The sequence below is a fragment of the Helianthus annuus genome, chromosome 1, assembly GCF_002127325.2.
Source record: "Helianthus annuus cultivar XRQ/B chromosome 1, HanXRQr2.0-SUNRISE, whole genome shotgun sequence".
NCBI lineage: Eukaryota > Viridiplantae > Streptophyta > Magnoliopsida > Asterales > Asteraceae > Helianthus > Helianthus annuus.
Window position 1 is genome coordinate 137545353 of NC_035433.2, and position 70177 is coordinate 137615529.

The 70177-nt window shown below is 37.5% G+C and overlaps 11 protein-coding genes and 1 pseudogene across 12 annotated transcripts in view; 8 read left to right on the plus strand and 4 right to left on the minus strand.

The window, feature by feature from the left end:
* Nucleotides 1–753, plus strand: part of LOC110880087 (calcium-dependent protein kinase 26) — a 5090-nt gene extending 4337 nt beyond the window's left edge. Inside the window, exon 7 of the mRNA XM_022128653.2 lies at nt 426–753. Within this exon, the coding sequence (XP_021984345.1) occupies nt 426–548 (123 nt within the window). The 3' untranslated portion in view covers nt 549–753. The remainder of the gene's footprint in view (nt 1–425) is intronic.
* Nucleotides 754–1394: 641 nt separating this feature from the next.
* Nucleotides 1395–3455, minus strand: LOC110880162 (polyubiquitin). Its single transcript, XM_022128745.2, has 2 exons — nt 3227–3455; nt 1395–2562 (listed from the first exon to the last, which is right to left on the minus strand). The coding sequence occupies exons 1-2, from the start codon at nt 3360–3362 to the stop codon at nt 1982–1984; spliced, it is 717 nt and encodes a 238-aa protein (XP_021984437.1). The 5' UTR covers nt 3363–3455; the 3' UTR covers nt 1395–1981.
* A 9900-nt stretch (nt 3456–13355) lies between these two features.
* LOC110880156 (polyubiquitin-B) lies at nt 13356–14739 on the minus strand. The gene is made up of 2 exons (XM_022128734.1): nt 14575–14739; nt 13356–14429 (listed from the first exon to the last, which is right to left on the minus strand). The coding sequence occupies exons 1-2, from the start codon at nt 14708–14710 to the stop codon at nt 13522–13524; spliced, it is 1044 nt and encodes a 347-aa protein (XP_021984426.1). The 5' UTR covers nt 14711–14739; the 3' UTR covers nt 13356–13521.
* A 2095-nt stretch (nt 14740–16834) lies between these two features.
* LOC110880147 (polyubiquitin-B) lies at nt 16835–18743 on the plus strand. Its single transcript, XM_022128725.2, has 3 exons — nt 16835–16925; nt 17179–17205; nt 17554–18743. The coding sequence occupies exons 1-3, from the start codon at nt 16886–16888 to the stop codon at nt 18660–18662; spliced, it is 1176 nt and encodes a 391-aa protein (XP_021984417.1). The 5' UTR covers nt 16835–16885; the 3' UTR covers nt 18663–18743.
* A 5371-nt stretch (nt 18744–24114) lies between these two features.
* Nucleotides 24115–25807, plus strand: LOC110880132 (polyubiquitin). 2 transcript variants are annotated; one of them, XM_035975216.1, is made up of 2 exons: nt 24115–24305; nt 24586–25807. In XM_035975216.1, exons 1-2 carry the CDS (start codon nt 24179–24181, stop codon nt 25665–25667), a joined length of 1209 nt encoding a protein of 402 aa, XP_035831109.1. In that variant the 5' UTR covers nt 24115–24178; the 3' UTR covers nt 25668–25807. The 2 variants fall into 2 exon arrangements, with proteins under 2 accessions (XP_035831109.1, XP_021984402.1); XM_022128710.2 differs by having other exon boundaries at nt 24121–24305; nt 24544–25807.
* A 3197-nt stretch (nt 25808–29004) lies between these two features.
* On the plus strand, nt 29005–30329 carry LOC110932404 (polyubiquitin-B). Its single transcript, XM_022175742.2, has one exon. The coding sequence runs from the start codon at nt 29052–29054 to the stop codon at nt 30219–30221; it is 1170 nt and encodes a 389-aa protein (XP_022031434.2). The 5' UTR covers nt 29005–29051; the 3' UTR covers nt 30222–30329.
* A 5043-nt stretch (nt 30330–35372) lies between these two features.
* LOC110880138 (polyubiquitin) lies at nt 35373–37069 on the plus strand. Its single transcript, XM_035975218.1, has 2 exons — nt 35373–35556; nt 35731–37069. Exon 2 carries the CDS (start codon nt 35733–35735, stop codon nt 36906–36908), a length of 1176 nt encoding a protein of 391 aa, XP_035831111.1. The 5' UTR covers nt 35373–35556; nt 35731–35732; the 3' UTR covers nt 36909–37069.
* Nucleotides 37070–37745: 676 nt separating this feature from the next.
* LOC110932411 (polyubiquitin) lies at nt 37746–38528 on the plus strand. The gene has a single exon (XM_022175751.1). It carries the CDS (start codon nt 37746–37748, stop codon nt 38526–38528), a length of 783 nt encoding a protein of 260 aa, XP_022031443.1.
* Nucleotides 38529–41168: 2640 nt separating this feature from the next.
* LOC110880102 (polyubiquitin-B) lies at nt 41169–43025 on the minus strand. Its single transcript, XM_022128667.2, has 2 exons — nt 42782–43025; nt 41169–42523 (listed from the first exon to the last, which is right to left on the minus strand). Exons 1-2 carry the CDS (start codon nt 42915–42917, stop codon nt 41310–41312), a joined length of 1350 nt encoding a protein of 449 aa, XP_021984359.1. The 5' UTR covers nt 42918–43025; the 3' UTR covers nt 41169–41309.
* A 9165-nt stretch (nt 43026–52190) lies between these two features.
* LOC110880119 (polyubiquitin) lies at nt 52191–53919 on the plus strand. Its single transcript, XM_022128692.1, has 2 exons — nt 52191–52397; nt 52578–53919. The coding sequence occupies exons 1-2, from the start codon at nt 52286–52288 to the stop codon at nt 53753–53755; spliced, it is 1290 nt and encodes a 429-aa protein (XP_021984384.1). The 5' UTR covers nt 52191–52285; the 3' UTR covers nt 53756–53919.
* A 959-nt stretch (nt 53920–54878) lies between these two features.
* On the plus strand, nt 54879–55615 carry LOC110932419 (annotated as a pseudogene).
* Nucleotides 55616–59287: 3672 nt separating this feature from the next.
* Nucleotides 59288–61178, minus strand: LOC110880111 (polyubiquitin-B). The gene is made up of 2 exons (XM_022128680.2): nt 60945–61178; nt 59288–60669 (listed from the first exon to the last, which is right to left on the minus strand). Exons 1-2 carry the CDS (start codon nt 61063–61065, stop codon nt 59477–59479), a joined length of 1314 nt encoding a protein of 437 aa, XP_021984372.1. The 5' UTR covers nt 61066–61178; the 3' UTR covers nt 59288–59476.
* Between the last annotated feature and the right edge of the window lie 8999 nt (nt 61179–70177).

Below are 70177 nucleotides of genomic sequence, written 5' to 3' on the forward strand. Positions count from 1 at the left end.
GAGGTTTGCTCACTTTGCCACTTTAGTCCAAAATCCAAAATTTTTAAATCTGGGTCCCTGAGGTTTGCATTTTGTTGCCATTTTAGTCCAAATTTCAAAAACTCCCTTTTTTTACTGTTGCAACCAGCCTATTTTGTCCTTTTGTGCAGTGGTATTTTGGTCATTTTTATGAGTTATTATAACAAACTCAGATCAAGAACCCAGAATACCCCTGCGCAAAAGGACAAAATAGGCTGGTTGCAACAGTAAAAAAAGAGGGTTTTTGAAATTTGGACTAAAATGGCAACAAAATGCAAACCTCAGGGACCCAGATTTAAAAATTTTGGATTTTGGACTAAAGTGCCAAAAGTGAGCAAACCTCAGGGACCATTTTGGCTATTAACTCTAAAAACAACTAATGACATTCACTTATCCCATGGTTGCAGGATGGGCGTATCGATTACAATGAGTTTGTTGCAATGATGCAAAAAGAAAGCGCCGTTGTCGGAAGGAGACAGCAAAAGAACAATCTTAAAATTGGACTCAGGGAGGGATTGCCAGTTTGTTGATAAAAGTTTGACTTTTCCCGCCATTTTTTTTAAAAAAAAAATATTATGTTTTTATTCATATTTTCACAAAAATACAAGCAAATTGACTTAATTTTTAAGGAAAAACATCTAACATACTAGATCCTAGCAAGATTTTTAGAAGAGTCCAATGAATTCAAGAATGTAAAATGTTCAATGTAAAGAAATGATGATGGTGTTTCTAGCCTCCTCCTCTTGTGACTTCAATCAATCTTTTTATATCTAATTTAATCCAAATGATGACCATTTTGCCTTGCGCTTTTTGCATAAGACCCTTTTCATCGACGACCAGAAACAAGCCTAAACCACCGCCACCACTACCACTTCATCCTATACAGCAGAAACGCCACCTGCGAGGTTTTTCATCAAGTTGCCTTGCGACGCACCCTAGTGGAAGCCCACGTGATCTATATTTTTTTCAAAAATTATGATATGTACACCCTTTTTTAGTTTTTGCTGAGTTGTTATTTTGCTTTTTTTTTTGGCTTGGATTTGTACATTACTTACATGCAGGGCTTTTTGTACGGATTTATTGTGTATGTATCCTATATTTTGTTCTTTGTGTTCCTTTTTTCTCTGACTATGTGCATCCGTGTGTTTTTGTATCTGTTACATGCGTATTTTTACTAGTTAAAGACCCTTTTGCTATGTATATGAGTTGTTTTTATTTAATCTTGACCTTCCATGCACGTATGATAAATACAACTATGCCCAATAAATCCCACAAATAGCAAAAATGTTAGGAAAGCGGGATGTAAGCTGACCTTATCTCCATCTCTCAAGATAGAAAGGCCGCCTACAAAGATACCCCCGGCTCCAGACAAATAGTAGACAAACAAACAAACAAACGAAACTAAATATACAGTAACAGAAAGCTACCAATAAAAATACATGCGGACAACATTGTAGAGGGATAGGCTTCCAGTTAACTAGAACACTTGCATACAACAAGTTTACAAAAGACAAGTACTTGGCACAAGGCACTATAATAATTTATGGATCCTAAGATATGCTGCTCTAATCCCACACCATCTTCCCTCATCTTTTAATTTTTGGATAAATAGGATAATTTATTCCAATCAACTGTCAACTCCCCTCCATTTAATATTGGAACAAGATGGAAAGTTGATTCCTTGGGGATGTGGTAGTTAGCAAGGGTTGGGCTATCCTCGAGTGGCTTTCCGTTGAAGACGAGTCTCTGCTCGCAAGGCGGAATACCTACCATATTTTGGATCATGGATTTCACATTGTATATGGTGTCAGAAGGTTTGACTTTCAAAGTAAGGGTCTTTCCTGATGTAAATATGCTTATATCCCGTTGATATACGCATAAGTGTGAGTATGGATTCATTGTTGATGTTACAGTCAGCAAGGATATCCTTGTCATGGAGAACCATTTCGTTGAAGATCAACTCCTACTCGTCATGTGGAATATGCAACTTATACTTGATCTTGGTTTTTATGTCCTTAATGGTGTCTGAGGGTTTGGCTTTCAGAGTAATGGTCTGATCTCCAATGAGGGTCTTGACGGAAATAGTAATTAGTGTCACCGTGTCTCCCTTTGATTTACGCATGAGTGTGAGGGTCGATTTCTTGTTGATGTGGAAATCGAAAAGGGTACCGCCGTCCCCAAGAACCATTTTGTCGAAGATCAACACCTGCTCGTCAACAAGAACACCTTCCTTATGCTCGATCTCCGTTTTCACTTTGGTGATGGTATAGGTGGGTTTGACCAACAAAGAGATGGTCTTACTGGTGAAGGTATTCACAAACACTTCCATTAATTCGTCTACTTTACGCATAAGTGTTAGGGTGGATTGATTCTTGATGGGAAAGTTCGCAAGAGTATTATTGTTCTCAAGAACCTTTTGGTTGAATACCAGTTCCTGCTGGTCAAAGGGGATATTTTGCTTATCGTGGATCTTGAGTTTGATGCGGCCAATGGTGTCTGAGCCTTTGACTTGAACATAGATGATCTCACCGGTGTCTGTCTTCACTAATACAATAAAACACACACACACACACAAAGATTGAAGTATATTGAAAAACTTAACACCAAAAAAACCTAGAAAAAAGGAACAAAACAAAGCTATATTGAAAAACTGAACACCAAAAAAAACCTAGAAAAAAAGGAACAAAACAAAGCCATAAATTTATTAAATAAAAGGGGTGGCAATTCCTACCATGACCCCGAACCAATATAAAAAAAATAGGTTTCATGTCAGTTAACACGACCTGATTCTTAAATGGGCCGAGTTCGGGTTAACCTGTTCACATGAGCCGCAATAAAACAGGAACCGTTTAAGTATTTAAAAATAATACTTTTATGATTCTTTTTTCCGTTTATCATTTTCTGAAGATACACTTGTAATTTCCGATCCGTTTTGAAGATTTTCAATATTTTTCAAAAGAACTATTCGAATTACTTATTTTACAACCAAACAAACCGCTTATAACTCGTCTAATATGTATGACTCATTCTTAAAAAAAAATGTGGGTGAAATCATAAATGGTTTGTGTTCGAGTTGACCCGGATTTATGTGTGATACGAATAATAATACGGGTTGGGTTACCAACCCACCATCCGGACATGATTTATACCATGTAGAATGTATTAGCCCAAAAACAAGAAAATGATGTATGATAGGAAGAATGCTTACCCTTTATCTCGCCTTGGTTGCTCTCCTCGAAATCAAAGTAATCCTTGACGTTGTCGTCAGTGGGGGTTTTTCTCTTCCGGTTACCAGGCCTGTCGTCTCCGTCTCCGTTGCCGTTCGGTTTCCTCAATGAAGCCATCCTTTGCCCTTTTTACTCTGCTTTTCTAAATATATATCTTTTTAGAGAGAGGGAGAGAAAGAGAGATGAAGGGAGGAGTGACCAAAGATTTTATGAGGGATTTATTTGCATTAATTCTTGAGCAGAAGTTCAAACATCAAAGTATACGCTTAACATGGTTGTACATTTCATTATAAAAGTTGCACACAGTCAAGTAAAATTTTTGAATAAGTATAATTCACATATACAACCATCATTTTGAGAAGAAAGTTGGGATTTTGGTTAAAAGAACAAAATGTCATTTCTCTCTCCCCATTTAAAGGCTCTGCTACCTATCACTTCACCATTTTCAATAAATTTACACTCAATCCAATCAAGATATCATCTGGGTCTTCAAAACTAGGGTGGAGGTGGAGGGATTGGTCAATCGCCGCTGGTGAGTGTGTAAGTTATTTTTTAACCAATAATGTCATGTCAAGTCCCTAGTCCACTTCTATTTTTCCCTCAATTATTGCCAATGGTTAAACACATGAAGAATGGTAAAGAATTAAAAAAAATGGGATTGGTTGAAAAAGGGTAGGGCTCACCGTTAAACCCTCTCTCTCCTCCTTCCCTTCCATTCTCTTCCCGCATCGGTGTATACTCACCGCCGAAGCCTCTCCCCGCTCCCTGATTCCACGCCGGCATGCATTCACTGATCGGTGAATGTGACTCCCCGATACACTCCCCGATTCCACTCCATCACCCCTTATCACTTCATACCATCATAAAATAATAACGCGATCTTCATTTTGGTTTTCTTTTTGCACTTGTAGAGATGGGTTTCTACTTTTTTTTCATCAAGTTGTGCCTTTAGTTTATAATCATAAGTGGGTAGTTAGTTAATTGCTTAAAAATATTTTTTTACATTCTTGCGAAAATAATCCATCATTAAAAACCGTTTTTAACGAAATTACCTTCTCTTGCGTATTTATAAGCTCAAACGATAACTTAAATTTTTTTTTTTAAAATTAATAACATGAGTGGTCAGCCGAGCCACTTGGAGTGGTCAGCCAACCCACTTGGAGTGGCCAGCAAAACCATTCCGAAGAGTCAGCCAAGGCCGAGCCACTTGGAATGGTCAGCCAAAGCACTCTAAAGAGTCAGCCAAGGCCGCTGACCACTCCTTTCATTTGGACACGTGGCAACATCCCATATGTGGACGCATCAGACTCGGGAGCGCCCTCTCCACCGACGCCTGAGGGTGACAAATTTGAAGAGCAACCCGACATTTTCGTAATTTCCCCGTGTTATATTGGGTTTTAGACGATGAAATGACCATTTTACCCTTGACTTTCTAAGTAAAGGACAACCTACCTCGGTTAACTGAAAGTTGACTAACAAAAAATGTAAGAACACCCATAGTGGAGGCTTTTTGGCGTTTTTTTGGTTTTTTCCCAAAAAGCGCCCAAACATGCCCCGAAACCGCCCCCTGAGCGTTTTTTTAATGTATATGGCGTCCTTTTTTCCACGCCCCTCCTTGTTTTCTTTGTCCAATGACCTGTTGCCAACATCAACAACCTTAAATATGTTTGGATGGATAATTTCTTTTTATTTCACTTTTATATATATGCTTACCTTACACCCTATTTACCACTACACCCATTTTAAGATAATGTCCAATGAAGCCCTCTTGTTGAGTGGACTGCCACATGTCGCAAAACGCGCAAGTGTGGGGGCTTTGTTTTACCCACCCACTACACATGGTCTAAAGGAGGACTTGATTGATTCCAATTAACAACCACACAGACTTGATTGGCAGTTTTTTTTTAATTAGAGTTGTAAGTATGATTAAGTGTAAACAACAGGTATTGACTTAACTCAACAAAAATTTACTCTTTGTGTCGCTATTCCAAATTCAAATTGGAATTTAATCCTAAAACCTCACTTGAAGAAGCTTGAATGAAAAAAATTAGAGTAAACTTCTGTTTTGCTCCGTGTGGTTTGGTCGTTTTAACAGTTTTGCCCCAAACCTTTAAAAATAGCCATTTTACTCCCTGATCTATGAAGCTAATCTATATTTCACTCCTTGCCACTAACGCCATCCAATTCAACAGTTAAATCCTGGTCACATGCCCCTCACATGAGCGCATTTTAGTCTTTTCCCATCTTAAATATTTTTAACATCTTTTTTATTGATAAAAGAAAAGGAGATGGCCAACCCCCATCATCTTCTTCATCATAAACATAGTATTCGACTCATTCGGCCTCATCGCTTCAATCTCCGATTCATAGAACAGTTCTCGTGAGTTCTGATCCAACCTAAAGCTGCAAGAACCAAAACAAAAACATAAAAACCTATTAACCGTTACTAACAGCTTCAACTGACTCCAGATCTACAAACCCTAGTTTTTCGTACCTCTTGAGGAACTCGAGGAAGATGTTCTCCACCTTTGCTGCTTTCTCGTCGGTGAAGTATGCGCCGTCGAACGAATCCATGTGTGGTGAGGTATCAGATGCGAAAGGTTTTCTGTGGAAGGTTTTAAGAAAAGAAAGGAAGAAGATGGGGGGGGGGGGTTACCGGAAAAATACGTCACCGGAGAACTCACCACAGTCATCTTCAACTCCATGTTGTCATCAGCATCACCACCTGACTCACCATCGAAACCCACAGCCACCGCCGCCGTGAGCAGCGACGCCATCGCGCGGTCCATCATTCCTTCTCCTATGCGTCTCTCTCTCTGGTCTTCCGTCTCGATCTCCGATTTCTCTCTCTTCGTGTCGTTGTCGGAAGAAACTAGGGTGCGGGTGTGGTGTGTGTGTGCCGGAGACATGAGATAAAGGGGAGGTTAAGGGGTTTAGGTGGGTGTGCGACTGCATAAGATCCGTCGCCGGGATTACAGCCAGCACCGGCTCCGTCGGTCCCCGGAATTGCAGGAAAGTCGTAACAGAGGCAGGTGTGAGGTGCAACTGGGTTGTGAAGAAGAAAGAGAAGAAAGCATATGCAGGGAGAGGGAGAGAGAGGAAAGAGGAAAGAGATTGTGTGTGGGTGTTTTTTTATATAAACTAGGGTTAAGACTCGCCCGCGTTGCAGCGCAGGTACATCGTAAATATTGAATAGATTAGTCCAAACGTTATATGATGCATCAACCATATGAAAACACACACTTCGACATATCTAGTTGAACTCAATGTAACCTATATCAGCAGTGTGGTTGGATCAAACGTAAAGTAAATCAAATTCATATCGAACAATCATAACGTATTATATGTGACCCAACTCATACATAGAAAACGTAACGGGTATGAAGGAAAATATGCACATGTAATCGAAAGGGATTAATTAGAGCTTTCGTAAAAAAAGGAGAAAAAGAAACCATAATTTGACTCCAGTCGGTTCGAAACAAACTTTACGAAACATACATAAAATAAGCACGGAAACATATTATATTTGACCTGAATCATTTCACAAAAAAGTTTACGTCGAAACGTAGAACAATTTGAATTTATACCAAAACGTACATAAAAATATGCACGTAAAATAGGTTTCTTTAAAAGAAAACGTATTGACCTGACTCGTCTATAAAAAAAAGTTTACGTCGGAATGTAGAACAAATCATATTTATATATAACCGTACATAAAATATGCACGTAAAAAATAAATTTTAAGTAAAAGGAGTATAGGGGTAAACCGAAACAAAATATTAGTAAAAAAAATTTAATAGGTTAAAAACGTTCGTAAAACCGTGCCCAGTAGCACCAATTCCATTCGACATCGACTCTCAACATCGTAAAAATAAAATAGATAAAATGGTAAAAATTACACTGAACGAAAAGCAGACTAAAATCGTTGAACAACGCACACCCGTTACAATGTGTTAATGCGAAGACATTAACCAGAAACGTAAAACGTAGAAAATAATAACTTAGTCGATCTAGGACCCGACCGTTGCGGCGAACTTTTCAAAAGGGAAAAAATGGACGCGTTGCGACGGGTCTGTCAAATATGAAAAATAGAGCAAAAAACGTTAAACCTCACATGCACGCTACGACATGTTAACTCGCAAAATTTAGAACGAAATCTAAAACGAAAAACTTGCGAAAGAATAAAACTATGGGGGGCCAAAGTTGAAAATAATAAAGTGTTGTGTTAAATTACAAAATATGAAAAACTTTGAGTTAAAAGTAAAAATTTTGAGGGTTAAAATGTAAAAGATAAAACCTAAAGGTTAAAAGTGAAATATAAAGTTTTTTTTTTGGAAAACTTCCAAAGCTTAGTGTACAACTCTTAATGCACAAAAAAACTTGATAATTTATATATGGAATAATATAATATGTTTATATGTAGAATTACTAAATTATCCTTACTCTTATATATAAATGACCAAAATATCCTCCAATGTAACAGACATTTCTAATGGAGTTAGACCCGTGTAGCAAATTAGAGAAAAAGACGTAACATCAGGGAGTAAAATGGCTATTTTTAAAGGTTTGAGACAAAACCGTTAAAGTGACTAAACCACAGAGAGCAAAACGGAAGTTTACTCAAAAAATTACATGAAAAGGAAAAAAAATCTTTAACTAAAATAATAGAAATATTAGTAGTAGGGGTAATAGTAAATACACTAAACCATAAGAATTATATTATGTTTTAAATTTTTATTGATACTTAAATTGAAGAAAATTAAAATTTATTCATACTCTAGGGAAAGAAAATGAAATTTATCAATGTGTAAGTAAAGAAAATAAAAACTTTAAAACGTGGTGTATACCAATTATCAATGAGTGCAACCATTTAAAGCATAAACAACCATCACTAGTGCTTTAGTGGTGGCCACGTGTATTTAAGTTTTACCTATAGTGGGTATGGGTGAGTTTTCTCTTTCAAGTCTTAAGTTTGAGTCTATGTGATAGCGGTTTCTCATTGAGAGGTTTAAATTGAGGATCTATTAGGCTAGAGGGTCATGGTGATGGTCCTCCAAGGGAGGATGATCCGCCACGTCATAGTCCTCCCAATGATGGTCCATCCCACAAAAGTACAGGGTATGGAGGATGGTCCTAAATGATCTTACCCCACCACTTTTATGTTTTTTATTTTTTTAATATTCTACTTTTTTTTAACATTTAACAAATAAACTAACAAAATATTTTCATTAATATTAAAACCACATTACATAAACTTAAAAAAAAACATAAACTTAATAAAAAAAACATAGACTTAATAAAAAAACATAGACTTAAATAATTTGATGCTTCTTCATGATGTCAGTTTGTAGTTTTTTCAACATCGAACGTTTCGCCTCGGGATACTTATCGACATCCATTGTTATTATTTCCCATTCCTTGAGCCGAATCTTTTCATCGGAAATTCGGATTTTTTCATCGGACAATCGGACCTTTTCGCGTAACTTTTCTTCTGCCACCCGAGTCTTTTCTTCGACGGCCCGCTCCTTCGCCTTCGCCTTTTGGGCCGAGACGTCCGTGTACGTTTTAAAGTGTTCCATAAACTCTTCCATCTTCGGGTCCACCTTTTCCTTTTCTTTCCCCTTCGCCCGTTCCTTCTTTGATTTGTCCCGGCCCGTTGGACGCTCCGCTTCATGTACGGCGTATTCCTCTTCGTCAAACTCGGCGTCATCGTTTAAGTTTATGTGACACCTTGCGTCCGATCCACTGGCACTAAAACTACCCGATTCCGATGTCCTTTGCCGCTTCGCCATCTCCCCCCGTTGGGAATCAGCGCCAATTTTTGGTGCGTTTTCAAAAATTCCCATGCGCGAACGTGTGCAAAGTTGGTATTACCATTGTTCGCCTTATACTTCTCCAACGCTTGTTTAAACACATCCTCGTGGCTCATGCCGCTACGACGCCCACTTGTATATATTTTATTATATTCATCGCAAAACTTATGACGAACCCGTTCATTTTCCGCCACTTTGATGACACCGAGTCGATATCTCGATACGGGCCTTGGTCTATTAGCTCGAGGAACTTCGCCAAAACCGGTCACCCGTTTGATTATTACCTATAAAAAAAAAACAAACAAAATAATTCTAAACTAATGAACTGTTACAAAATATATAAACTTGAAAAAAAAAGATAAACCTTAAAAAAATTATATACTGTTACAAAAAACATATAAACTTTAAAATAAAGATAAACTTTAAAAAAAAGGATAAACTTTAAAAAAATAATAACCTTTTGTCGGGTTTGTAGACATGCCTATGTAAGCCTTAGCTAAGGCTTCTTCTTCGATTGGCGTCCACGGTTTCGCCTTCGGTTTGTCACCCACCAGTTGCTTGCCTTTTTTTCGTTTGTCTTTTTCTTTTTGCGGTTGGGTTTCGGGAACAACTTCCACATCGTCGTCGGGTTCAGATTGTTGAACGGGTTGCGTCGGGATCGGTTGGGGTTGAACGGGTGGCGTCGGGTTCGGTTGGAAATTAAAAGCACCCCGCCTCATCATTTGTTGAAGGGCTTGATTTTGAGAGAATTGAGCGAATTGGTTCGGTGAGTGTTGGAATGAGGCGAAGGCATTTGACGAATATTGCGAGAATTGGTTCGGTTCGAGCGTCGGATAATATCCCGGAACCGAAAAAACATTCGGTTGGGTCGGGTTGTTGGGATTGTTCGGGTTGTTGAAGGGATCCATGGTAGAGTATAAGGTTATAAAAGTGGAAGAAGATTTATAAAAATAAAGTGAGAGAGATAAGAAAATGGGATTAAAATGGTGAATGGAGGTGAAAATGGATTTGAAATTTATATATTTAATTTTTTGACGGTTGTTTTTTGGGTTAAAATGGAAATTTAATTTTTTTTATTTGTAATGGTTACTTTTGGAGAGGGGCCCACATTAATCGCTTCGCCAACGTCATATACCGGGGGGGGGGGCGGTGTGCCGGCGTCGCCGGGCCTCGACGGGGTGGGCCGGTGGGGACGTTCCCCATACACTATAGCCTTATGATATGGGCTCTCTAGTCTCTAGCGCGGACCCGATTAAGACAACGTATGCTAAACCTCTCAATATTCGCGAATAATTGACACCTTTAAAAAAAATTAAAGCATAAAGATTTTGGATGGTAAATGTGGTATATACGAATTATCAATGAGTGCAACATTTTGGATGGTAAAAATGTGAGAAAAACCTTTTATAAACATAGGAAAAATATATCGTAATGGCCCTAACCTATTGTGTCCAAACGATAACTACCATGTTTTTTTTTTTCTTTTAAAGTTACACATGTACGCAATTTTTAAGTTTTTGAAGAGTTGTTATTTTAAATTTTTGGTTAAATAACATTCAAAATCATCATCATATACTCAATAAATCTCACTAATAGCAAGGTTAAGGTATGATCTAAGAAGGGTAAGATGTAGACAACTTTACCCCTACCCCGTAGAAATAGAGAGACTGTTTCCAGTGAGACCCTCGGCTCGATAGTAATTTTGCATCAAGCATTGGACATAAGGCACGTAACACTCAGCAACAATCGGGCAAAGGCTGATTAGTGCATGCACCCTTTGTGTTTCGGCTATCAACGTCACCACATGATGCATGATTAACCGTCCGCCGCTTTTAACGTTATTTTTACAAAATTAGTAAAATAACGTTAAAATTAGTGCAATTTCATTTTTGCCCCCAGAAAATCCATATATATATACATTATCAGCGTCAGTGCATGATGCATGTTAAAGCATTCCTAATATAACCATAAAAGTTGCATGAAATGTGTGAACCTTAGTTCTTATTGGTTAAATAGTTTTAACCTTGTCTTTGGTGTGTTTAAGACTTTGCAAATTTTCAAGACTGTTGTAGTGTAGTCTTCAAGTTGATCCGAAATTCCAAATACTTGTAGAATAACAAAAGAGAGCTGCATCAAAAAAAAACACAAGACATGATATGATATGATATAACAATAGCATAATAGTTCAGGGGAGTCAATTGTAATATACCTATAGTTTGAGGTTTACATTGTAGTATGTTAATAAGGGCTGCAAATGAACCGAACGGACACGAACAATCGTTTGTTAAAAAATATATGTGTTCACGAACACGTATCGAACAAGATTTATGTTTGTGTTCGTTTGTTAAGGAAATGAACTTGTTCGTGTTTGTGTGTGTTTGTTTGTTAATTTTATGCAACGAACGTTGACGAACACAAATGAACACAAACTAATGTTCATGAACACAAATGGAAACAAACGAACACAAACAATCGTTCATGAACAAAATACATAATACACTTGAACAAAATACATAATACACTGACACTTATTAGATATTTAATTTATCAGAATTTTGATATATTTAAATAAATATAAAAACTAAAAACACTAACGAACTATCGAACACAAGCGAACACGTTACCAAACGTTCATGAACATAAACGAACGAAAGCGACATCTGTTCATGTTTGTTCATTTAAGTATACGGACGAAATATCTTGTTCGTGTTCTTTTGTTTAATAAACGAACGAACACAAACGAACTTCCCGCCGAACGGTTCACGAACTGTTCGCCGAACGTTTGGTTCGTTTGCAGCCGTAATGTTAACTAACTCGGGGTTAGTTGATCCAACTGTATTAATTAAAATTAAAAATAATAATGAAAATGCAACAACTCACGAGATTGTGAAATACGCTTCTCTCTTAAAAACCTTTCTTACGATTAGTATCAGAGCGGTTTGTGGTCATCGAACGCACGTGATCATCAGTGGTTTCTATCAAATTGAAGACAATGTGATAGCAACACCTATACAGGAATTAGAGAAAACAATCAAGGGAATTCTATCTTCGATAACTTAGTCGGATCGCTTGAAGATTACTATCTACTATTCCAATATGCTGTGAGTATTTCAAATATGATGACATAGCATCTAACATATCAGTAACTTTGACCGTGCTGACTTTTTTCAAGATGGTGGCAAGTTAAGTGCTGACATGTTTGTGGATTCAATTATGTCACGGTTCAGTAATAGTAAGGTTATTAAAGTGGAAATGTTATTAAATTAGAAGGGCAATTTTGGAATTGTGAATGCACAGGCATGCTCCTGTCATGTTAGCATGCTCATTTTTGACTTGCCAAAATAAGATTATTAGCTAAAAACTAAACACTAATTTTGTTTATATGGCTGCAGGTCATTGTATCAAAACTTCCAGAAGAAGAAATTGCTGGCTTAAAACAAATGTCTAAGATGACGGATACGGACAACAATGGTAACAACACTTTAGAAGAATATGTAATTATGATCTGATGCATGCTGTGACTATCATTTTTATCTCAATAGTAATAAGATATATCTCATGTTCTGCATATAAAGTCTTATTTTTCCCTTTATTGACATCTTTTCTTATACCTATAGGTGGGTATCAACAATAATGGTATACTTGACTATGAAGAATTTGTAGCTGCAACCTCGCATTTGAGCAAAGTTTACAAGGAAGATAGTATTTATGCTGCTTTTTCATATTTTGACAATGATGGCAGTGATTATATAACCGTGAATGAGATCCAACAATCTTGCTAAGAATTGGGTATAGATGATGCACAACACAAGTAGAAGATATCATCAAGAAGTTGATCAGAATAATGTAAGTTCTTACATAGTTTTCAACTTAAGTTTTGTTTGGTTGTTGAAATTCTATACTGTCCAAACTAGTGTTTTAACAGCGCTATACGTGATGCATGAAAATATATGAAGATAGGGCCTACAAAACAGAATATAAAAAAAGAAACATATGCTATAAACAACTAAAGACCTTCAATTATCACATGGTTGCAGGATGGGCATATCAATTACAAAGTGTTTGTTGCAGTGATGCAAAAATAAAGCGCCATTGACAGAAGGAGACAGCTACAAAACAACTTTTTCGTTCCCATTTTTTTTAAAATTCAAAGGTTTTTATTCATATTCTTCACATAATAAAGCAGATTGACTTAATTCTCAGAAAATTTCATCTAACATGCTAGATCCTTGCAAGATTTTAGAACCTTAACGAGTCCAGTGAATTCAACAATGTACAATGTAAAGATATGCTGCTCTAACAACACTATTGTAAGATAGGCTTCCAGTTAATTAAAATACTTGTTGACAACAAGTAACAAAATTAGAGGACTACTACAAAAGGCACAAGGCATAGTCTTGTGTTATCATAACTAATGTATACTGTAGTCTACATCTACTAATACCTTGGTGGCCCCCCGAGTCTTAAACAAAATCCAGGGTTGATTCCTTGGGGATGTGGTAGTCGGCAAGGGTAGGGCTATCCTCCAGCTGCTTTCCACCATAGAAAAGTCTTTGCTGGTGTGGGGGATAACGTTCCTTATCATGGATCATGGATTTCACATTGCGTATGGTGTCTGAGGGTTTGACTTTGAGAGTAATGGTGTCTCCATAGCAGGCCTTGATGAATATATGCATGGATCCTGCTGATATACGCATAAGTGTGAGTGTGGATTCCGCGTTAATGTTACAGTCAGCAAGGGTATCAATGTTACGGAGAACCATTTCGTTGAAGATCAACTCCTGCTCGTCCGACGGAACATCTACCTTGTCCTGGATCTTGAGTTTTATGCCGTGGATGGTGTCAGAGGGTTTGACTTCCTGAGTAACGGTCTGGTCTCCGATGAGGGACTTAATGAAGATCTGCCTGGGTCCCGTGAATCCGCTTGATCTACGCATAAGTGTAAGGGTCGATTTCCTATTGATGTGGAAGTCGAAAATGGTACCCATGTCCCCAAGAACCATTTTGTTGAAGATCAACACTTGCTCGCCCCATTGGATACCTTCCTGACGCTTGATATCCGATTTCACTTGGTGGATGGTGTAGGTGGGTTTGACCCACAAAGAGATGGTCTTTCCGGTGAAGGTATTCACAAATATTTCCATCAATTCCTCTGATTTACGCATAAGTGTGAAGGTAGGTGATCGCTTCTTGATGGGCAAGTTGGCAAGGGTATTGCTGTTGTGAAGAAGCTTTCCGTTGAAGATGAGTTCCTGATGGTCAAAGGGAATATGGTCAAAGGGTATTGCAGCCTGGATCTTGAGTTTGACGCTGCCAATGGTGTCTAAGCCTTTGACTTTAAGAGAGATGATATCACCGGTATCGGTCTTGACTAACATACAATCAAACACACAACAGGAGCAAAATATTTCAACCAGAAAACAACAAAACAAACCCAGAAATATAATACAACACAAATTCGCTTTAAACAACAAAATAATGTAGCAAGTAGTAACGATGATAGGAAGAATGCTTACCCTTGATCTCGCCTTCGTTGCTCTCCTTTAAATAAAAATAATCGTGGACGTCGTCAATGGGGTTTTTGCTCTTCCGGTTACCAGGCCTATCATCTCCGTGTCTGGTTTGTTTCCTCAACGAATAACCGTCAGTCATTTATCTTTGGTTTTCTGGCAAACTTTGAGAGTGGGGTGGGTGGGGGGGGGGGGGGTCTGAAGGAGGAGGGTGAGGGTTTTGAATTTTGGTGTGTGGGATTTTTTTTTTTTAAAGTCCTTTTAACTTCTCTCCCACCATATTTTCAATTAAAATAGAGTTAATTGTCAAAATCGTCCCTCAGGTTTAGGCAAGTTTGCCATTTTTATCCAAAATGACACTTTTATACCAAATTGCCCCCAACGTTTGCAACGTTTTGCCATTTTCATCTAAACCACTAACTTAGTTAATTTTTTCCTTTAAGTTGAGGATATTTGGATGAATTTGGCAAATATAAAACCATAAGGACGATTATGGCAATTTACTCAAAACTCTTTTAAATTTCTTTTATTTAATTAATTTTGTTACATATATAATAAAAAAAAATATACATGCAATTTTTATATAAAAAAATAGCTTTGTCACATAATTTTTATAAATTTTCATCCAACAACTAACTAAGTTAATTTTTCTATTAATGCGAAGGATGTTTATAAACTAAGACAGAATTTAATTTCTAATTTTTTATATAGATCAGTTTTATAAAAATTAAATCTACTTAAACCTCTAAATTTTATAAAATTAAAATGCTGGTGACCTTATTGAAAAATGTTAAATAAAAAAATCTTATCATATGTACCAAGTTTGTAATTCATCTTCTACTCTTTTAAATTCGCTCCTAAGGAAAAACAGAAGCCACCCCCCTCTATCAAACAACGTATCATTACCAAACCTTGAAAATACCCATCAAATTGTAATTATAATGCTACGAACCAAAAATTTCTTTACTCAAGCTACTCAGAATAAGTATTAGTTAGTTACCCTCATAATCTTAATTAAACAAATATTTTATTTCTACCAACATATTTCCTAGGTGCTCAACACATTTAAAAAATATGTAATGTTTTACAATTTTTTTCAATCTCTACAACTGATAAATACTAAAAGTTGTAATCGATTGTTATGTGTTGCACACCAATGATGTTTTCTCTTTATAAAACTTATTTAAATAAAGAAGCTCTAAATTAATTTCTGTCTTAATTTATAAAATTTAAAACATCCTTCACCTTAACAGAAAAATAAACTGAGTTAGTGATTTGGATGAAATTTATAAAAATTATGTCACAAAGCTATTAATTTTTTTTCTAAAAACTCCATGTATATTCTTTTTTATTATATATGTAACAAAAATAATTAAATAAAAGAAATTAAAAAGGGTTTGAGTAAATTGCCAAAATCGTCCCTGTGGTTTTATATTTGCCAGTTTCATCCAAATATCCTCAACTTAACAGAAAAAATAAACTAAGTTAGTGGTTTGGATGAAAATGGCAAAAAGTTACAAACGTTGGGGGCAATTTGGTACAAAAGTGTGATTTTGGATGAAAATGGCAAACGTGCCCAAACCACATGGACGATTTTGGCAATTAACTCATTAAAATATTTAGATACATTTAAAATTTACGTTTTAAAGATTATAATTAAATTATGAATGTATAAAATATTTAGATATATTTAAAATTTACGTTTTAAAGTTTATAATTTGATTATGGAAATTCAAACAATATGGGTATGTTTTGCGTAAAGCTTTTAGGAGCTTCTAGGTTTAAGCTTTTAAGAAAAGTTCATACTCAATAAAAAGTCTTGTTTGGTTAAAGGAGATTTAAACTTTTAGGTTAGAAGCTTGAAGCTTTTGGTTGAACGCTACTACTAGTAGCGTTTAGAAGGAGCTACAAACTTTTAGGGAAAAAATTACTATTTTAACCTCTAAAAATAAGGAACTTTTTAATGCACCAACTTTCTAAATTTTTAGTTATGTCTATTTTGGTCATTTTATACATTTTATTAAAAGCTCCAACTACTCTAGCAAACACCAAATATATCTAAAAAACTACAGCTACTAGCCAACAGCTAACGATTTTAGTTTCCAACTACCAGCTAATTTTGACAAACATACCCTATGTTAAGAAATAAAGCCCTAGGCCGAGACTTTCATATCAAGACTGAGTTGCAACTTTAACAAAGAAACGTACAACCATGTTAAGCATAAACTTTGAAGTACAATAGTACTATGAACTTAGCGCACGAATCTTTGTGTATATCCCTCTTTCTAATTTCTTAATCGAGAAAAAGTGCAGAAGAATGGCTTCGTCGAAAAAACGAAAAGATTACTTTGAGAGTGGTTGTGTTTGGGATTCCTTTTGAACTTCTCCTTCTCAAAAGTCCTTCTCAAGATCCAGAAGTAAGAAATCCAGACTTCTCAAAAACTCCTTTTTGAAGACAAAATTAACTCTGAAAGTCCTTATTTTCATTATGTTTGGGATTCCTTTTGCTTCAGAAGAACTTCTCAGATGATGTTTGGGGTTCCTTCTCTTCTCAAAGTCCTTTTTGCTCTAAAAAGTCACTTTTAATAGGAATCCCAAACACCCCCAGTGATTCCACAGACGATGACGAGATAAACGGTTAGGATTCTTCGTCTTTGTGTTGCTTTGTTGTTTTAAAACTAATTTATTAGATTTTTTTTTTTTTAACATTTAGAAGACTAATCGTTAGGGTTTTATAGAATGTGGATGGATATTGCTCTTGGTTTGATTTAGTGGCAGCGTTGTCAATTTACTTGGATCTCTTTGTTTCTTTGCAATTTGCATCATTCATTATTTGAATATTTGCTAAATTTTGGTGTAAATTTATTTGGTTCTTTGGGCATATTTTGTATACATTTCAAATATATTTGGGATTTTGCTCTTGGTTTGATGTAGTGGTAGTTAGTTTGTCAATTAACTTGATGTTTTTCTTTCATTCAATTTTAGTTGTAACATCCACTGGTGAAGTCATCCCTCTTCCAGTCAAAGGATCAGACACCATCCGTGAAATAAAACTCAAGATCCAGGCTAACGAACATATCCGTATTCACCAGCAGGAACTCTTCTTCAAAGAAAATGTTTCTAAATACACCAATAATAGCCTTGCCAACTTGCCCATTAAGAAGGAGTCTACCCGTGAATCAGTTGGTTTCATGAACATATTCATCAAGAACCTGGAAGGAAGGATCATCTATTCTCTTGAAGTCAAACCTTCCGACACCGTCGGCAACGTAAAAGCCAAAATAATGGGTGGTTATCGGCGCGTGCTGATGTTCAATGATGTTGTTCTTGAAGATAACGATACCCTTGCTCACTTCCACGTCGTCAACGGATCCATACTCACGTGCATTGATAAAGCAGACAGAAAGATGGAAATATTTGTGAATATTCTCACCAGAAAGACCATCTCTTTGTTAGTCACCCCAACAGACACCATCGCTAACGTGAAATTGACGATCTTTTATCAGGAACGTATTCCTGTTGACGAGCAGGTGATGATCTTCAATGGAATGGCTCTTGAGAACAGCGGGACCCTTTTTGACTTTCACATCAAGGGGGAATCGACTCTTGCACTTATGCGTAGATCGAGAGGATTAATGCAGATATCTATCAAGACCTTAAAAGGATATGCCATTACCGTGGAAGTCAACCCCTCTTATACCATTGGCAATGTAAAATCCAAGATCCAGGATAAGATGGATATTCCCCATGAGGAGCAGGAGTTGATCTTCAATGAAGTGGTTCTAGACAATATCGACACCATTGCTGACTCTAACATCGGTGAGGAATCCACACTCACACTTGTCTGTAAATCAACGGGACATATGCATATATTCATCAAGACTATGTCTGGAAAGACCATTAATATGAAAGTCAAACCCTCGGACACTGTTTACAATGTGGTTTCCAAGATTGCGGATATGGAAGGTCTCCCGCGCTGTCAGCTAACCCTGCTCTTTGACGGAAGGGGTTTGATTGACAGCCTTACGCTTGCTGACTACCACATCCACGAGAAATCAACCATTGATAGTGTGGTACGCTTAATAGGAGATTAGAGAAGCACATCTTATGATCCATTATATATTGTACTAAAACACATTGTCTTAGTGTCTTTTAATGCAGTTCTGTTTTGTAAATTTGTTGTCAACGTGTGTTAAATTAGTTGAAAGCATACACTATAATAGTGTTACTATCTACTAATTTTTAAAAACACACACCCTCAATAGAAAAGCTAAAGACTATCTTCAACTAAAACATTAAATTTGATGTGTAAATTTTTAAGCAACATTATTGATTGTAACCATATTATTTCTAGCCTTTTAACCTTGTTTGTAATACTGGCCAGGCTCTAGGAGTCTGCTTTAACTCATATAAGGCCTTTTCAGATGATATGCTTTGTCATCCCAACTGAGCTATTGTGGCTAGGACAATTCCAGTGGTTTCAAAGCATTAACCTTGGCACAATTTTCTTGAAAATCTTGTCAGCCCAGTGGCCATCGGCACCCATCTAAAACCGGTTCGGGAGTCCAATGTGGCGCGGGTTCGAATCCTGCTTGCAGGCTCTTCGCTCCCCTTGAACTCGGCTGGGTATTCACCGCCAGGCAGCGTTGCCGGGTCGCTAGCTTGGGAAGGGGATCCCTTCCGCATTCAGGGGTACCGTGCAAATTACCCTTTTTTATGTTGTAAATAGCCCTTTGCCACCAAACGAGCTTTATGTCCCAGAATTTCATCATAAGGTCCAAGCTTGTTCCTAAACAACCATTTTAGACCTGCTACATTTATATTGTTCGGTAAGCTTACCAAACGCTAGGTGTTATTCTTTTCAATGGCCTTCAGTTATTCTACCATTGCTTGCTTCCATTCTTCTTTCTCGACTGTCTCAACATAAGTAATATGATCATATATATCACGAGCAATTTGACTGGGATGAGTATCCAATATATGAAGATACATTTCTCAAACTTGTTATTAAGATTTTTTTTCTAGCTTGAGAGGGAACTAGACCATATGCTAAACACCCAAAGATTCTTAGGTAACTTGGAGGGGAACGTAATAAAGAACAACTTTCGTAGGAGATATAATTAAAAGATAGACAGTAGTAGCAAGCCCATAAGTAGTTTGGCAGACCTCTACTCTTGATCATACTCTTGGCCATCTCCATAATTAACCAGCTCTTCCAGTCTTCAATTCCTTTATGCCCCCCCCCCCCCCCCCCTCCCCTTCTGTTATGGGGTGCAGGCAGTAGTTATTTCCATTTATATACCACACTGAGCACAAACCTCCATTTATATGATTGTGGGAAGCCCTACACCATTTCTTTGTCTTGAATAGTTTTGAGACCTTTTAAATGAAGATGACTGTCCTTGAGATGCCATAGTCTTGTGGCAATATCATTTCGTGCTCTTGAAATACCTAGTTGAGCTTTTGATGCATCTAATAAGAACATGTCCTTACTTGACGTCACTATTCTTATAAGACCATAGCCTGAGTCAGTACTCTTTGTAATGACACATTAACCATTATTAAACTACAATGAGTATCCCTTTTAAATTAATTAACCGACGCTCAGGATGTTATACACCAATCGTGGAGCATAGTATACATCTTCCAAAAGTTTAACTTTACCATTTTCTGTATTAAACTTGCCTACACTTTTACCGTCAGTGGCTAGCTAATTCTTTCTTATCTCCAGAACCAAATACAACTGGTAACGTTATCAGAAGAGACATTTGCCATGAACAAGTATTGTTGTGACTGGCTTAATTCTTTTGTAACGCATGCTAGAAATAGTTGTTGGTCTTCAATGAAGGCTTCCTCTTTGTTTCATGACACACCAGAGATAATCGCCGACTATTTCTCTTTATTTCATGCACAGGTTCTCAAATTGCCTCCTCAAACCTTGAAGCTTGACTTCCTTTAGAGTTAGTATGAAACTCATTTCTCTCCTTGGCGGTATAAGAAGCAACAATTCTGGAAAAACAACTGATCGTCCACAACCTGTTGAACGATGGGCATGGTCTTAACATCCTTCTTCCTTGCCTCCTTGAGTGTAGTTTGATCTGCACCACAAGCATTGAAACTTGACTCACTCAACCGTATCAAACAACTCTTGGGATTTGAGCATTGTTTTCATGCGAATACTTGAGTACTCATAGCTATCTCCCTTGAATACATGAACGTTTTGGTTTTGCGGTCATACACTTGATTTCTCGGCCATTGTCTTCTGATTTTACTCGACAAAAGTTCCTACACTAGCTCGGATACCACAATGTTGATAAAAGAATACTTGATCATAATTTAAATTTGATAATAATAAACACAAATATGAACTCAAAGAATTTTCTGATTAATGTGAAAATGCATACATCAAATGATAAACTGACTTAAACTTAAACAAGAACACAAATATTAAATAACAACTAAACCAACGGACTCGAATCTCTACTAACAAACTAGCGGTGCTAACTGCTAACTGAAACCAAATAGCTAAAACTCGTTAAACCCCATGTGCATGAGAATGCTTCCTATCCGTTTAAACCCACGTCCATGTGATTGCTTCCTCAATTTGAATTACACAACAACATACTCTAATGTGTTAGGTATTGAGTAAGCAAGATCTCACGCCAAAGAAACTTTTGGACCGGGTATTACCCATTCACATGAATGTTACAAACCGGTGCTGAAATTCTAATTGACTCAAACTAGGCCCATTGATGCTATACCGTCATGATTCCTAGGGGCGTACCCACCCTAAGCCAAGGGTGGGCGGACGCACCTCCTGAAAAAATATTTTTTAGTGTTATTTTTCGCCGGAAATCCCGACCGCACCCCTTGTAATTTTTCACCCGCACCCCTTGAAAATTTTCAAACGCCCCACTTAGAAAAAAAATAATTATTAACCACTTATTCACTTATTTATTTCATCCAATTAAAGCCCAATCTGCAATCAATTTTTATTAACACAAGCCGAAGCCCAACCCAACCTAAAGAAATTTGAACTAAATAAAATAATCCAAACCCATTCACTCATTCCATTTCCAAATCCCGCCTCAAAAAAAACTCCAAGCGACTTGACGCCACTGCTCACGACCTGGTGGCTTTTTTTACCGGAAATACCAAAATTCCAGTTGGACCGACCCATATTACATCAGAATTCCAATATAGAACTAGTATGGTTTATTTATTTATTTTGTTTGATGTGATGATTAGGAGAAAATATAGATGTGTAAGGGTTTAATCTTTTTATATTTCTTTGATTTTTTTTGTATTTTTAGACTTGTAGTTAAATGATTTTGTTGTTTTATTTATAGCTTTGTTTGTTTAAATGATTAGTTACAAGTAATCAACATTTAATATTAGGGCTTGAATGTTTAAAAATATAATTGAAAGTTATGGGCTATGGTTGAACATGATTGTTTTTTTGTTTAAGTGTTTAGTGTTGTTTTATGAACTTGTGGAGCAAATTATATATGTTAGGAACAATGAGTCAGAATGTAATGAACTTATGGCGTGTTTAGTATCTTTAGATGATATTTTGGATATATTTAAAAAAAAAACCTGTAGGACACAATTTTAAATACGTTTGTAATTTGTAATGACGTTTGACGAGTAATTTTTGATGATTTATAAATTTTAGTTTGATGTTCTTTTGTCTTACATGATCCGACCCGACCCGCTATGAACCGATATTTTTATACAGATAGGGGCCTAAAATCTTTGAAAATATTCCGCAATCCCATGAAAAAATTCCTAGGTCCGCCACTGATAGTTCCCCATCTCAGCATTTTGAATATTTAGTTTTGTTCGGTTTCCAACCCATGTCAAGTGTTAAAGTAAACCACTTAAATATGTCAACGCGAATATGACTCAGTCTAAATAAACGGGTTAAAGTGTTAAAAGATCATTCTAAACAATAAACATTATATTTTGAGGAACATACTATATATAACACTATAAAACATTATTATTATTATTATTATTATTATTATTATTATTATTATTATTATTATTATTATTATTATTATTATTATTATTATTATTATTCTTTTGAATTTTCATAAGAAAAACATTTGTTTAAAATAAATAGTCAAATCTAGTGACAAAACTAGAAATAAGTTGTAGGGGCTGTTTGGCAATTTCTAAATGGTTAAGTGCTGAACCGGTAAGATGTCTGAACCATTAAGTGCTGAACCAGTAAGAGTTTTGAAACATTAAGAGGTATTATAATGCTTAACCTTTCATAGACAAATGTCTGACCAATTCAGATTAGAGATCTTAACCATTCTGAATCTGTATAATACTTAAACATTTGGAAGCAAATGTCTGAACCATTCAGATATCTGCTTATGAAACAAACAGTCTGAACCATTAAGTGCTGAACCAGTAGGAAGTGTGAACCATTAAGAAACTCATTAAGAGGTAAACAAACAACCCCGTAGTTTGGTTACCCGATTTGAAAAACAAAAACGAAAGTAAATAGTTTATGGAAAAATTACAAGTTTTGTCCTTTATCTTTATAACACTTTTCAGGCGGTGTCCTTTTTAATGAATGTTGACAAGCGGTGTCCTTTACTAGGGATTTTGTTGCAAGTTTAGTCCTTTATACCCAACCCAGTTAAAAAACCCTGTTAATTGTTGGGTGTAAAGGACTAAACTTGCAACAAAATACCTAGGTAAAGGACTAAACTTGCAACAAAATACATAGTAAAGGACACCGCCTGTCAACAATTAACAGGGTTTTTTAACTGGGTTGGGTGTAAAGGACTAAACTTGCAACAAAATACATAGTAAAGGACACCGCCTGTCAACATTCGTTAAAAATGATACCGCCTGAAAAGTGGTATAAAGATAAAGGACAAAATTTGTAATTTTTCCATATTTTATTTACTCCACAAAAGGGTGCATATAGTACAACCATGAACTTTTGAAGTTGATCGCAGTAAGGGGACCCGGGGTGGTCCGTTATACCACCCCCATCACTCGTTCTCATTATCCATACACCACCGTCAGTCCGTCACTCCTTCTCATCATGCGTGGCCACCATCACGTGTGATTGTTTGAGTGAAATTGTTATTGTTGGGTGTGGTGAGTGATGGACATTTCCATTAAAATTCATCACTAGTGATAGAATAAAACTCGATGATGTGGCAGAACTTGATTGGAAGTTTTAAGTGAGTAATGGGTGATGACCACCCTAAGACCATGGGGTATGGTGGGGCTTGGGTTGGGGCATTAGTTGACACGTGGAATGGGAGCCCCTCCACCACTCAAACCCACGCCTATGGTGTATGGTGAGGCTTGGGTTGGGGGGCATGAGTTTGGTTTGGCCATTGAGAGCCTGCCATGTCACTTACTAGCCCGCCCCACGCCCGGCTTCAAACCCACGCCAATGGGAGCCACGCCCAAAACCCACGCCTAACCCAAGCCCCCAAGGTAGTGACTTGGCGTTTTACCCCAACCCACGCCCAAACCCCCGCCCCATACCCCACGTCCTAATCAAAACAAAACCCTCATAACTTCTCTGTATCTCCCTCCTATCTAAAACATTTTCGAGAAACCAAGTGGAAGAGGAATGGCTTCGTTGACGGAACCGAGTGGAGACGAAGACGATCGGTCTGGTAACCGGAAGAGAAAAAACCCCAGTGACGACGCCGACAGTTATTTTGAAGCCGAGGAGAACGACGATGGCCAGATAAAGGGTAAGCATTCTTCTAATCACCCTCATTGTTTCAGTATTTTGTTGTTTCAGGGCTAATCTGCGTATGATTTACTAGATTATTGGGTTTGTTTTGTAAACACTTAAGGCACGAATTTTTGTATCACTTTTAGCTCTCTGTCTAGTTCTAACCGTGCTTATTTTTCGAGCTTTTTGCTGGTTAATTTAGTGCTTGGTTTGTAATTTACTTGCATCTTTGTGTGTGTTTTATTGTATCTTAGTGATGACCGTCACCAGTAAGATTATCTCGCTTAATGTTAAAGGCTTGGACACCATTGGCGACATTAAAATCAAAATCAAGGATGCGGAAAGTATTCCGTGCCACCAGCAGGAACTGATATTCGATGAAATGATTCTTCAAGACACCGATATCCTTGCGAACTTGTGCATCAAGAAGGAATCCACACTCAAACTTATGCGTAACTCAAATGGATTCATGAAGATATTTGTCAAGATCCTCGGCCCCTGCCCAGAGACTTTGTCTCTTGAAGTCGAACCCTCAGACACCATCGGCAATGTGAAAGCCAAGATGAGAAGATCCGGGGATGTGCTGATCTATAATGAAATTGTCCTTAACGATAAGCACACCCTTGCGGACTTCAACATTATCAACGGATCCACCCTCACAAGCATGGTTAAATATGAGAAATCTATGGAAATATTTGTGAATTCTTACACCGGAAAGACCATCTCCTTGTTAGTCAACCCCACATACACCATCAGCAAGGTGAAATCGATGCTCCTATATGAGGAAGATATTCAATATGGGGAGCAGGTGTTGATCTTCAACGAACTGGTTCTTGAGGACAGTGGGACCCTTTTCGACTTCAACATCAACAGGAAATCGACCCTCACGCTTATGCGTAGATCAAGGGGATCAAAGGAATCCATGAAGATATTCATCAAGATGCTTACCGGAGAGATCATTACTCAGATGGTTAAACCCTCGGACACTGTCAACAATGTAAAGGCCAAAATCCAGGATAAGGTGCATATTCCGCATCGCCGGCAGGAGTTGATCTTCAACGAGGTGGTTCTCTATGGCATTGATACCCTTTCTAGCTATAATATCAAAAACGAATCCACACTCACGGTTATGCGTGCATCACCGGGATTAATGCGTATATTTATCAGGACCCTAAATGGAAAGACCATTACTCTAGAAGTTGAATCCTCCGACACCACTGAGAATGTGCAATCGAAGATACAAAATCTGGTAGGTATTCCATGCGACCAACAAAGACTGATATTTAACGAAAAACTACTGGCGGAGGGGCGTACCCTTGCTGACCATGGCGTCCACAGGGAATCAATCATCCATCTTGTTTTAAGATTAAGGGGATGATGAAGGTAATAGATTAGAGCGGCGTATCTTAATATCCGTTAGTATGGTAAAAAGACGATGTCTTGTGTCTTTTTGATGTAGCTCTAATTTCTAATTTGTCTACAAGTATTTATCTAATATAGTTGGAAGCCTTCGATCACTACAAATTTGCATTTTGTAGTACACATTTGGGATTCCCTTTATGTTTGTTTATAGAGTCAACCTGTTTGTGGTTCACATTTGAGTCTGTGTCTGAGCCCTTTCTCTATGGGATTTTGTGGTTCACATTTGAGTCTGTGCAAGACTCCTAAACACTTGGTCAATACGGTTATTTTAAAAGCCTAGGAGACATAAGGAACCATCACTAGTGCTCTAGTGGTGGCCACAGGTATTTAAGTTCCATCTATGGTGGGCCGGGTGAGTTTTCCCCTCCAGGTCTCAAGTTCGAGTCTGGGTGAAAGGGGTTTCTCATTGAGAGGTTTAAATTGGGGATCTATTGTGCGAAGGGGCTCCCTAGCGCGGACCCGGTTAAGACAACGTATGCTATACCTCCCGACATTCGCGAATAATCACACCTTTCAAAAAAAAAAGGTTACATAAGGAAGCATTATGAAAAATGTTTTTTGATGCTATTTTCCACCTCAAAACAGTATTTTTTTTTTTTTTTTTTTTGAACACCCTTTGGTTAAAAAACCGTGCCAGTATATCTCATTCGGGTCAGCCTTTTCTCTTTATAACCTTGAGTATTGTTTATAGTTAAGGAGATCAAATATGTGTTTTGAAACTTATTATAACTACCGGGGTTCTTTTTCTATAAATTTTATCTTGTCTGGATAATGATCTTAGCTACATTTTTTTCATTATTATCATGTGAATTTTTCGTTGTTATCTTGATTAACACTATGTTAGTGGAGGTCATTTTTAGCAAAGGTCAAAATCTGACCAATTCTTTGTAGTGGATTGTTAGTCAGTGTTTTCTTTTACATAGACGGGTTCTGTTAATTGGTTGGAATGGGCATTGTGTTGGAGCTATAAGGAAAGGGGAGATTAATGTTGGTCCATTCAATTGATTTTGGATTCCGATGGTTGAAGCAGGGATTTGGGCAGGGTACAGCCCCGATTGCACTTTGTTCAAGCCTGGGCACATGGAGTGGGAGGTATACATCACCGAACTAATTGTGAAGCCAAAACTGGACAATCTGGTTCACAAGGTATCTCAATATGTACTATGATTTCAGTTTCTTGGTTGGGAAGTATTCTTGTTGGGCGTTTTAATTGGTTGTGGTCTTTATAAAGAGGGAATTGGGCCTGAGTAGGCTGATAGTTATGGATGATTACTGTTTGGGCTATTGGGCTAAAGCTTTTATGTGCTGGAATGATTACATTATGACAAGGAGCAAGGCTAACTGGTCTTTTAAGGGTGACCCTTTAAAGGGGTTGGGTTTCCTTAGTATGACTAATGGCCCATACTTTCCAGCCCAAGCGTGTAGGATCTTGGACTCATGTATTCTTTTATGGGGCCGGGCTTGGATTTTGAAAGCTAGCCTGCTCGCTATGCGGATCTCTGTTGGGTTTAGTTGTTGTCTAAAAGATGTCTTGTTTGAATTTTGGATTGGATGGATTGCCACCTTGGCAATCCGTGTGATAATGACAACCAACGGACAAGATGTACTTTAAAGAAACACAAGCGTATCCTCATGATGGTTGTAGCGGTTGCAATGGTCAGTGGTGGACCCGATTTGTTACGCTCCTAACTAACTAGAGATTCAAAGTACAATGCTAACATGTGGGCATGATCCGTGTAAGATGGGATTGATCAATGGGGTGCATCCTTCACATGGCCTTGGATTCTGGGGTGCCTCCTTCACATGGCCTTGGATTCACGATCATCATCATGGACGGTGTAGATATATTTGCAACTTGCATATTGTGTTTAGCTCATTTAGTTGTTATTCTCTTGGCTTTATGTTTGGCCCAAACAAATAGGGAGGTTTTTTGGTATTATGTTATGGGCTTATGTTGGGCCGTTGGTTTTAGATTTTGGGTTAGCTTAGAAATCAAAATGGATGCTATACGAGGAAATAAACACACGGTTTGACCCAAAACGACCATTGGGTAACCAAATCACTAGGGCTAGGTAAACTAACAAACAATCCTAACCACAATTCCTAAATTTACATATCGCATGACTAAACGAATAGAAGTGAGAGTATGGAGAGAGACTATTAAATTAAGCATGTGCCCAAAGCCAATCCAAAGTAAATGGCAAACTCCATTGGGCCATCAATTGTGGGCGAATTCAACCTCTTAAAAAGCATGCAACCAGCCAACCAAATGGAAAAGCACGGACACGCGCCGCGTAACATAAAGGATCATGATCCAATCTACCAAAAAACATGATCCAAAATAACCCGTCAACATAATTATGACAAGTAATGCAACCAATTACTTATTTAAATAAGTATTGATATGGATGTATGTGTACTCCCGAGTCATCAAACTGCCTTTTGATAGCAAGAAAAATACGGCGACTTGAGGCGTGCATTAGGAAATATGGCATCCTAATCGTTACTTTCATTTGTCACGTATATATCGAGCAAGCAAGATCCTGCATAGAAGAAGTTTTTTAAGTCGATATATCACCATGAAAACATCGAGACGAAAGTTAGAACTAGTACCAAAGAACGGGTTTGACTGAAACCAACCGATGTTAAATCGGTGTGGTCCATTCTCTCAACATTTATAAGTCTCTAGATTTGGTCCAAACAAGTAAACAACATAAACTGAACGAGTTAAGCATGTCAATTTAACCACTACGTACACGTTTAATAATTTAACTATTTAAAAAAATAAAATTAAACAAATTATTTTATACAATATTTCTGGTAATGTCATGAAATTGACTCTTAAGAAAAACCTTTACTAAATATAAACACCCAATTGAAAAATTGAAAAAAATAACAATAAAAAATTAACCTCCCACAAACAATAAAGCGTGCAAGTTTTACTATGATGTACGAAGTAATTCACCTGAAAACCAATTCAAAACCCTCACCCTCCTTTCTTCTCTCTCTCAAAACTAACCAGAAAACCAAAGATAATGGCTGACGGTTCTTCCTTGAAGAAACCAAACAGAGATGGAGATGATAGGCCTGATAACCGAATGAGGAAAAACCCCATCGACGATGTCGACCATTATTCTGAAGCCAATGAAAGCGACGATGGCAAGATAAAGGGTAAGCATTCTTCTCATCACTTAAATATTTCCGTTTTATTAGATATGTTATCATTGCCGTTGTTTGGATATTTGTTATTCATAACATCATTATGTTTCGATCTATGTTGATGGTTTGATTTAGTGGCCATTTACTTCAATCTTTGTGGGTGTTTTACTGTATCTTAGCGATGACCGCCACCGGTAAGATCATCTCTCTTCAAGTTAAAGAACTAGACACCATTCGCACCATTAAACTCCAGATTGAGGCTAAGGAAGGTATTCCGTGTCGCCAGCAGGAACTCATCTTAGATGAAATGCTTCTTCAGGACACCGACACCATTGGGGACTTGCGCATCGAGAAGGGATCCACCCTCAAACTTATGCGCAACTCAAAGATGAATATATTCGTGCAGGATCTTGGCCCCTACCATTTGATTTTTCCGCTTGAAGTCAAACCCTCAGACACCATCGGCAACGTGAAAGCCAAGTTTTTTGCTCATTATGGTGGTAGTGGGAATGTGCTAATCTTCAATGAAATTGTTCTTGACGACGATAATGACACGCTTGCTGACTTCAACATTATCAACGGATCCACCCTCACAAGCATGGTAAAATATGAGAAATCTATGGAAATATTTGTGAATTCGTACACTGGAAAGACCATCTCTTTGTTCGTCCACCCTACAGACACCATCACCAAAGTGAAATCGGAGATCAAGCGTAAGGAAGGTATTCCTGTTGACGAGCAGGTGTTGATTTTCAACAAAGTAGTTCTTGAGGACAGCGCGACCCTTCTCGACTTCCAGATCAAGGAGAAATCAACCCTCACGCTTTTGCAACGATCAAGGGGATTAAAGGGATTCATGAATATATTCATCAAGACCTTCACCGAAGATCAGACCATTACTCTGGAAGTCAAACCCTCCTACACCATCCACAACATAAAAGCCAAGATCCAGAATGAGGTGCATATTCCACTTGAAGCTCAGGAGTTGATCTTCAACAAGATGGTTCTCCACGACACTGATACCCTTGCTAGCTATAACATCAACAATAAATCAACACTTACAGTTATACGTATATCACGGGGATTCATGCACATATTTATCAAGACCCTCGATGGAAAGACCATTACTGTGGAAGTCAAACCCTTCGACACCATCCAGAATGTGAAATCAGCTATCTATAATATGGAAGGTACTCCCCACTGCCAGCAGAGATTGATTTATGGCAACAAGCAACTGGAAGACAGCCATACCCTTGCCGACTATGACGTCCACCATGAATCAACCATCCATCTTGTTTTAAGAATACCGGGAGCGATAACGAAGGCGACAAATTGGAGGAGCTTATTTTAATTATGATCTATTACTATGGTTAAAGACGATGCCTTGTTTGTTTTGATGTAGCTATGTTTTGTTAACTTGTTTTCTACAAGTATTTGAAGTAGTTGGAAGCCTTCACTACACAAGTGTTGAAAATTTTGAATGATTTAAACACCCCAAAAGATATATGTTAAATCCATATAACCGGTAAGAACTAAAAGTTAAAATTATATGCAATATTGAACTATTGACGGCTGCAGATTTTGATTTATCATAAAGATTTATCAAATGGTTGGTCTAATAATCCTTTGATTGTATGTATATAAACATTAGATATGATGTAATTTTAATGGCAATACTTAGTTGTGATTGACAAGAAACATTTAACACCACGATTAACCCGGACACGATGCGTTTAACTCTAACACTAGCACATACATGTTTAAATAAGCCATTTACCAGACAATTAAATATAGCTACTTCAATAACACCATGACAAGACACATTTAACAAGATAAATGGCACAATAGGTTGAACTCAAAATATTAATGAGGCAGGTCACATAAACTCAAGACAGTACTTAAAAAAACTCATTTGGCTCAATACCCTTCTTTAGTTGTATTAGTCCTGCCCTAGTATTGTAAAGACCCTAGCTCGAATCTCATAAGCAAAATATTTTTTTTTTCCTTTTGGCGCATCCTTCTGGTGACATTAAACGAAAGACTCATAAGCAATGTAATTTTTTTTTTACCCTTTTGGCGCATCCTTCTAGTGACATTAAACGAAAGACTGAGATATATTAATTAAATAAAGTTGTGATACTGTAATTATTTCAAGTATTTTTATCAAATACAAAGCAAACTAAATATAAAATGGATTTATATTGTGTAAAAAATAGAAAATAGGGTATTAATGTCTAGGTATCTAAAAAACCCGATTTCTAATACCCGATCATACCGAAACACGGTTTGGTTCCCGAAATTGGGTATTAGAAAAACCCGATTTTTGCACCTCTAATGTTGTCAATAGCGAAATTGGGCCTCCATTTTGTAGTTTGCTTAGGGCCTCCGAAAACGTAGGAACGGCTCTGCACTAAACAACCGCAATGAACCTGCATTGTGAATTTCCAATGATTGTGTCACCCTTAAGTCCATATTCCAAGACATGCCCATGATTCCATGAACCTGCTTCCCCATCTTAACATCATACAATGCAGAACAAGAGTTTAAAACAACTTCATTTGTGTAATTTGTGGGATACTGTCCATTTCCTAACATTTCTGTAAACACTTGGATGGCTGATTCAGTCTGTGATTAGGAACATAACCTAACACTAATTGAAGGGGTATGGTCCCAAATCTCACACCAGGCTTAGTCGCGAGTGACCATTTACCCGGCCATTGGCGAAGCTTGGGAGGTCGATTTTTCCCAATTCCGGAGGGGGCGAAAACGTATATACCTAAAAATTTATATACGAAGGTACTGTTCATAACACTACGAAAAGTTCGGGGGGGGGGGGGCAGGCGCCCCCTTCCGCCCCAAGGAAGCTGCGCCCCTGTACCCGGCTCGTTACCCCTACTAACAAAGATTCACCTGTGTTCGTGCGGGCACGCGCGATCCGGTTTGCTTTCCCACTCGGGAAAAGATAAGGAGACTTACCTTGTGTATGAAAATGAGTGTTTTCGTCACAACAAGGGATGCGGTAATCACTGCGGTTACCGCACATAGCGATGCGGTCCAGAACCGCATCCTGTTGTTGATACAAGTGGAACTGACACTTTGACTGGTAGTCACGGACCCTTTTGATAGGACTTCAAGAGGCCCTCGAACGCCTTTCAAGTAGCACGCGAACTATCCTTCAAACCCACTTCAATCGAATATTTGAACTTGACCAATAACAAAACTCGATCAACTGTAAGAAGGGATGACTTACCAACTGCCATCAACCAAATTTGATCAAAGGGTTTACCAAGATCTGATCGCGATCTTTTACCACTGCCTTTGAACGAGTCTTCTTCTTTTGTTCACCCTACTACTTGTAACTCTGTCATCGTTTCAGTTTTCTTGATTGGTTCTTCACTGCGATCGAAAACTTACTGCAATCGGTACCTGGACACCTTTGATCGGAAACACCTCTGAACCGGAAACGGATGGGTCACCTTCAACAAAAATACGAGCATATACCGTCAGGCGAATTTGTTAGCTTCCCTAGGTTTCGTTTCTTCCGCGACACACTCGTTTTTCTAGTTCCAAAATCACCCGAAAAACCGTCGCTAAACTGATCACCATTCACCACCGACCTTCCTAAATGGTACTCCCCATAACACGAGTAACAAACCAAATAGCCGAAGGAGTCAATACACAACGGAAAACAACCCAAATATGTAATCCATTCATGACTCATTAATGCAAGAATCAGAGAGATGAATACGAACGTGATTCACGAATTACTTCTATTAACTTTCGTGAATGAATAAACTTGATTACGAAGACTCAAATATTTCAAGACTAAACATCCTAGACTAATACGAATTCTTTTTCTTCTCTAACTCAAATACTAAACAATACTTATCTAAACAACTAATAATAATAAATAATTCAAATAATAATTAAATAACTTTAATTATTATTTTACTCGTTTATTCCTTCGACTTAATATCTTCTCCAGACTGCCCCTTGAGATTGTTTGTACCTCCGTACTCCGTAGTTGATGTTGTAATCTTATCATTGAATTCGTTGGACTCTTTTAAGTTCTAAAAGTCTTGCTAGGATCTAGTATGTTAGATGATAATTTGCTGAGAAATACGTCAATTTGATCGTAATTTTTTGGTGAAGAACATGATATTTTTATAATAAATAATTAAGAACATGATATTTTTATAATAAACATGCTATAGCATCCACAATGTGAAGTTTGTGAGTAAGTCCGGATGAGGTGTACAAGTTTGTTAGGTTTATCCACATTATGGAGGAATTCCGTTGGGGAAGTTTGGATGTTTGGACCATGGATAAGACACTCCTCAATTGGTTCAATCAATTTAGGATTTTATTTCTAATTTAAAATTATGGTTTCACTTTAAGTTTAAAATTATGTTTTTGCCCTTAGTTGAAAATAAAATTATGCTTTTGCCCCGAACTAAAAATTACGATTTAAAATTACGTTTCTGCCCCCAGTTCAAATAAATTTATGCTTTTGCCCCCAGCTAAAAATTACTATTTTGTCCTCGAGATTCAGAATTACGATTTTATCCCCAGTTTAAAATTACAATTTTGCTCTCAGTTCAAAATAAAATTATATTTTTGCCCCCAGCTAAAAATTACTATTTTGCCATCGGTTTACAATTATAATTTTGCCCCCAATTCAAAATAAAATTATGGTTTTGCCACCAGCATAAAATTACGATTTTACCCTTAGTTAAAAAATATGATTTTACCCCCGTTTCAAAAATTATGATTTCACCCTCATTTCAAAATTACGTTTTTGCCCAAGTTCAAAATAAAATTATGCTTTTGCACCCAACTCAAAATTACGATTTTGCTCCAGTTTAAAATTATGAATTATGGTTTTGCCCCCAACTTAAATTCATGATTTTGCCATTTGTTCAAATTTATATTACAATTTTACCCCAAGTTCAAAATTACGAATTTGCCCCTGTGCAAACTTACAAATTTCCCCTGCTTCAAATTTACAATATTGCCATCACTTTAACTTTTGCCAAATTATGATTTTACCCCAGTCCAAAATAGGGGTGTTCATCGAATCGAATATCGAATTTTCGAATTATTCGAATCGAATTGTTCGAATAATTTTTATTTTTCCTTGAATTCGTATTCGATTAAAACCTACCGAATTCGATTCGAATTCGTATTCAAATAAAAATCCCAATTCGTATTCGATTCGTATTCGATTAAAAATTCGAATCAAATTCGAATAAATTCGATTTATTCAGATTCTTTAAAAACATGTAAAAAACATTCAAAATGAAACATAAATTTTAAAGCAGCCATAAAGCACGATATCACATTAAAAAATTCCAAATAAAGTACCACAAGTCTAAAATTCAAAACGAGAAGTCGGGAATAACTACTCCACATTACAAGTTAATATTTTTATGCTTAGAAATCTATTGATAGATTTGTTACTTTGGTTTTAGTTATGAGCCATGTAGTGGGTTTGATAATGGGTAATTTTAATACTTGGAAAAAAAAATTGAAAATAATTTATAGTATAGCCTAATAAAAGTTATATATATTATATATAAAAATAATAAATAAAAGTGTATAATTTTTATTCGAATTTCGAATCGAATCGAATTTGAAATTATAAATTCGTATTCGATTCGTATTCGATTTACTTGAGTCGAATCGAATTCGAATTCGAATTCGAATTCTTATAATCGAAACGAATTCTTAATAATCGAATCGAACTTAAACGAATTTCGAATTTTTCGAATTCGAAACGAATTCTGCACACCCCTAGTCCAAAAATACAACTTTGCCATCAGTTCAAAGTTACAGTATTGTTATCGTTTTAGTTTTTTTAGCAAAACTATAAAAGTATTTTGTTTTAATTGGTTGACTCCATTTTTTTTGGTCAAGGAGCTGGCTCACGCTCGCTCATTAATCCTGACAAATTGCAGTTTTGCCCTAAGTTCAAATTTACGGTTTTGTTGTCGTTTTATTTTTTTTTTTCTAGCAAAACTATAATAGTGTTTTTTTAATTGGTTGAGAATTATTCAGCTATCGCCCCGCAACGCGGGCGGGGCATCAACTAATTGTATATATAAGTATATATAATATAATATAATTACTTGTGCAACTTTTATAAGACTACCGGGTATGGGCGTTGGTTTTTGGGGTTTTTGGCCCTTTAACGTGGGGTGCTTCACCTCGGGTTGGTGTTGGGCATAGCGTTGCCACTTTGGCGTGGGAATTATGTCTGGCGTGGGGTAAGGGGCTGGGGTGATATGGCTGGTTCGATCTAAGCCAACCAAATAAATCCACATCGCTGGCCACGCCACACCACATCCCTAGTTTTTTAGTTTTACCTTGTGGATCTCACTCTCACTATATGTCATGCAATACCCCCAACCCAACCCAATCCAACCCAAGCCCTTCCATTCCACAGCCCATAGTCAACAAAAAAGTACAACCAAGAACCTTTTGCAGGTGTCAAAGCAAAACCCTCAAAACTTCTCTTCTCGTCTCTGTATCTCCCCCTTTCTGAAACATTTTCGAGAAAAACCAGAGGAAGAGTAATGACTTCGTTGAAGAAACCGAACGGAGATGATCGGTCTGGTAATCGGAAGAGAAACAACCCCAGTGACGGTTATTTTGAAGCCGAGGAGTGCGACGAAGGCGAGATAAGGGTTTCTCTAATCAACGCCATTGTTTTAATATTTTGCTACATTTTGTCTTTCGTCGTATCATTACTAGCTTTGTCTGGTCTAGCCATACTCGTTTCTTGATTTGCTTTGCTTTGTCTACATTTTAGTTTCCTGCTTATTTACTTAAATCCTGGTGTGTGTTTGACTGTATCTTAGTAATGACCGCCACCGGTAAGATCATCTCACTTAATGTCAAAGGCTCAGACACCATTGCCCGCATTAAACACCAGATCGAGGCGGAGGAAGGTATTCCGTGCCGCCAGCAGGAACTGATCTTTGATGAAATGATTCTTCAGGACACCGATATCATAGGGAACTTGGGCATCGAGAAGGAATCCACCACCCTCAAACTCATGCGTAACTCAAAGGGATTTATGAATATATTCGTCAAGACCACCGGCTCCTCTCCTACGACTTTGTCTATTGAAGTCACACCCTCGGACACTATCGCCAAGGTGAAGGCCAACGCTATCGAAAAAGTGAAGGCCAAGATGCTTGATGATAGCGTTGGGAACGTTCTCATCTTTAATGACATTGTCCTCGACGATAATGACACGCTTGCTGACTTGAACGTTATTAACGGATCCACCCTTACAAGCATTCACAAATCTGTGGACTTGTCCTATATGGAAATATTTGTGAATATTTACACAGGAAAGACCATCAGTTTGTTAGTCAACCCGACATGCACCATTGATGATGTGAAATCGATGATCCAGTCGAAGGAAGGTATTTATTACAAGGAGCAGGTGTTGATCTTCAATGAATTGGTTCTTGAGGACAGTGGGACCCTTTTCGACTTCCACGTCAACAGGAAATCGACCCTCACGCTTATGCGTAGATCAAAGGGATATTCCGAATCCCTGAAGATATTCATCAAGATGCTCACTGGAGAGATCTTTACTCATATAGTCAAATCGTCAGACACTGTCCGTAGCGTAAAAGCCAAAATTCAGGATAAGGTGCATATTCGCCATCACAAGCAGGAGTTGATCTTCAACGAGATTATTCTCTGCGACGATCATACTCTTGCTAGTTATAACATCAACAATGAATCCACAGTCACAGTTATGCGTGTATCACCGGGATTCATGCCTATATTCATCAAGACCCTCACCGGAAAGACCATTACTCTGGAAGTTGAATCCTCTGACACCATCCTAAATGTGAAAACCAAGATCCAAAATCGGGAAGGTATTCCCCCCGACCAGCAGAGGCTGGTATTAAGTATCGGAAACACCGGAAAGCTACTAGATCAGGATAGCCTTACCCTTGCTGACTACGACGTCCACAAGGAATCAATCATCCATCTTGTTTTAAGATTAAGGGGATGATGAAGGTAATAGATTAGAGCAGCGTATCTTATTATCCGTTAGTATGCTAAAAAGACGATGTCTTGTGTCTTTTGATGTAGCTCTCTTTTGTAAACTTATTATCTACAAGCATTTGAAATAGTTCGAAGCTTCACTTCAACAATGTTAATTACATTTAACCACTAACGGCCCAAAGTTAAAATTCTATGCAACAGACGGTTGCTTATCATATTTATCACAAATTTTTATCAAATGGTTGATTCACTAATGCTTTTTTAACTAATTGATCTGAATATAACAGTTATGAAAAAAAGTAACTGTTGGAACAAAATTTAGATTGATAAATCAACCTTATGTTTATGTTTTAGTAAGAACCAGTGACTAAAATGGTATTAACATAACAGTTCTGAAATATTTATGTTTTAGTAAGAACTCTTCTTCGAGCATACCTATTTTGCACCGTTGTGTGATACCTTTGACCGTTTTAATTGTATGCATCTAAAGATTAAATATCATGTAATTTTAATGGCAATACTAAACATGTTTTTTTTTTTTGTCAAACGAGACGTGTTTGACAAGAAACATTTAACACGACTATTCAACCCGAATGCGATATAATTTACAAACATCCTGAGTTACTTCTTTATTTGTTACTTGATATATAAGTTCATAGTATAACAAATTCTATTATAAGTAATCCAAATAGCCTTCTTTCTGTTATTACAATGTGTTTATCAGCCAGATCCTTGGGACTGGGCCCTGTTTCTGTAGATGAAACAAGTGTTTTTGTTGCTATTTCATCTGTTCATTGGATGCTTGTAAGTTTGTGATTGGTGGGATCAAAGCATATGTTCCCATATGGAAGAAAGAGGTTTACTACTTTACTCCAATGGTACAGTATGGAAAGGAAACATGGAGTTTCTTGAGGGGAGGCCAGAAATAGAAAAACAAGGTTTGCTGCAAACCGAAAGCTATTTCATCTGTTCGTTGTTGGTCGAACCCACATACACCATTGCCCAAGTGAAATCGGAGATCGAGCGTAAGGAACATGTTCCCTTTGACGAGCAGGCCTTGATCTTCAACAATATGGTTCTTGGGGATAGCGCAACCCTATTCGACTTCCACATTAACAGGAAATCGACCATGAGGCTCATGCATAAATCAAAGGGATCTATGCAGATGTTAATTACGATATTCATCAAGACCCTTGCCGGAGATGAGATCATTACTCTGAAAGCCAAACCCACATACACCATCCGCAACATAAAAGCCAAAATCCATTATAAGTTAGATATTCCTCATGACGACCGGGAGTTGATCTTCAACGAAATGGTTCTTCATGATAATGATATCCTTGCTAATTGTAACATCAACACGGAATCCACACTCGCACTTATGCGTGTATCAACAGGATATATGCATATATTCATCAAGACCATGACCGGAAAGACCATTACTTTGGAAGTCAAACCATCTGACACCATCCACAATGTAAAATCCAAGTTCTATGATAGAGAAGGGTGGCTTTCATGCGTGCAGAGTGTGATCTTTGCTGGAAAGCAACTGGAGGATAGCCCTACCCTTTCCGACTACAACATCCAAAATGAATCGACCCTCCTTTTTGTGTTAAGCAAACGTTAGGAGGGAGTTAAATTATAGTAGCATATCTTATGATCCTTTAACTATTATAGTAATAGATGATGCCTTGTGTCTTTTGAAGTAGTTCTCTTTTGTTACTTTCAGTGGCGAAGCTTGAGATTTCTGACCGGGGGGTCGGAAGTCACCGGATCTAAAATTATACCTTAAAAATTATAAAACCGGGGGGTCGAAAACATATATATCTAAAAAATTCTATACGAAACGTACATACATAACACTAATGAGCGAAAAGTTCGGGGGGTCGGGCGCCCCCCCCCCCCCCCCCCCCCCGGGCCCCTTCAAAGCTACGCCCATCGGCCCATGGTTACTTTTTGTCTACAAGTATTGTGATTACTAGAAGCCTATCCTACAATAGTAAAAGATGATATGCCTTGTGTAGGTTGAAGTAGTTCTCTTTTGTTACTTGTTGTCTACATAGTATTGAAACTATTGAATGAATTTATCATAAAAGACTTATCACATGTGCATAGAAATGTGGAATAAAAAAAGAACAACTCAAATTTACAAAGAAATCTAAACTAGTAAAATACACATGTGCATGATACAAAAACACAGTTATACATGTGGTCATGGAAAACATGTTTTATGGAACAAAATACATGAGGTATACATGATAGATCCTATGGAACAAAATACATGAGATATACATGATAGATCCGAATAAAAAAAAACACTACATTTATGTGCATATGCACCAAAAATGTACAAATCCAAGCCAAAAAAGGTAAAATTGCAACTCTGCAATATTACCATAATTTATTAAAAAGAACACATGACTTGCACTAAACCACAAGTGAAGAAGGCTATAAACACCACCGTTTGACCATCGTTTAGCCACTGGTAAGATCATTTCGCTTAATGTTGAAGGCTTAGACACCATTGGCGACCAAAATAAAGTCTGAGGAAGGTATTCTGTGCCGCCAGCAGGAACTGATCTTCGTTGAAATGATTCTTATATAAACATATAAAATTAAAATAACTGAAAGAAAGTTGTTTGGATTACTTATAATAGAACTTGTTATACTTTAAACTGATATTATATCTTATATTGAAAGAAGGTTGTTTGGATTACTTATAATAGAACTTGTTATACTTTAAACTGATATTATATCTTATAATTATCTATTTTAACTTATCTTTCCTTTTGCAGTTTGGGCTTCTCTTTCGGGTCCCCTACGCGACTTTCCTTCTGTTCTCCACCACAGCCTTCACTCTCCTATGTTTTCTGCTCATCAGAAAGTCACCTAGGGTAACTTCCCTTTTCTGGTTGATCTTCACAAATGGTGTTGGCCAACGGCTCTATTCTTTGTGTATTTATATCAAAATTGTTGGTACTCATAGCAGAGAAAAAACAATGTAGTCTCTTGATCGATGCGTTCTTTCGTCTTGTTCAAGTGATTTTATCTCTTCTTTGTTTATTTGGATCATCGACCATTCTCCTAGTCTTGTTATCTTTTGTATTCGTCTCGTCTTTGACGACTTGTTCCAGTTCGAGTTGTTTGATTACATCGACTTAGAATCGGTGTTTATGTTCTTGTAATTCTTGTAATCAATAGAACAACATATTTCTTGACATATCCCGGTCACAGATAGTCTCCTATATAAAAGATAAGCCTGGCAAAAGGATCTGGTCGGTTCATAACGGGTTTGGGTCAAAATGGACCGCTTAGAAAAAGGTTCGGGTTGAAACAGGGTGTTCTAGAAAAAATTGTCAAATGAGTAAATAAAATACTTATAGCAGCTACACCAATCAAAACTTTACTATTTTGGGAAAAAGGATCATATCAGTGCGATATTGAAACTTGTTTAACCGAAATCAAGATTTTAAGATCATTGAAGATATAACAAGTTGAATAATTTTAAAAAGATCACTAAAGATTTGGATGATTTAGTGAAGCAAAGAAGTTGTTTGATGGATTGGAGAAAGTATGCTTAGTGACATGGAATGCATATTGCAGGCCATGCCCTTATGATGGGTGTCGCGGAAAATTTAAACCCAAGCCTCGTTCAAGAAGATGAGTCGACTATGGTTTGGAAAAAAAAAGGACCAGGCTGATGAGGGTGGGGAAGGAAAATACCAAATGAGTGTTATCTTTGTTATATTGCCCATCATGACCTGTGTCTTTCTTTTTTTTTATTTATAAATTTTAGTTAAAAAGGGGTAACTAATCTGTTATTATCTTAAATATGTTGTATCATTGGGGTTATTGAACCAGTTATATTTGATAAATATGTTGTATCATTGGTGTTATGGAACTAGTTATATTTGATAGTGTTGTGTAAACTGCTTATTAAACAAGTATGTGTTAGTGTTGGAATGGAGTATTAACAGTAACACATTTAGTTAAACGTACACGTATCATGTTCGGGTTGAATAATGTGTTAAACGTGCCTTGTCAAACGCAACACAACATGTTTTACCAGCTCATTGCCACTAAAATCACATCATATTTATGTTTAGATACATAAAATTAAAATGACCAAAGGTATAATACAACTGTGCAAAATAGGCATGCACAAATAAGGGTTCTTACCAAAACATAAAACATTTCATAACTGTAATATTTAGATCATTGTAGTGATTAAAATACAGAACAGGTAGTCATACATAAGCCTAATTTATGAACCTAAAATTTGTTCCAACAATTCATTATTTTCCATGACTGTTATATTTTGATCATTTCGTTAAAAAGCATTACTAAACCAACCATTTGATATAGTCTTTCATGCTATATGGATCATAAGATAGGCTTGCTCTAATGTCTAATCTATTACCTTCATCATCCCTCCCCTTAATATTAAAACAAGATGGATGGTTGATTCATGGTGGACGTTATAGTCGGCAAGGGTACGGCTATCCCCCAATTGCTTTTCGTATTGGCTATCCCCCAGTCGCTTTCCGTTAAATATCAGTCTCTGCTGGCAGTTGGGAATACCTTCCATATTATAGATCGCTGATTTCACATTCTGGATGGTGTAGAAGGGTTTGACTTCCAAAGCAATGGTCTTTCCACTGAAGGTCTTGATAAATATGTGCATGAATCCCCGTGATATACGCATAACCGTAAGTGTTGATTTATTGTTGATGTTATAGCTAGCAAGGGTATCAGTGTCGTGGAGAACCATCTTGTTGAAGATCAACTCCTGAGCGTTAAGTGGAATATGCACCTCATCCTGGATCTTGGCTTTTATGTTGTGGATGGTGTATGAGGGTTTGACTTCCAGAGTAATGGTCTGATCTCCGGTGAGGGTCTTGATGAATATCTTCATTATTCCCTCTCCAGTGAGGGTGTTGATGAATATCTTCATGAATCCCCTTGATCTATGCAAAAGCGTGAGGGTTGATTTCCTGTTGATCTGGAAGTCTAAAACAGTCCCACTGTCCTCAAGAACCATTTTGTTGAAGATTAACACCTGCTCGTCAATAGGAATACCTTCCCTATGCTCGATCCCCGATTTCACTTTGGTGATGGTGTCTGTGCAGTGGACGGACAAAGAGAAGGTCTTTCCGGTGTAGGAATCCACAAATATTGTCATCGATTTCACAGATTTAGCAATGCATGTGAGGGTGGATCCGTTGATAATGTTGAAGTCAGCAAGCGTGTCATTATCGTCGTCGAGGACGATTTCATTGAAGACCAGCACATCCCAAATACAACCATAATGACTACGCAGCTTGGCTTTCACATTGCCGATGGTGTCTGAGGGTTTGACTTGGAGCGAATAAATCAAATGGTAGGGGCTAGGTGTCTGCACAAATATATTCATCCTTGAGTTGCGCATAAGTTTGAGGGTAGATCCCTTGTCGATGCACAAGTCCTCAAGGGTATCGGTGTCATGAAGAAGCATTTCATTGAAGATCAGTTCCTGCTGGCAACACGAAATACCTTCTCTATCCTCAATCTGGAGTTTAATGGTGCGAATGGTGTCTAATTCTTTGACTTCAACAGAGATTATTCTACCGTTGGCGGTCATCACTAAGATACAATAAAACACACACAAATGTTAAAGTAGATTCAAAACCAAGCACTAAATTAACCAGCAAAAAAGTCGAAAAGCTAGACCTAGACAGAGAGCTAATAGCATTCAAGTAAACAGCCACTAAATCAAACCATCAACAAAGATCGAAGTAATAACAAATATTAAAACAATGGTGATGAATAACAAATCAACTACAGGTTAGCCCTAAAACATAAAATAAAGCAAATTTTTAAACGATGAGGAAGAATGCTTACCCTTTATCTCGCAATCGTCACTCTCGTCGGCTTCAGAATAATCGTTGACGTCGTCGCTGGGGTTTTTTCTCTTCCGGTTACCAGGCCTATCATCTCCGTCTACGTTTGGTTTCCTCAACGAAGAACAGTCAGCCATTATCTATCTGCCCCTTTTTTTCCTTTGGTTTTCTGGTTGATTTTTTTGATAGAGAGAGAGAGAGAGAGAGAGAGGAGGGTGAGGGTTTTGAATTGATTCCTTGCTCAAGTTTCAAGTACTGGAGTGAATTTGTTTGCGAGAGGTTTCATCTAATATTTATTTTTATTAAAGATTTTAAATAGATCCTTTATCATGTATGTGAGTGTAGGCTACTTATCAATGAGTGTGTTTGTAAATTGTTAGGGGTGGATGTAGGGCTGTAAACGAACCGAACGTTCAGCGAACAGTTCGTGAACCGTTCGGCGGGAAGTTCGTTTATGTTCGTTCGTTTAATAAACGAACGAACATGAACAAGAAATTCCGTTCGATTAGTTAAATGAACGAACATGAACAAAGGTCTCGTTCGTTCAATTGTGTTTGTGAACGTTCGGTAAGGTGTTTGTGAACATTCGTTCATTTGCGTTCGTTTATGTTCGTATGTTCGTGTTTTAATTAAAGATTTTTATACTTTCATATATTTTATCTATACTTTTTATACTATTAAACTTTTATTTATATCATTACCCTAACAATTAAACTAGGAAACTCTTTTTCACCTTGTTTATGCACCATTTCTCTTACTTTTTTCATTATTTACATCGACGAATATGATCTACCTCCGTTCCACAATAAAGGATTCAAGTTCTAGTGCTACTCTCTGGGCCATCCACCTTTATCCTTCATCGCGTTCGCCAAATTTATTTGTGTTCGCTTGTGTTCGTGAACCGTTCTTGAACACGCTCATTTCCTTAATGAACGAACACGAACATAAAATCTCGTTCGGTAAGTGTTCATGAACCGTTCGTAAACATGTTTATTTCCTTAACGAACGAACACGAACAAGGCCTCGTTCGTGTTCGTTCGGTTCATTTACAGCCCTAGGTGGAGGAAAGGAAAAAAAATTAAAAAGAGTAAATTACGTTTTTGGCCCCTGTGGTTATATCATTTTTACTATATTAGCTCAAAATAAGAATTTTTAACATATCTGTCTCCATGGTCTCTATAACTAACCATTTTGGCCCCTAAGTCTAGAGATCATGGGGGCCAAAATGGTTAGTTATAGAGACCGTGGGGGCCATAATGGTTAGACTTATGGGGCCAAAATGGTTAGTTATAGAGACAATGGGGGCAGATATGTTAAAAATTCTTATTTTGGGTTAATATAGTAAAGAGTAAATTACGTTTTTGGCCCCTGTGGTTATATCAGTTTTACTATATTGGCCCAAAATAAGAATTTTTAATAGATCTGCCCCCATGGTCCCTATATCTAACCATTTTGGCCCCTGAGTCTAACCAAACCCCAACTCTGGTTAATTTCTTGGTCACATGGGTTGCACATGATGGGTAAAATTGTAATTTCCTCTCCCCTTTTATGACTTTATAAATAAAACCTAAATCTTGGACAAATCATCATCATCTGCATCTCTTTCTTGAACAAACCCAGAACTTCAAACAATATCTTCAACTCAACAATCGAAGAAATTAAACAATCGAAGAACCCAGATCTTCAAACCCACTTTCATCTTCAAACACAAATCCACAACTGACATTCATAATTTCACATCAATCTAAAACAATATCTTCAACTCAAAATACAATTCAGAAAAAAAAACCAAAAGTTTCTGATCAGTTTCAGATTTTCATGAACTTGAACAAATCAAAAAAACAATAATTAAATCAACAGATCAGTTTCAGATCTTCATGAACATGAACAAATAAAAAAAAAACCTAAATTCAAGAACAAGAACCCATCATCTGCACATCATCATCTTCAAACCCTAATCTTCAAGAACAATCATCATCTTCAAGAACACTTCAAAACCAGATCAGTGTTTGTGTTCGAATGAAACCACCAAATCCGATTCGAATCAAACATTAACAGATCTGGGTTATTCAGATTCGTTAAACCACCACCATACACCCCCAAATCCGATTCTAATCATTGCACATTCAGATTCGTTAACAGATCTGCATTAACTTCATATTTAGATATGGGGGTTGTGGCTATTGCGCGTGGGGTTGTGGGGAGCTGTGTGTGGTGGCGTGTGAAGGGTTGTGGCGGTGGCGGTTGGTGGGGGATATGATGGTGGTTGGTGGCGGTGGTGGAAGAAGATAGAGTAGAGAGAAGAAGATGAGTGGGTTTATTTTGTGAGAGAGAAGAAGATGAGTTACATGTGTATCTCCTAAACAATAATCCCCTGTTGGCTCCTCTTGAACAAATCAAAAACAATAATTAAAGATATTTTTAATATATATTAAAGATAATTTAATATGTGTGGGAGGTGAATTTACAAATATGCCCATCATGTGAGTTACATGTGACAAATAATTAACTAGGTTAATGGGTTTAGTTAGACTCAGAGGCCAAAATGGTTAGATATAGGGACCATAGGGGCAGATCTGTTAAAAATTCTTATTTTGGGCCAATATAGTAAAACTGATATAACCACAGGGGGCCAAAAACGTAATTTACTCTATAGTAAAAGTGATATAACCACATGGGCCAAAAACGTAATTTACTCAATTAAAAATAAAGTTAAAGTTTATCAGTAAATTTGGAGAAGATAATGTTCATCTCTATAAGTTTTTAATAATTTTTAAAAAAGGTTGTGAGTAGAGGAAAGAGAAAAGGTAATGGTAAAATTTTTGAAAGGCTCATTCTATACACACCCCCCCTCTTCCTGATTACACCCCCCTTTGTGAGAGGAAAACTGTCGGTCCCACGCAGGCCCCACCTGTAAGTATGTGAGAGAAGAGGGGTGAAAAAAGTAAATAGGGGGGGTGTAGAAAGTAGCACCCTTTTGAAAATGGTTGTGTGTGTGAAGGAGAGAGAAAAGGTAATGGTAAAAGTATAAAAAATATTATTTATTTGAAAATGAGAGAAAAAATATATTGTTTTTTAGTGTAATTATAAAGAGAGAGTAAGCGATTTGATTGTGAATGCAAAAGCATTTACAATTGACCCTCATCTCCATCTTTATAATTATATTAAAAATCACTAATTTTTTTCTCTTATTTTCAATTAAATAATATTTTTTTTACTTTTATCATTACATTTTCTCTATCCCTTGTTCACAAACATTTTCAAAAATATTAAAAAAAAATATAGAGGATAGATAGTGTTGTCTTCAAATTTATTAATGAATAGTAAGATTTTCTTTCTCATCCTCTAACAACCACTTACACTCACTCTATATAGAATAGAGTACTCATTCACAATCACAGAAATATAAATGACAAAATGTGAATGCTCTAACATCATTTGAAATCATATTTATTTTTACGGTACATTTTGCACTTCCTAAAAAAAATTAGAAAGATATCACAGGCACCCAGAGCCCTTAATAGATCCTCCAGATATTGTATAAAACTAATTATTTCATTTTTTTTCTTATTTAGCTAGTTCAAAACTAATGAGTTCATTTTTTTCTTGTTATTTAACTAGTTCATCATCTTCATACTTAGTAAATCTCACCAATAGCAAAGATAAAGTATGGTCTAAGGAGGGTAAAATGTAGACGGGTTTACCTCTACCCTGTAGAAATACAGAGGCTGCTTCCAGTGAGACCCCCGGCTCGATAGTAGTTTTGCATCAAGCCTTGAACATAAGACACATAACACTCAGCAATTAAGACAAAGACGGATTAGCGCATGTCTTTCGACTATCAACGCTACCACATGATGTATGATTAACAGTTGCCGCTTATTAACGTTATTTTCACAAAATTAGTAAAATAATGTTAAAATTAGTGTAATTTCACTTTTGCCCATCGATGGCACACACATATATACATTATATATGCACATCGCAAACGGGCGTATAATTATTTAACTAGTTAATTTTTTAAATGTGTAGTGGTCATGTTACCATGCTTAACTTGTTTAGTTTATATTGTTCGGACCAAACCCTAAGATTTATAAATGTTGGGACAGAGGACTACACCGGTTTAGCATCTAGTTAAAGAATTTCTATCATGTGGGATCATGCTTTCTATTAGGACTCCATGTTTTCTAATGCATGCCTCAAGTCCCCATATTTTTCATACTACCAAAAGTCATTTTTATGACTCGGGATTACACGTCCATTCATATCTATACCTAATAAATAAGTAAATGTTTGCATTATGTGTCACACTTATACTGATAAGTTGGACTTGTCACTTATTTTGGGTCATGTTTTTTGGTGAATCGGATCGGGATCCTTCATGTCATGTGTCGCGTGGGCGTCCTTTTCCATATGGTTGGCGGGTTGCATGCTTTTTAAGAGATTGAATCGGCCTACATTTATTAGTTTGATTTCACTTCTTATTACTGGTCCAATGGAGTTTGCTATTTACTTTGGATTGGCTTTGGGCACATGCTTATTTTTGAAGTCTCCATACTCTCACTTGTATATGTACTCATAATAGTATTAGAGGTTGTTTGATAACTTTCAAATGATTAAGTGCTGAACTAGTAATCTAAACCAGTAAAAGGTTTGAACCATTAGGAGCTAGTATAATACTTAACCGTTTAAAGGCAAATGTTTGACCAATTCAGATTATAGGTCTTAACCATTCAGACTTAGTATAATGCTTAACCATTTAGAGGCAAATGTCTGAACCATTCAGACATCTGCTCACGAAACAAAAGTCTGAACCATTAAGTGTTGAACCAACCATTAAGAACCCCATTAACAGCTAAATAAACCGCCCCTTAGTCACGCGAGATGTAAATTTAGGAATTATGGTTAGGATTGGTTTTTAGTTTTCCTAGTCCTAGGGTTTTGGTTACCCATTGGTTGTTTTGGGTCAAACCGTGTGTTTGTTTCCTCGTAATAGTATTAGTCACTTGTACGTGTTTCCTCATAATATTTTGATTTCTAAGCCTAACCCAAACTCTAAGACCAAAGGGCCAACATAAGCCCATAAAATAATATCAAAAAACCTCCCTGTTTCTTTGAATCTCTTGCCGGTTAGAAGCATAACAAATCGGGTCCACCTCTAACCATTCTAACCGCTATAACTAACAAAATTTAAATTAGACGTAACTATCGACTCGACAATTTTTTTTTTTTATTTTACATATGTGATTATAACATTTCCATCTACATGTGTGTAAAAAATGGTGGCCTAACTAGCGCATGAAGTAAAAGTTCTTAATTTAGTTACATATATAACGAATGTAATTCAAAAATAAATATACACTAAAATTAAATAAAAAAAATAACGAATGTAATTAGTCAACAAGTTTGACCATTTTAAGTTTAGTTGATCAATCTAGTTCATCCGGTCGACCGAAACAAGAGCGTATGATTTAACCCACAATATCAGAAGTCCAATCCGCACGTACAGCTCGGCTAGTGAATTTCCCTTTTTTCTTCCCTTGAACTTCAACCACATCATGTTCTATAAAGTCATCACTTTGCATGTTCCTTTCATCCAAGTTTGCATCGAATTGCGTTTCTTGCAATATTCATCATCATCAACGTCTTCATAATTAAGTGGAGGTTCTTGACTGGTTCTTCACTGCGATCGAAAACTTACTGCAATCGGTACCTGGACACCTTTGATCGGAAACACCTCTGAACCGGAAACGGATGGGTCACCTTCAACAAAAATACGAGCATATACTGTCAGGCGAATTTGTTAGCTTCCCCAGGTTTCGTTTCTTCCGCGGCACACTCATTTTTCTAATTCCAAAATCACCCGAAAAACCATCGCTAAACTGATCACCAGTCATCACCGACCTTCCTAAATGGTACTCCCCATAACATGAGTAACAAACCAAATAGCCGAAGGAGCCAATACACAACGGAAAACAACCCATATATGCAATCCATTCATGACTCATTAATGCAAGAATCAGAGAGATGAATACGAACGCGATTCACGAATTACTTCTATTAACTTTCGTGAATGAATAAACTTGATTACGAAGACTCAAATATTTCAAGACTAAACATCCTAGACTATAATACGAATTCTTTTTCTTCTCTAACTCAAATACTAAACAATACTTATCTAAACAATTAATAATAATAGATAATTCAAATAATAATTAAATAACTTTAATTATTATTTTACTCGTTTATTCCTTCGACTTAATATCTTCTCCAGACTGCCCCTTGAGATTGTTTGTACCTCCGTACTCCGTAGTTGATGTTGTAATTTTATCATTGAATTCGTTGGACTCTTTTAAGTTCTAAAAGTCTTGCTAGGATCTAGTATGTTAGATGATAATTTGCTGAGAAATACGTCAATTTGATCGTATTTTTTTGGTGAAGAACATGAATAAAAACTTGGAGTTTTTAAACATTGGGGGGAAATGTCGAAACTTTTGTATCAACAAACTGGCATTCCCTCCCTAAGTCCAATTGTAAGATTGTTCTTTTGTTGTCTACTTCCGACAGTGGCGGTTTCTTTTTGCATCATTGCAACAAACTCGTTGTAATTGATATGCACATCCTACAACCATGGGATAAGTGAATATAGTTAGTTGTTTATATCATATATTTCTTGACCTTGTTTTCATATTTTTCTCTGTATTCTAAATCGGGTCTATCACAACGGACAAGAACTTTTGATTGGTCTTGTGTAAACCATTTGGCTCTTAGGCCATGGGTATGGGGCTTGGGTTGGGGGAAAACGCCCAAGCCACCATCCCGGGTGGGCTTGGGTTGGGGCGTGGCCCTTGGGGCTTGGCTTTCAAGCCAGGCGTGGGGCGGTATGGCCATGCTAGCTGGCTGCCTCCCATTCGCTCACCCGCCACGTCATAGCGGACATTTAAAATTTGAATTTAAAATTCAAACGGTTTGGGGACACCAAACCGCCACCCGGTCACCCAACCACCCCCTATATATTGTAACCCCAACCCACTGGTCCCCCCTATCCCACGAACCCAACCCCACCGGCTACCCACTGTTCTCGAAACCGCTAACCCATTGGTCCCCCCATCCCACGAACCCAACCCCACCGGCTAACCCACTGTTCCCCCCGCTATGGCATCCTGGACCCATGAAGAAGAAATGACACTCGTCATTAGCGTCGTCGACGCTATGAAGGGGCGGCCACCGGGCCAAACAAAATATTGGACGGAAAACCTCAACGCGTGTCAACATAAATGGCGCGAGCTACGGCCCAAGCTTGACCGTTTCAAGGCTTACTACAAAGCGGTTCCGAGCGGCGAGTTAAGCCACGAGGACCGGGTGGCGGTGGCGAACATAGAGTTTCGAGGTAAGGAGCGAAAGACATTCGACAAGATCGATCTTTTTGAAATTTATTTAACGCTCTAGGTTTGTTATTTTGTAATTTTTAGAAATTATGTAATTTTTAGGATTATGTAATTTTAAATTTTAATGAAGTTGTAGGTTTTTTTTATAAAAGTTGTGTGATTTTTTATAAATTTTTTGTATTTTTTTTAATATTCTGCCACCAGTGCACCCAACCCACGCCCCGCCATACCCCGCGGACACGTAACTAGGCGGTGGGGGGGGGGCTCCATTCCACGTGTCAACAAATGCCTCAACCCAAGCCCAACCGAAACCCCACCATACCCGACGGTCTTAAATCTCTTTTTTTATCCAACAGAATCTTTCCGTCATTGACAAAAACAAATACCGAATAACAACTTTATAAAATCTTCAGTTTTGGTTTGGTTGTTATTAACCCATGCCAAGTCTTAAAGTAAATGATTTAAACATGCCAACACACGACTAGTTTAAATAAATAATTCAAAACATGATATTTTTATAATAAACATGCTATAGCATCCACAATGTGAAGTTTGTAAGTCCGGATGAGGTGTACAAGTTTGATAGGTTTATCCACATTATGGAGAAATTCCGTTGTGGAAGTTTGGATGTTTGGATCATGGAACACTCCTCAATTGATTTAATCAATTTAGGATTTTATTTCTAGTTTAAAATTATGATTTTACTCTAAGTTTAAAATTATGTTTTTGCCTTTAATTGAAAATAAAATTATGCTTTTGCCCCGAGCTAAAAATTACGATTTAAAATTACGTTTCTGCCTCCAGCTAAAAATTACGATTTTGTCCTCGAGATTCAGAATTACGATTTTATCCACAGTTTAAAATTACAATTTTGCTCTCAATTCAAAATAAAATTATATTTTTGCCCCCAGCTAAAAATTACTATTTTGCCATCGGTTTACAATTATAATTTTGCTCCCAATTCAAAATAAAATTATGGTTTTGCCACCAGCATAAAATTACGATTTTACCCTTAGTTAAAAAATATGATTTTACCCCCGTTTCAAAAATTATGATTTCACCCTCATTTCAAAATTACGTTTTTGCCCAAGTTCAAAATAAAATTATGCTTTTGCACCCAACTCAAAATTACGATTTTGCCTCAGTTTAAAATTACGAATTATGGTTTTGCCCCCAACTTAAATTCACGATTTTGCCCTTTGTTCAAATTTATATTACAATTTTACCCCAAGTTCAAAATTACGAATTTGCCCCTGTGCAAACTTACAAATTTTCCCCTGCTTCAAATTTACAATATTGCCATCACTTTAACTTTTGCCAAATTATGATTTTACCCCAGTCCAAAAATACAACTTTGCCATCAGTTCAAAGTTACAGTATTGTTATCGTTTTAGTTTTTTTTTAGCAAAACTATAAAAGTATTTTGTTTTAATTGGTTGACTCCATTTTTTTTGGTCAAGGAGCTGGCTCACGCTCGTTCATTAGTCCTGACAAATTGCAGTTTTGCCCTAAGTTCAAATTTACGGTTTTGTTATCGTTTTAGTTTTTTTTTCTGGCAAAACTATAATAGTGTTTTTTTAATTGGTTGAGAATTATTCAGCTATCGCCCCGCAACGCGGGCGGGACATCAACTAGTTGTATATATAAGTATATATAATATAATATAATTACTTGTGCAACTTTTATAAGACTACCGGGTATGGGCGTTGGTATTTGGGGTTTTTGGCCCTTTAACGCGGGGTGCTTCACCTCGGGTTGGAGTTGGGCATAGTGTTGCCACTTTGGCGTGGGGGTTATGTCTGGCGTGGGGTAAGGGGCTGGGGTGATGTGGCTGGTTCGATCTAAGCCACCCAAATAAATCCATATGGCTGGCCACGTCACACCACATCCCTAGTTTTTGAGTTTTAACTTGTGGATCTCACACTCACCACATGTCACGCAATACCCCCAACCCAACCCAACCCAACCCAACCCAAGCCCTTCCACAAGCCCATAGTCAACAAAAAGTACAACCAAGAACCTTTTGCAGGTATCAAAGCAAAACCCTCATAACTTCTCTTCTCGTCTCTCTATCTCCCCCTTTCTGAAACATTTTCGAGAAAACCAAAGGAAGAGTAATGACTTCGTTGAAGAAACCGAACGGAGATGATCGGTCTGGTAATCGGAAGAGAAAAAACTCCAGTGACAGTTATTTTGAAGCCGAGGAGTGCGACGAAGGCGAGATAAAGGGTAAGGGTTTCTCTAATCAACGCCATTGTTTTAATATTTTGCTACATTTTGTCTTTCGTCGCATCATTATTAGCTTTGTCTGGTCTAGCCATACTCGTTTCTTGATTTGCTTTGCTTTGTCTACATTTTAGTTTCCTGCTTATTTACTTAAATCTTGGTGTGTGTTTGACTGTATCTTAGTAATGACCGCCACCGGTAAGATCATCTCACTCACTGTCAAAGGCTCAGACACCATTGCCCGCATTAAACACGAGATCGAGGCCGAGGAAGGTATTCCGTGCCGCCAGCAGGAACTGATCTTTGATGAAATGATTCTTCAGGACACCGATATCATAGGGAACTTGGGCATCGAGAAGGAATCCACCACCCTCAAACTCATGCGTAACTCAAAGGGATTTATGAATATATTCGTCAAGACCACCGGCTCCTCTCCTACGACTTTGTCTATTGAAGTCACACCCTCGGACACCATCGCCAAAGTGAAGGCCAACGCTATCGAAAAAGTGAAGGCCAAGATGCTTGATGATCGCGTTGGGAAAGTTCTCATCTTTAATGACATTGTCCTCGACGATAATGACACGCTTGCTGACTTGAATGTTATTAACGGATCCACCCTTACAAGCATTCACAAATCTGTGGACTTGTCCTATATGGAAATATTTGTGAATATTTACACAGGAAAGACCATCAGTTTGTTAGTCAACCCGACATGCTCCATTGATGATGTGAAATCGATGATCCAGTCGAAGGAAGGTATTTATTACGAGGAGCAGGTGCTGATCTTCAATGAATTGGTTCTTGAGGACAGTGGGACCCTTTTCGACTTCCACGTCAACAGGAAATCGACCCTCACGCTTATGCGTAGATCAAAGGGATATTCCGAATCCCTGAAGATATTCATCAAGTTGCTCACTGGAGAGATCTTTACTCATATAGTCAAATCGTCAGACACTGTCCGTAGCGTAAAAGCCAAAATTCAGGATAAGGTGCATATTCGCCGTCATGAGCAGGAGTTGATCTTCAACGAGATTATTCTCTGCGACGATGACACTCTTGCTAGTTATAACATCAACAATGAATCCACACTCACAGTTATGCGTGTATCACCGGGATTCATGCCTATATTCATCAAGACCCTCACCGGAAAGACCATTACTCTGGAAGTTGAATCCTCTGACACCATCCTAAATGTGAAAACCAAGATCCAAAATCGGGAAGGTATTCCCCCCGACCAGCAGAGGCTGGTATTAAGTATCGGAAACACCGGAAAGCTACTAGATCAGGATCGCCTTACCCTTGCTGACTACGACGTCCACAAGGAATCAATCATCCATCTTGTTTTAAGATTAAGGGGATGATGAAGGTAATAGATTAGAGCAGCGTATCTTATTATTCGTTAGTATGGTAAAAAGACGATGTCTTGTGTCTTTTGATGTAGCTCTCTTTTGTAAACTTATTGTCTACAAGCATTTGATATAGTTCGAAGCTTCACTTCAACAATGTTAATTACATTTAACCATAACGGCCCGAAGTTAAAATTCTATGCAACAGACGGTTGCATATCATATTTATCACAAATTTTTATCAAATGGTTGATTCACTAATGTTTTTTTAACTAATTGATCTGAATATAACTGTTATGCAAAAAAGTAACTGTTGGAACAAAATTTAGATTGATAAATCAACCTTATGTTTATGTTTTAGTAAGAACCAGTGACTAAAATGGTATTAACATAACAGTTCTGAAATATTTATGTTTTAGTAAGAACTCTTCTTCGAGCATACCTATTTTGCACCGTTCTGTGATACCTTTGACCGTTTTAATTGTATGCATCTAAAGATTAAATATCATGTAATTTTAATGGCAATACTAAACGTGTTTTTTTTTGTCAAACGAGCCGTGTTTGACAAGAAACATTTAACACGACTATTCAACCCGAATGCGATATATTTTAAAACATCTTGAGTTACTTCTTTATTTGTTACTTGATATATAAGTTTATATAGTATAACAAATTCTATTATAAGTAATCCAAATAGCCTTCTTTCTGTTACTAAAAATTTGTATTGTATATATAAGATATAATTGAAGTTTTAAGCCTGCTGATAGACAATATTACCAGGTGCATGTGTTAGTAATTGATCATTCATTAAAAGACAGTTGAGAATTAGTAGCTTTGAATTAGGGAAATTATGAACTTTTTCTATTCATGTATGTTAATTCACAACTGTATTTAGTGTGAATATTATGCCATCACACTTTCTATGGTAACACCCTTTGATAGAAAAACTGTAATTGAGTTACGATATGAAGCTTATGTGCAATGGCTATTCGTTGCCAAAAATTCACCTGTTTATCAGCCAGATCCTTGGGACTGGGCCCTGTTTCTGTAGATGAAACAAGTGTTTTTGTTGCTATTTCATCTGTTCATTGGATGCTTGTAAGTTTGTGATTGGTGGGATCAAAGCATATGTTCCCATATGGAAGAAAGAGGTTTACTACTTTACTCCAATGGTAGAGTATGGAAAGGAAACATGGAGTTTCTTGAGAGGAGGCCAGAAATAGAAAAACAAGGTTTGCTGCAAACCGAAAGCTATTTCATCTGTTCGTTGTTGGTCGAACCCACATACACCATTGCCCAAGTGAAATCGGAGATCGAGCGTAAGGAACGTGTTCCCTTTGACGAGCAGGCCTTGATCTTCAACAATATGGTTCTTGGGGATGGTGCAACCCTATTCGACTTCCACATTAACAGGAAATCGACCCTGAGGCTCATGCATAAATCAAAGGGATCTATGCAGATGTTAATTACGATATTCATCAAGACCCTTGCCGGAGATGAGATCATTACTCTGAAAGCCAAACCCATATACACCATCCGCAACATAAAAGCCAAAATCCATTATAAGTTAGATATTCCTCATGATGAGCAGGAGTTGATCTTCAACGAAATGGTTCTTCATGATAATGATATCCTTGCTAATTGTAACATCAATACGGAATCCACACTCACACTTATGCGTGTATCAACAGGATATATGCATATATTGATCAAGACCATGACCGGAAAGACCATTACTTTGGAAGTCAAACCATCTGACACCATCCACAATGTAAAATCCAAGTTCTATGAAAGCAACTGGAGGATAGCCCTACCCTTTCCGACTACAACATCCAAAATGAATCGACCCTCCTTTTTGTGTTAAGCAAACGTTAGGAGGGAGTTAAATTATAGTAGCATATCTTATGATCCTTTAACTATTATAGTAAAAGATGATGCCTTGTGTCTTTTGAAGTAGTTCTCTTTTGTTACTTGTTATCTACAAGTATTGTGATTACTAGAAGCCTATATATCCTACAATAGTAAAAGATGATATGCCTTGTGTAGGTTGAAATAGTTCTCTTTTGTTACTTGTTGTCTACAATAGTATTGAAACTACTGAATGAATTTATCATAAAAGACTTATCACATGTGTATAGAAATGTGGAATCAAAAAAGAACTCAAATACAAAGAAATCTTAACTAGTAAAATACACGTGTGCATGATACAAAAACACAGTTATACATGCAATCATGGAAAACAAAGACTAGCATATATATATGAATGGTTTATGGAACAAAATACATGAGGTATACATGATAGATCCGAATAAAAAAACACTACATTTATGTGTATGTACACCAAAAATGTACGAATCCAAGCCAAAAAAGGTAAAATTGCAACTTTGCAATGCTACCATAATTTCTTAAAAAGAACACATGACTTGCACTAAACCACAAGTGAAGAAGGCTATAAACACCACCGTTTGACCATCGTTTGGCCACTGGTAAGATCATTTCGCTTGATGTTGAAGGCTTAGACACCATAAATCAAAATAAAGTCTGAGGAAGGTATTCTGTGCCGCCAGCAGGAACTGATCTTCGTTGAAATGATTCTTATATAAAGAGAACAAAATTAAAATAACTGAAAGAAAGTTGTTTGGATTACTTATAATAGAACTTGTTATACTTTAAACTGATATTATATCTTATATTGAAAGAAGGTTGTTTGGATTACTTATAATATAACTTGTTATACTTTAAACCGATATTATATCTTATATTGAAAGAAAGTTGTTTGGATTACTTATAATATAACTTGTTATACTTTAAACTGATATTATATCTTATAATTATCTATTTTAACTTATCTTTCCTTTTGCAGTTTGGGCTTCTCTTTCGGGTCCCCTACGCGACTTTCCTTCCAGTCTCCACCACAGCCTTCACCCTCCTATGTTTTCTGCTCATCAGAAAGTCACCTAGGGTAACTTCCTTTTTTGGTTGATCTTCACAAATGGTGTTGGCCAACGGCTCTATTCTTTGTGTATTTATATCAAAATTGTTGGGTGCTCATAGCAGAGAAAAAACAATGTAGTCTCTTGATCGATGCGTTCTTTCGTCTTGTTCAAGTGATTTTATCTCTTCTTTGTTTATTTGGATCATCGACCATTCTCCTAGTCTTGTTATCTTTTGTATTCATCTCGTCTTTGACGATTTGTTCCAGTTCGAGTTGTCTGATTACATCGACTTAGAATCGGTGTTTATGTTCTTGTAATTCTTGTAATCAATAGAACAACATATTTCTTGACATATCCCGGTCACAGATAGTCTCCTATATAAAAGATAAGCCTGGCAAAAGGATCTGGTCGGTTCATAACGGGTTTGGGTCAAAATGGACCGCTTAGAAAAAGGTTTGGGTTGAAACAGGGTGTTCTAGAAAAAAATGTCAAATGAGTAAATAAAAATACTTATAGCAGCTACACCAATCAAAACTTTACTATTTTGGGAAAAAGGATCATATCAGTGCGATATTGAAACTTGTTTAACCGAAATTAAGATTTTAAGATCATTGTAGATATAATAAGTCTCAGTGCATGTTCTGCCCAAGCACCAATAATGACTAACAGTAGAAAAACTGGATGTGAATCTGACTTATAGATTTGGATGATTTAGTGAAGCAAAGAAGTTGTTTGATGGATTGGAGAAAGTATGCTTAGTGACATGGAATGCATATTGCAGGCCATGCCCTTATGATGGGTGTCGCGGAAAATTTAAACCCAAGCCTCGTTCAAGAAGATGAGTCGACTATGGTTCCGAAAAAAAAAAGACCAGGCTGATGAGGTGGAGAAGGAAAATACAAAATGAGTGTTTTCTTTTTTATATTGCCCATCATGACCTGTGTCTTTTTTTTTTATAAATTTTAGTTAAAAAGGGGTAACTAATCTGTTATTGTCTTAAATATGTTGTATCATTGGTGTTATCAGTGGCGGACCCAGAAATTTTTTCCTGGGGGTGCGGAATATTTTCAAAGATTTTAGGCTCCTAGCTGTATAAAAATATCGGTTCATTGCGGGTCGGGTCGGGTCATGTAAGACAAAAGAACATCAAACTAAAATTTATAAATCATAAAAAACACGTCAAACGTTATTACAAATTATAAATGTATTTAAAATTGTGCCCTACATGTTTTTTTTTTTTAAATATATCCAAAATATCATCTAAAGAACTAAACACGCCATAAGTTCATTACATTCTTACTCATTGTTCCTAACACATATAATTTGCTCCATAAGTTCATAAAACAACACTAAACACTTAAACAAAATAAACAATCATGTTCAACCATAGCCCGTAACTTTCAATTATATTTTTAAACATTCAAGCTCTAATATTAAATGTTGATTACTTGTAACTAATCATTTAAACAAACAAAGCTATAAATAAAACAACAAAATCATTTAACTACAAGTCTAGAACAACAAAAAAATCAAAAAAAATATAAAAAGATTAAACCCTTACACATCTATATTTTCTCCTAATCATCACATAAAACAAAATAAATAAATAAATAAACTATACTAGTTCTATATTGGAATTATGACGTAATATGGGTCGGTCCAACCGGAATTTTGGTTTTTCCGATAAAAAAAGCCACCAGGTCGTGAGCAGTGACGTCAAGTCGCTGGGAGTTTTTTTGGGCGTGGGATTTGGAAATGGAATGGGTGGATGAGTTTGGGTTATTTTATTTAGTTCAAATTTCTTTAGAATGGGTTTGGGCTTGTGTTAATAAAAATTGATTGCAGATTGGGTTTTCACTGGATTAAATAATTAAGTGAATAAATGGTTAATAATTATTTCTTTTCTAAGTGGGGCGGTTGAAAATTTTCAAGGGGTGCGGGTGAAAAATTCCAAGGGGTGCGGTCGGGATTTTCGACGAAATATAACACTAAAAAATATTTTTTCATGGGGTGCGCCCGCCCACCCTTGGCTTAGGGTGGGTACGCCCCTGGGTGTTATTGAACCAGTTATATTTGATAAATATGTTGTATCATTGGTGTTATTTAACTAGTTATATTTGATAGTGTTGTGTAAACTGCTTATTAAACAAGTATGTGTTAGTGTTGGAATGGAGTACTAACAGTAACACATTTAGTTAAACGTACACGTATCATGTTCGGGTTGAATAATGTGTTAAACGTGCCTTGTCAAACGCAACATGACACGTTTTACCAGCTCTAGTAAATAAGATTGCCACTAAAATTACATCATATTTTATGTTCAGATACATAAAATTAAAACGACCAAAGGTATAATACAACTGTGCAAAATAGGCATGCAGAAACAAATAAGGGTTCTTACAAAAACATAAACATTTCATAACTGCAATATTTAGATCATTATAGTGATTAAAATACAGAACAGGTAGTCATACATAAGCCTAATTTATGAACCTAAAATTTGTTCCAACAAATCATTATTTTCCATGACTGTTATATTTTGATCATTTCGTTAAAAAGCATTAATATACAGCGGTCAAAGTTGCATATAATTTTAATATTTTGCTCTTAGTTGTCAAATGGATTAACTTTTATTTCTTTTGGTGTGTTTAAATCAGTCAAAATTTACAACACTTTTGTGGTGAAGCCTTCCAACTACATTAACTAAACACTTGTAGACAAAAAAGTTAAAAGAGAAGAGCTACATCAAAAGACACAAGATATAGTCTTTTATACTATATAGATCATAAGATGGGCTTCTCTAATTCATCCCTCCCCTTAATCTTAAAACAATATGGATGGTTGATTCATGGTGGACGTCATAATCGGCAAGGGTACGGCTATCCCCCAATTGCTTTACGTATTGGCCATCCCCCAGTAGCTTTCCGTTAAATACCAGTCCTTGGTGGCAGTGGGGAATGCCTGTCAAATTATAGATCGTGGATTTCACCTTCTGGATGGTGCATGAGGGTTTGACTTTTAGAGTAATGGTCTTTCCATTAGGGGTCTTGATAAATATGTGCATGAATACCCGTGATATACGCATAACCGTAAGTGTTGATTTATTGTTGATGTTATAGCTAGCAAGGGTATCGGTGTCGTGGAGAACCATCTTGTTGAAGATCAACTCCTGAGCTTCAAGTGGAATATGCACCTCATCCTGGATCCTGGCTTTTATGTTGTGGATGGTGTATGAGGGTTTGACTTCCAGAGTAATGGTCTGATCTCCGGTGAGGGTCTTGATGAATATCTTCACTAATCCCTCTCCAGTGAGGGACATCTTTATGGATCCCCTTGATCTATGCAAAAGCGTGAGGGTTGATTTCCTGTTGATCTGGAAGTCGAGAATGGTCCCACGGTCCTCAAGAACCATTATGTTGAAGATTAACACCTGCTCATCAATAGGAATACCTTCCCTATGCTCGATCTCCGATTTCACTTTGGTGATGGTGTCTGTGCGGTGGACGGACAAAGAGATGGTTTTTCTGGTGTAAGAATCCACATATATTTCCATCGATTTCACAGATTTAGAAATGCATGTGAGGGTGGATCCGTTGATAATGTTGAAGTCAGCAAGCGTGTCATTATCGTCGTCGAGGACGATTTCATTGAAGACCAGCACATCCCAAATACAACCATAATGACTATGCAGCTTGGCTTTCACATTGCCGATGGTGTCTGAGGGTTTGACTTGAAGCGAATAAATCAAATGGTAGGGGCCAGGTGTCTGCACAAATATATTCATCCTTGAGTTGCGCATAAGTTTGAGGGTAGATCCCTTGTCGATGCACAAGTCCTCAAGGGTATCGGTGTCATGAAGAAGCATTTCATTGAAGATCAGTTCCTGCTGGCAACACGAAATACCTTCTCTATCCTCAATCTGGAGTTTAATGGTGCGAATGGTGTCTAATTCTTTGACTTCAAGAGAGATTATCCTACCGTTGGCGGTCATCACTAAGATACAATAAAACACACACAAATGTTAAAGTAAATTCAAAACCAAGCACTAAATTAACCAGCAAAAAAGTTGAAAAATAAGCACAGCTAGACCTAGACAGAGAGCTAATAACATTCAAGTAAACAGCCACTAAATCAGACCATCAACAAAGGTCGAAGTAATAACAAATATTAAAACAATGGCGAAGAATAACAAATCAACTACAGGTTAGCCCTAAAACATAAAATAAAGCAAATATTTAAACGATGAGGATGAGAGGAAGAATGCTTACCCTTTATCTCGCAATCGTCGCTCTCGTCGGCTTCAGAATAATCGTCGACGTCGTCGATGGGGTTTTTTCTCTTCCGGTTACCAGGTACGTTTTGTTTCCTCAACGAAGAACCGTCAGCCATTATCCGCCCCTTTTTCCTTTGGTTTTCTGGTTGATTTTGAGAAAGAGAGAGTTAGGGGAGGGTGACTGGGTGAGGGTTTTGAATTCAAGTACTGGTGTGAATTTGTTTGCGAGAGGTTTCATCTGAAATTTACTTTTATTAAAGATTTTTTATTAGAGTTAACGAATTAATGCTAATCTGCAATGCGATACTTTATTTTTTAATTGCCTCTATCCATCATTTGTAAGTAAACACATACAAATTAATAGGAACTAGGTTTATTACTTTAGCCGTGTTGCGGTGAACTTCTTTTGTTATTTAGTCTGTGTTTACATGTGTTTTAAAATCATTACGAGCAACGTTGCATACGGAACCACTAACAAAAATAAAAAGAAAATGTAAAAAACAGTAAAAAATAATCGAAAGAAAATCAACCAAAAAAGTTGTATGTTAATGATGTTGTTCGTATGAAACCCGTGGTCAGAGATGAGCAAATAATACTGGGTACCGGTACCAAATTTCCTGAATCGAAGGATCCTAAGTACCAATTCGGTACCGACTTTTGGTGTTCCTAGTACCGGTTCACTACCGATTTTTACCTTCATATGCCGGTACCGTAACCGGTATTTTCGGTATCGGTTACCACCGAGCTCATCCCTACTCTTGAAACTAAAAAAAATCATTAAAAGTTGAAGAAAATCAAGACGAAAAAGTTGTACGATACCATTGTTGTTTGTACGGCACCCGTGATCAGGGATGAACAAATGGTACCGTGTAGCAGTACCGAATTTCCCGAACTAAAGGATTTTCAAACTCAATCCGGTACCGACTTTTGGCGTTTTCTGTATCAGGCTGGTGCCGATTTGTACCTTCATGTACCGATAATGAACCGGACCTGTATTTTCGATACCAGTATTGGTTGACACCAAGCTTATCCAACTGAAAAAGTAAAGGAAATAATAATTAGTATTATTATATTAATATATTAGTATTATATAATATAATTACTGTTTATTTCCTTTGCATTAAGACTATCTGCATCAGTGAAAGGCTATCCTTTCTACAAACAGCCTAATCAGCATGCCACACCAGCTTTTCACTTATTCTTCCCACAAACACTTTTTACCCACAACAATAACATATATATCCATCCCACAAACAACCTTATAAAAAAAAAAGAAAGGACCCACCATTAGGCCATTCTTCACCATTCTTCCCCAAGAATTGTGAAGAATGAACACCCTCCATGTCATCCTCTACAACACCCACTAATCCATCCCTCTCACAAATACCCTCCACATAGGAATGAACACCCTCCATGTCACCTACAAACATCCTTGATGTGGATAGTAATAATATATAGTAATAATAATAACATAGTAATGTAGAAAAAAAAATTTATAGAAAACACGTACATTTAATGTTGAACCTGAGTGATGGATTGGTTGCAATTTACGAATGGAGTTTGTTGAAGAGAACGGGATTTGAAGATAATAAAGGGATGTCGATAACAAAGTTGTTAGTAATTTCTGGTACAAAAGAGAAAGTTTGGAGAGTATTTGAAAGAGATTTTTGTGTGTAAATTGGATGATCTAAATAAATAGGGGCCGGAGGTGTTCATTTTATAGTGTTCAACCCTTTCACAAAGCATCATGAGTGTTCGTGAATTCAACACACTTATTCCTACATTTGAACCAACATGTTTTCAATTAAACGGTTGATAATTGAAGCGGTAAGGCCATTCATGCGACAAATTACACAAACCGGCATATCAGTTTTAATTAATTTGCATGAGAAGCATTTAAAGTAAAAGACTACGTCTGTTCAAAAAATGAAAGGAAACGTTATGCACCGCTTTGACTCGTTGACTTAATTGTCATTAATAAAATTAAAACATAATAAACATTGAAGCGGCGACGCCACGCGTTGGTTCATAAAAAAGGAAATTACGCTGATGCGTCTCATAGCATAATTAAAACATAATAATATTTAAATAACACTAAAGGGGTGACACAATATGTTTTCAATTGTTGGATTACACAACTAAATTATCACTTCACCGTATGTATATTATATTCCCTTTTCAAAACACGCACACACACATATATAGAGTAGGGATCCTGCGGAAAGTGTGTTTTTCCTAAAAAGTCTAGGAAGCGATCTGGACCATCCGATTGGTGTGTTTAAGGGTTGAGATTAAATCAATGACAATCTTGTAATATTTAACTTTAATTAATTGATTGTTATAAATGAGTAAGGGCAATTTTGTCAATAACCGTGTTTTAAATCAATCAAAATAACCGTCAGGGATATCACATCTCCTTATTACATGCGAATTCCCCCCCCCCCCCTATTTCTCTCTCTAAACCCACAACGAAAGCCCCCCAAATCATACCAAATATACCTAAAATCATGGATGAAGATAAGAGATTTTCCTTGTTCCATATACGTAAGATCAAGTGGTCATTGTGTTCCGTGTTTTACTAGGCGATTAGGGTTCAATCGTGTTCTACATTGAAGTATTTGATGGTTGCAGGAAAGAGATTCAAAAAACAGGAGACTTTGAACAAGATGGATGGAAGCGACACAGTTATCGGAAGCAGAGGCAAAGTCGCCGGAACCGTAGGTGTGTGTTTAAAATAACAAATGTTTGTAGGATTACAGTTTGTTGTCGATTAATGTGTTTTTAGTGCTTGTGTTTGGTAATGTGTTGATGTTGGTGTGTTTTACTATCATAGTGTATGGGTTGGGTACTTCTGAAACAAAATGGTTGTTAAGTGTTTTATAATGTGTTTTACGGTGTGTATAGGTAGGTTTTATAGAGGATGAATTTGGGTTTGTGGGTTGTGTTTTAAAATCTGTGTTTGTTACTGGGTTTTGCTAACAACTGTGTTTTACTGTGTTTCATGGACTTCTACCTGTGTGTTTTACAAAATTTTGTTACGTATGTTTATTTAGATCGGTTTTACAATTATGCTTGATTTGTTAACTTTTGAAAGCCTAATGAGTTGTGATTTATAAGGGTAATGTGTTTTAATGTGTTTCATGAACTTGTACCTGTGTGTTTTACAAATTATTTTTAGGTATGTTTATTTAGATCGGTTTTACATTTAGGCTTGATTTTATAACTTTTGAAAGCCTAAGGAACTGTGATTTACAAGGATAATGTGGGGTTGTGAATTGTGTTTTACAAAGTTGGTGAAATTAAGAAGAGATTTCCATGAATGCTTAAAACAAATGTTTTTCAGTCAAACGGAGGAAGAGTGAGATTAAAAGGGGAATGGCTTTCAAAAAAAAACCCAGAAACAAACCTGACAAACCAATTAGGTTGGATGAATCAGACACAAAAGAAGCATCACCTATACAAGGTGCGGTTAGTTGTGGCGGTGAAGGGTGGGGGGTTACTAGTATAGTTAGTTGTCTGACCAGTTGTGTTTTTTTGTTACTAACAGTTGAACCTGTTAACAAAACTACAAAAATGGTAGACAACAAAGTAGACTGTGTACAACAACCGCCTGCTGGCACACTTCTGTCTGACATTGCAAATCTGTTTCCGTACGTAATGGATAAAAATGACGATTTACAGTCGGAACCCCACCAAAATCATGAAATGCCCATATGTAAGTTAGATGAACAAACGGCAAACCATATGTTTGTCGTGGTAAAACACAATGCCTAAAACTAACATCAACTTTTATGAGTTTTCTTTCAGCTGACGCGAGCAAGAAGGGTAGCGAAACCGGTAAGAAACAGAAGGACAATAAAGCTGGAATTGAACCGAAACAAAAAAGGTTGCGGTTATACGAACAGTCAATAAACCTAAAGAAGTAGCACACGGTAAATTGAAATTATGAACTATTTTTAATTACTAAAATGTCTGACTTGCTGATCGGCTTTATGTGTTGGTGTTTTGTCAGGTACCACGATAGAAGATTCTGATGATGATTTTGACAAACCACCTTGGAAAAAAACGAGTTCGGGTGCTAGCCAACAAGTTGTTGAAAAACCACACCGACCCCCAATTGCTAAGTCAAGCAAAGACTCAAAAACACACAAGAGGTCAACAACGGTCAAAAATTACATACCACTTTCAGATGGGAAACTAACCATGCGATTAGCTCTTAAGCACATGGGGGAGCTGGGGGAATCTTTCAACAAAAATCAATGGTAGGCTGTCAGAAACATAGGTTTCAGGTCAATACTTAGGTTTAAAATGGGTCCGATTCCCTCAACTCTGGATTGGTGGTTGGTAAATAACTACAACCCTAAAACACGGGTTTTGAATTGCGGTAGCCACCACATTCAAATAACGGAGGAATTGGTGAATGATGTATTGCAAAATACATCTTTTATTCGTGTAAAGTTTGTATAGTTTTCGTTATATTTAGTTTTGATTTTCGTTAGAATATGCATGCTATTAATTAAATCGTGTTTCAAAGGTCTTGATGTTCAAATATGCGAGAAAGCGAGTAAAAATATTGAAGTGTCAAGTCTTGAAGCATGTTGGAAAGGTCGATGAGTTGAAATAGAGTTAAAGAGCTGAAAAATCACTCTTTGGCACCCCATCACCCACTAAGCAAGTCTGTGGCACCCGGCGAGAGTCTGAAGGTAGTACATGAGCTGAAAAACAAGGTGGCACCCCACCACCCAGTCCCTGATTTTGTGGCGCCCAGCCAGAATGTTGTAGCTGGCAATTATTACGAATTTAATAAGGGTTTGTTATGGAAAGTGATATAAAAACATCTTAAACTTGGAAAAGAAACCCTAATTCGACTTTGGGGACTTCTTGGGCAATCGTTGAGCATTCTTGGAGATTTTTCGGAGATCTTGAAGCCTAGGAATCATCGGTACGAGTTCGGGGAAGAAGACTTGAAGATCTAATCGGGTTTTCTAGTTCTTTGTTCTTGTCTTTTCTTACGAAACTTGTTACAATGAATTCTTTGTTGAACTTCTTTGAATTGTTTTCGTTTATGAACATGCTCGGCTAGATTTATTAACCGCCTAGACTTGATGAATGGATTGATATAACGTTTTTACCGGTTTATGTTATTTGCATGATTGTTATGGATTAATTGTATTTTGTAAGCGGTTTGATTTAATGATTTGATGTATATGCATGCTTTGATTCGGTTTATTGTTATTATTTGCTTCGTATGATTCTTAGTGACGGTCTATATCACAACATAGAGTCATATTAGGGTTTAGGATTTCGGTGAGTGTCTATATCACATAAGAAAACCTTAGCTCTTTAGGGACAATCGGCCGATAACCCCTAGAAGTAATTGGTAATAATTTACTAAGTCTTAGTGTTCTGCTAGTCCTAATACCTGGAAAGTGAGGGGCTATTGGTAGGTCTTACCCGGCGAATTGCTTTAGATAGTCCTTGGAAAAGGTCATGTCTTGGTTTACCTGTCGGTCTTATTAGTCTATCAAATCAAATTAATTACTTCAAACTACCCTAGATCTAGGATTGGAAAAGAATAGGTCAACATTAGGGTACTTACACAATAATTAGATAACTGGAAAGAAGTCTAATAACCGGTAGGATTAACGGCCTAGGTAGTTCCACAGGTTTCTCCTTGAGAAGGGTCGAGGGGCCTCGATGGTTCTTAATAGGTTTAGTATTTTAAGATCCCGGTTCCATAACTGGTGCACTTAACTTAATCGGTAATCTCTTAAAAACAATCCAGGATTCTTGTCTAGGTGGTCTCGTTCTCATATAAGAAAAGTCCCCAGTCTTTATTCGTCTTTAGTCTAGTTCTAGTTTAATTTAGTAGTTTAATATAGATTTCCTTAGTTTCCGAAACCTCCCCCCGAAACAAATAAACAAGTTAAGTCGTGTCTGTCAGCGTCTGTTAGAGTCTAGTTTGCGTGATATATAGAGTCCTGTGGTTCGATATCCGGACTTCCTAGGTTATACTACATTGATCGGTACACTTGCCGATTGTGTGGTTTTAGGTCGAGTCTAGAATTAAAGCTTTGTAGTGTCTAGCTTAGAGAGTCTAATTTAGTTAATTTTTATAGTCTGTTTAGCACACATCAAGTTTTTGGCGCCGTTGCCGGGGACTCTTGGCAATCGCGTTTATTAGCTTTGATAGACCTTATTTGACATATACGTGCTACGTGTTTAGTTGTTTGAATCTTTTATTTTCATTTGAGTCGTAGTGACTGCTATTGCTTTTCTCACATTCATGTTTTTGCGGATAGTGGATGCCACATCTACGTTCGCACGGACCGCCACCGAAGCCACCAGTCACCGAGTCATCATCATCGTCTCGTTTGGGCCAAGGCCCACAGGTTAGTATTTCATCCACGTCTCAGTTTCCCAATTTCGATTCCACTCCATTACCCACCCCACTTCAATCACCCAAAACATCACCTAAGATTTCCCCACCCGATAGCCCTACTTTTAGCACCTCTAGCATCCCAGAGAACCTAGAACACATGGCCAACGCTAGGCAGACCGTTCACCAACAAGCCACCCAAGGCTTCACTGGTCTATCGTCACCCATTACTGTTCCACCTATAGTTAGCGAGAACTCATGGCAGATTCCATCTTATGCCATGCAAGCCATCACCAATAGCATCCAGTTCCACGGTCGCGAGGACGAGGACGCACCGGCCCACATAAACCGGTTCTCTCGTATTCTCGCCACTTTTAGCCTTCACGGTGCACCCAACGATGCCACCTACCTACAGCTTTTCCCATTCTCATTAGCCGGCCGTGCGGCTACTTGGTTGGACTCTCAACCAACCGGTACCTTTACCACATGGGCGGGGCTTCGTCAAGCCTTTTTGAATAAGTATTTTCCGCCCGCTAAAGCCTCACGTCTTAGAGACCAAATCCACTCTTTTCGCATGGAGCCCGACGAGCCTTACTACCTTGCTTGGGAGCGATTCCAAAACATGTGTGCTCGTTGCTCCCAGCATGGTCTTTCTGATTGGGCGTTATGTGAGAAATTTTATAACGGTCTCACCCAAGAGACTCGTGATAGGTTCGATACTAATGCGGGAGGTCATATGATGGGTATTCTTACTGTTGCTGAGTGTTTAGAGCGTTTTGAGGCATTTGCTCAGTCTCAATCCCAATCACGATCCGATTAGCGGTATCAAAGTGGTAATTCGAATACCACTACTAGTGCGCCCGCCCGAGGGGTGAACCATGTCACCATGGATCCTAGTTTAGCCGTTGTATTGGAAAACATGTCTAGGGAACTTAAGGAAATTAAGGCTAAGGTAGACAAATGTGAGTATTGTCGAGGGGGTCACGACACGAGTGCGTGTCCACTGCTAGTAGGTGAGGAGCAAGTCGATTTTGTAGGAGGGGGTCAAGGTAGAAGTCAACCTAGTGGGTTTGGTAATAATAACTTTGGTTCGGGTTGGCATAATAATAATTTTGCTTCTAACAACAATTTTCGCTCAAACGGACCCCCTGGTTTTCAAATAGCTCAAAATCCAAATAGGGGTTTAGGTTCACTCTTTGGTGGGGGTTCAAATGGGCAGGTTAATAATGGGGGGTCAAGTAGTCAGGTTCAAACAGGTCAGGGTTCAAGTTACGATCGAGGGGGTAGTCTAGAAAGAATGGAGGCAATGATGAGTCAGTTAATTGTTAAGGACCAAACCACCCAAAAGAAACTTAGCGAACATGACCTTATGCTTAAGAATCACCAAGCTGCTTTCCAAGACCTTCAAAGGGTTGTAGGTGATATGTCTAGGAAGTTAGAGGAGGGATTACCCGGTCAGTTTGCGGGTAACACCCAACCGAACCCGAATGCTCATGTAAAGGCCATTACCACCCGTAGTGGCAAAACCATAGGGAACCCGAGCGTAGAGGAGAGAGTAGTCGATGAGGATGGAGATATTGTAGACGAAGGGATAGAGATGGAGGCTCCCGACAAAGTGCAATCGAGGCTGCGCCCAGCAAGTACCGCACAGCCCGGTTAGTCTCAAGGTGAGAAGAGAGTAGAGAAACCTCCCATGGATGTTAGGCCTTCGCCTTTAGTGAACCATGCGTATGTCCCGTTCCCTTCCCGTCTTAAGAATAAAAAATACTCGAGGGAATATGGGCAATTCTTATACATCTTCAAGCAATTGAAGATTAATCTTCCTTTTATCGAGGCACTCCAGTCCATGCCTAAATACGCGAAATTTTTAAAGGACCTTCTTAGGAATAAGGAGAAGTTAGGGGAGTTGTCGAATGTCCCATTGCATGGAGGATGTTCGGCCGTTGTCTCAAATCAGCTTCCTGAGAAGCTTACCGATCCAGGTTTTTCACAATTCCTTGTCTATTCGGTAGTAACACTAATACTAGAGCTTTAGCCGACCTAGGTGCTAGCATCAATTTGATGCCCTTTTCTCTCTACGAAAAGCTAGACTTAGGCGAGCTTTCACCTACCCGAATGACATTATCCTTAGCTGATAGATCCGTGAAACACCCTAGGGGCATAGTCGAGAATTTGCTTGTTAAGGTGGACAAGTTCGTATTTCCGGCTGACTTCGTCATTCTCGACATGGAAGCCGATGAAAACGTACCGTTAATCTTAGGACGCCCGTTCTTGAACACCGCTAAAGCTCTCATAGATGTCTTTTTAGGCACCATCACACTTAGAGCGGGCGAGGAATCGGTAGTTTTTAAGGTTATGAATTCGAGAGGGTCAAGTGATAGGGTGTAGGCGGTATCGTTAGTGGGTGAGTGTGAGAAGGATGAGAGAGATGAAGAGAAGGTGGTGAGTGATCCGAGTCTAGAGAAGGTGACAGGAGTCAAGTGTGAGGACCCACCTGATAGGAGAGTAGAGGAATTAGAAGCGAGAATGGTGCGTTTAGAATCTAAGATAGAGACACTGAGCAAGGCTTAGTGTGGGGATGGAGTTCGATATGAAGATTATAGATTCAAACCGCCAAGTGAGGGGTTGAGAGGTTATGAGAGAGATAAGGGTGTTTGGGTTGATTCGGGCAATAAGTATAATGGTGCTACAGCCCGTGAGTGTGTGTTTGGAGGTGAGCTGCATCTTTTTGATCCTCCATAAGTATGTGAAAAGTTGAAAACCCAAGTGTGTATTTTGTACCGTTTGTATCTTCGTTTATTTTTTCGTAATTTTTAGTAGCTAACGGTCGTTTTTGTTAGTTTTTTTTT

Excerpts from the sequence above, each read along its gene's own strand:
- LOC110880162 (XM_022128745.2), bottom strand. The coding sequence starts at position 3,362 with ATGGCTTCATTGAGGAAACCGAACGGCAACGGAGACGGAGACGACAGG. Across the intron at positions 2,563-3,226 it reads CAACCAAGGCGAGATAAAGG|TGAAGACAGACACCGGTGAG; the intron begins GTAAGCATTCTT and ends TTATTGTATTAG.
- LOC110880156 (XM_022128734.1), bottom strand. The coding sequence starts at position 14,710 with ATGACTGACGGTTATTCGTTGAGGAAACAAACCAGACACGGAGATGAT. Across the intron at positions 14,430-14,574 it reads CAACGAAGGCGAGATCAAGG|TCAAGACCGATACCGGTGAT; the intron begins GTAAGCATTCTT and ends ATTGTATGTTAG.
- LOC110880147 (XM_022128725.2), top strand. The coding sequence starts at position 16,886 with ATGGCTTCGTCGAAAAAACGAAAAGATTACTTTGAGAGTG. Across the intron at positions 16,926-17,178 it reads AAAAGATTACTTTGAGAGTG|ATTCCACAGACGATGACGAG; the intron begins GTTGTGTTTGGG and ends ACACCCCCAGTG. Across the intron at positions 17,206-17,553 it reads AGACGATGACGAGATAAACG|TTGTAACATCCACTGGTGAA; the intron begins GTTAGGATTCTT and ends ATTCAATTTTAG.
- LOC110880132 (XM_022128710.2), top strand. The coding sequence starts at position 24,179 with ATGGCTTCGTTGACGGAACCGAGTGGAGACGAAGACGATCGGTCTGGT. Across the intron at positions 24,306-24,543 it reads CGACGATGGCCAGATAAAGG|TGATGACCGTCACCAGTAAG; the intron begins GTAAGCATTCTT and ends ATTGTATCTTAG.
- LOC110932404 (XM_022175742.2), top strand. The coding sequence starts at position 29,052 with ATGACCGCCACCGGTAAGATCATCTCTCTTCAAGTTAAAGAACTAGAC.
- LOC110880138 (XM_035975218.1), top strand. The coding sequence starts at position 35,733 with ATGACCGCCACCGGTAAGATCATCTCACTTAATGTCAAAGGCTCAGAC.
- LOC110932411 (XM_022175751.1), top strand. The coding sequence starts at position 37,746 with ATGGAAGAAAGAGGTTTACTACTTTACTCCAATGGTACAGTATGGAAA.
- LOC110880102 (XM_022128667.2), bottom strand. The coding sequence starts at position 42,917 with ATGGCTGACTGTTCTTCGTTGAGGAAACCAAACGTAGACGGAGATGAT. Across the intron at positions 42,524-42,781 it reads TGACGATTGCGAGATAAAGG|TGATGACCGCCAACGGTAGA; the intron begins GTAAGCATTCTT and ends ATTGTATCTTAG.
- LOC110880119 (XM_022128692.1), top strand. The coding sequence starts at position 52,286 with ATGACTTCGTTGAAGAAACCGAACGGAGATGATCGGTCTGGTAATCGG. Across the intron at positions 52,398-52,577 it reads CGACGAAGGCGAGATAAAGG|TAATGACCGCCACCGGTAAG; the intron begins GTAAGGGTTTCT and ends ACTGTATCTTAG.
- LOC110880111 (XM_022128680.2), bottom strand. The coding sequence starts at position 61,065 with ATGGCTGACGGTTCTTCGTTGAGGAAACAAAACGTACCTGGTAACCGG. Across the intron at positions 60,670-60,944 it reads CGACGATTGCGAGATAAAGG|TGATGACCGCCAACGGTAGG; the intron begins GTAAGCATTCTT and ends ATTGTATCTTAG.